At 44.3% G+C, this 72,089-nt stretch overlaps 3 protein-coding genes and 1 pseudogene across 5 annotated transcripts; all 4 read left to right on the top strand.

The window, feature by feature from the left end:
* Positions 1–28,502: 28,502 nt before the first annotated feature.
* On the top strand, positions 28,503–29,494 carry LOC136449438 (lachrymatory-factor synthase-like). Its single transcript, XM_066449461.1, has one exon. It carries the CDS (start codon positions 28,599–28,601, stop codon positions 29,250–29,252), a length of 654 nt encoding a protein of 217 aa, XP_066305558.1. The 5' UTR covers positions 28,503–28,598; the 3' UTR covers positions 29,253–29,494.
* Positions 29,495–29,628: 134 nt separating this feature from the next.
* Positions 29,629–35,699, top strand: LOC136449439 (uncharacterized). 3 transcript variants are annotated; one of them, XM_066449463.1, is made up of 9 exons: positions 29,629–31,280; positions 31,725–31,847; positions 32,074–32,200; positions 32,279–32,353; positions 32,476–32,535; positions 32,621–32,701; positions 32,794–32,919; positions 34,043–35,381; positions 35,485–35,699. In XM_066449463.1, exons 5-8 carry the CDS (start codon positions 32,509–32,511, stop codon positions 34,091–34,093), a joined length of 285 nt encoding a protein of 94 aa, XP_066305560.1. In that variant the 5' UTR covers positions 29,629–31,280; positions 31,725–31,847; positions 32,074–32,200; positions 32,279–32,353; positions 32,476–32,508; the 3' UTR covers positions 34,094–35,381; positions 35,485–35,699. The 3 variants fall into 3 exon arrangements, with proteins under 3 accessions (XP_066305560.1, XP_066305559.1, XP_066305561.1); XM_066449462.1 differs by having other exon boundaries at positions 33,028–35,381; XM_066449464.1 differs by having other exon boundaries at positions 31,713–31,847; positions 33,028–35,381.
* A 28,121-nt stretch (positions 35,700–63,820) lies between these two features.
* On the top strand, positions 63,821–64,536 carry LOC136454195 (E3 ubiquitin-protein ligase PUB23-like; annotated as a pseudogene).
* Positions 64,537–67,248: 2,712 nt separating this feature from the next.
* LOC136451429 (lecithin-cholesterol acyltransferase-like 1) lies at positions 67,249–68,880 on the top strand. Its single transcript, XM_066452134.1, has 2 exons — positions 67,249–67,751; positions 67,849–68,880. The coding sequence occupies exons 1-2, from the start codon at positions 67,345–67,347 to the stop codon at positions 68,696–68,698; spliced, it is 1,257 nt and encodes a 418-aa protein (XP_066308231.1). The 5' UTR covers positions 67,249–67,344; the 3' UTR covers positions 68,699–68,880.
* Positions 68,881–72,089: the final 3,209 nt, after the last annotated feature.

Raw genomic sequence — 72,089 nt, 5'->3', positions numbered from 1 at the left:
ATGACAGATGAGTGAGATACTCCCTCACTCCCAAAATATTTCTCGCTTTCGCTTCTCGAGAAATAACTTTAACTAAATATATATTAAAAATATTAATATTTATAATATATAATTGATATTGAAAGATCTTTAAATCAATTTTTTTTTAAAATTATTTAGAAATATAAATATTGTAAGTATTTTTTATAAATTGAGTTAAACTTACGAGAGTAGAATTTACAGGCACTGAGAGTCACGGAGGGAACAGTAGCAGCGCAGAGTTCCATAAGTTAATTGGGTATGAGTTCTTCAAGTGCGGTTTTACACCCGATAATGAAAACGTTTCAGATACAGGAGAACACAAGCAACACAAATATTAAAGCAAATCCAATGGTCCAAAATTCAACAGATTTCAAGAACAAAAATATGTTGACAGATAAATAGCAAAACTCTATGGTGCCGTTCGCTGGTCTGGTTCAGACCAGCCAGCCGGCTGCTTCCCTCTCAAGTTACTGTTCACCAAACCAGCCGAACAGTGTTTTTCTCTCATAACAAACCAGCCAAAACAGTGTTTTCAGCCAGGCGAACGGGACCTATATTTATTTGTTACATGCCACACGTAAAGCGTTAAAAGTGGCAGTGGATGGTTAATCATTAGTTTCACTACGCTGATGATCGATCGAGACCAGGTAGTGTGTGGTACGGCACGGGTATTAACAAGTGATTAAGGTCATGTTCGTTTCTCTTATAATCCGTACTTTTTAGCTTATTTTTTCAATCAAAATAATATTTTTGTCTTATAACAAATCAATTGGAATAGTATTTCGGCTTATTTTTTTTCCAGTGAAGCGAACGGGCCTGAGTCGCCTTCCAGGAAGCTTCCAAAGAAGACGGTAGGTATATACACTAGTATCGATGGTGCCTCATCGAGTGATCGAGCCTTTGCAAGTTGCAAGTTCGATCCATCCATCTTTTTTACAGGTAGGCAGTGACCACCTCCTCCATCCCTAAATGCTCAAGCAGGCAGCATATTCAATCAGAATATCTAGTCCCGGCCCTTGCTAGAATCATTCCTCTCTGGGAAAGATCGTTTAAGCACCGGCCTTCTGCTATAATATATGTATGACCTCCATTTCTTTTTATAAGGCGCAGTTCAAGATATCTCGGTTTTTCAAATTGTAATTCGACCATTTATTTATTTTTATTTTATATTGTTTTTATAAGAAATTTTATAATAGATGTTCATACTTATAAATTTAAGATAATCGATGGTAAATTGTAGCCAAATTATTAATAAAAATGAATTTTTTAAATTTAAATTTTGATATACGTTTGTGTCTTTTAAAAATGAACGGAGGTAGCCCCAAATGCATGCTAGATCATCGACGCCATTTTACAAAACAAATTGACAGGCATTATGTTACAGTTACATGTATTTAGTAATGAGCTAGTGTGTGTAGTAGAGATTAATGAATGAGAATCTGAGATCATTTTCCTTACATCACTTGACATACAGAGTTGTATGTTTATTTTCTCCCTATATATACGTGCGTCTGAGGATTCAAATAAGTACGTGTCTCAGTTTCAGAGTGTCATCAGGTACACACAGTGTGCTGAGTATATATCCCTACTGCGGATTTAACAAGGCAGTAGCAGTTTAGTGGATCACGTCACAGTGTGACACAATCATGCTGGATTATTAATGACAGTGCAATGCACGGCCAGTTGCATCCGGCGGCTGAAAATCAGTACTAACAAAGTCGTGCAAACTCACGATCAGGGCACTCAACAACACACACAGGTCAAATGCTGAAGGAAAGGAAGCAGCTGATCATCTGCTCTGGCCTCTGGGGAAAGAAAAAACTGGTGTCTGAAGATTGAAGAGGAAGAAAGGCTGCACTGTCTCCTATATAGTATTGAAGAGAAAAGAACTGAGGCCTTGTTTAGATGCAAAATTTTTTGCAAAATGGCTACGGTAGCGTTTTCATTGTTATTTGGCAAATAGTGTCCAATCATAGTCTAATTAGGCCTAAAAGATTCATCTCGTGGATTTCGTCTAAATTGTGTAATTAGTTTTATTTTTTATTTATATTTAATGCTTCATGCATGCGTCTAAAGATTCGATGTGACGGGAAATGTGAAAAATTTTGCAAAATTTTTTGCAAACTAAACTGGACCTGAACAATAATGGCGTCCCCGAGTGGTGATTGGTGAGTGAGTTAACTATGGTCGTCGAACTGGCATTACAAATTACGTAAAAGTTAACCTAGCGAGTAAAATAAAAGCGGCTGCTGGATGAATAAAACCTAAAAGCATAGCACGCACACACCAGCAGCTAGCGTGCATGCCCGCTTCGCCTGGCCAGCTCGAAACAGCACCAAGCAAAAAGCGTCTGCTTTAATTAGCTGCGAAATTACCACCGGGATACGGGCATCATCGATCATATATATACCACACATGGTATGCAATTACATATATAAAGTATAAACTATACTATATGCAAGGTGAAGAAAGGAAATCGTCTATCAGATCAGCGAATTCTATTAATTTGTTTTCCAAAGACATCGTCAGAGAAATACATTTTATATATAAAGAAGCAAAGCAAGTGCATGCATGTCCTGCTACGGATGCTGCGGCATGGACAAAAGTACCTGCAAACTGATTAACAATACTGTCGTATGTATGTACTTCGCTACTTTGGAGTAAACTAGTAGCATGTACAACTGTACAAGCCGATAAGACCAGGCTTTGTTCGGATCGTCGAAAAAGTCTGTCGTACGCACCTGCTATACGGAAGTTTCCATGCATGCATGTGTTCATATAACTTTTATTTTGTATTAGGAAATTCAGTAGGAAAGGAATTGTTGGGACGAGGAGGAAAAAAGAACATATATGTATGAGCAATGTACCTGCGGGCCTGTTCGGCTGGTCGTAAAATCGTTTGTGCTGATTTGTATAACTGCTTTTTTTGGAGAGAAAAATACTGTACCATGGCTTATAAGCTGGCTTTTACGACCAGCCAAACACTCCCAACAGAACAAAAGCTTTTTGGCTCAGGTTTCTGTGTGTGAGAAACAGAGATACCTCTTGCCATGCGCCCGTCCCTGTTTCCAGAACCCGGTTTCACGTTGCTTCCCTGCAACACCCGTGTAACCTTCGGTTTTCTGCATGCCTGCCTTGGAAAAATTTCAGAGAAGAACAATGCAAACACAACACAACATCATATCTCAAGCCTTTTTCGTTTCTCATTAATTTCATTTCCAGTCGAAAGAAGAAAAGTGATGGCCAGGCCCAGAAATGCCTTGGCATGCAAGTGAGGAATTCATTTGCTAACGTACTGTTCAGTGCTACTTCGTATTTTTTTTCTCTCCCTTTTTGCTTGTAATAGTTGCATACGGCTATGGACAACAATGGCTTTGGGTAAAGCAGCTGGCCTGGCACTCATGAGCATCGAGCTCGGAGCTCGAAGATACAAGAACAAGGGGACTAGTAGAAGTAGTACTGTGCTTCTTCTGTTGTTTCTTCCTTTCTTTCCCTAACCCCTGCTTTCGTGCTCGGGGTTTAGGGAATTCATCACCGCCCGACTTTTATGGCTGATTTAGGGCCGGAGCCCACTGTTTGGAGTGGATGCTAAGGAATGCATGCATGCCTCGTGAGTGCCCTTTTGGAGCCTACTCATCATATGGGTGAATTCATATGTCAGAGGTTTAATTAAATTTCAAACAAGCCTCTCTTATTACTAATTAGTACAGTAGTATACACCTGGTGCACCGAGCAAAAAATCATCTCCAGCTAGCTTAATCAAACTAGAGTTAGCTAACCAAAATCTACTGAAAAAAAGAAGCTAAACTCTACCATGAACCCAACTCAAATAAAGACACCATAAATTTATCTATTATAAGTTATAACACATTGAGTTTTGTCCATACAAGTGCCAATTTGGGTGTCAGGTACGCAGAAAGATTTGGAGGATATTAGTGATGAATCGAAATTAACTAGATGAGATGTGGGGCTAGCTATCTAGCAGGCCTGGGTGGGCAAGTGGGCTGGTGCTCCCCAACATGTGTCCCCTCGCAGCTCTCATAGTGCAAGTGTATACAGAGTGGAAAAAAGCAGTTCCATTCCATCCATCAAAGACAAACAAAAGCAACCCTAGTTTAGGAATTAGTAGGACTTTAGGGCACTTTGGGCCCTGATCTCGCCAAACCGCGCTCATTTGCTTTTCCTTGCTCGATGTGCTCTTTTAAATTCTTTTTTTATATCGATAATATAGCTACCTGCTGCCTGCTGGGTGTGTAGTGCTGCTTGCTGGTACACAATATATAGATTGCTACAAACAATGTATTATGTATACACCAACTTCTATTTTTTGAAAGACTGAAATAGTTAAAGCATTTGAATAAGCAGACCGGCCTGCTCCCGAAAATCTAGTCTAATGATTAACTGAAATTAGGGATAGGGAAAAAAGAGGACTAAAAGGAAAACATTATTAGTCAAACAAACAACGATGGTCATCCCCTGAACTGAACCCATATCAGGCAGACATCAGAGGGACAGCTAGCTAAGACTCGAGTTCTTCGGCAGTTCTTTTACAGGAGTAGGATAGCTCTTCAGACTTCAGCAGCTCAGATCTTTTTCCAACCCTTTTTTATGAGGCCTTATTTAGTTGGTGATTTTTTTTGGAAAATGGTACTGTAGCATTTTCGTTGTTATTTATCAATTAGTGTTCAATTATAGTCTAATTAGGCTTAAAAGATTCATCTTGTGAATTTCGTCTAAACTGTGTAATTAGTTTTATTTTTTATTTATATTTAATGCTTCATGCATGCGTCTAAAGATTCGATGTGACGAGGAATCTTGAAATTTTTTGTAAAATGGGGGGAACTAAACACTAGATCACACGTTTCAGAGTTTACCAGGTGGTTAGCCACGTTCACACATGATCTGCCTTGCATGGTAGTAGTAAGAAGAAGAAAACAGCGACGCCGGTGTACTAGCTAGGGCCGCAATTATTGAAAGCAATTATTGAAAGAGGCCTGAATTGTCAAACTGTAAGCCACTATCATCTGCGCCCGTCGGGCCCTTTCCAAAAGGCGCGCCCCTTCTCATGAAACAGCGCAAAGAGGAGATGAAGCCTCCGCCATTTTCCCTTGGACTGGCAGCCCTCCACGCTTGCTATTCCATGGAAAACTCCAAACAGCCAGCTCTCTATGATTTTGTCATCTTTTTCTCTGAGAAAGAGAGAGAGATAGAGAGAGAAGCATGCTGAAATAAACAGGTAGCTTCACTGCTAAGAATGCTCTGCTGGAGCATGCAGTGCAGCTGGTTAGGTGGATCAGCAACTGATCTCTGTTATTTCCACACGCGGAGGCATTGATCAACGAGCAGTTAGCTAGCTAGCAATTGCATGGACGATGGAGTAATCAATCAAACAATCAAAGTGATCGTCGTCGTCACTGCCTCTCAATCGGAATAAACTAAGTAGCAGATCAAGGTGACAGACAAAGGAGGGTGATACGCTAGCGTGGCTGTGCAATATAATCAGCCTATCCAATACACTTGCGAGCTTTATTTATATATGTATTTGTAACCAGCATGCTGGCTAGCCGTCTTTGCAAGCTAATTTGTTTTGTTGTATGTGCAAGTGTCAAGTGTGAATAATATATCCTAGTGCCTGCCGTCAGTGCATTGCATGCACTTTGGTCCCTGTCTCGCTTTCGAGAGAACCATTAATTTGCATGCATATGATGCAGGAAACCATCTCCATAGTCCTGACTCGTAAGTATTCTTTTTCGATTGATCTGTGTCACTTAGCTCAGATCACATTCCTGCGTTTCGTTTGGCTGGTAAAAAGAAAATGATTGGGAAATAGGGTTGGACACGAAATCGTTGATCTTGAGTCAAAAAAAAAACGTAGCATCATTAAGAAAGAGGGATGGTGAGAATACGGCGGGAGGCTGAACAAAGTACGGTTGGAGTTACGGAACAGAGCGTGGTGGTACGGTGGGTAGACCATGGCCGGCGACCGTAAGGCGGGCAGCCGGGAGGGAGCCCCACCGCCGTGGCGGCAGGCAACGTCACCCCCGCACCGAGCACATACGGAGGGGCCGGAGGGCCGGCCGGCGAGCCTGCAATGCAACGGCGCCACTCTGACTCTGTTGGCGCGCGCGCAGCTATAGAGAGAGGGAAAAAGGTCCCGGAGAAAGATGCGAAGGAAACGTGCGTGGCGTCCTGCAGCCGCAGCAAAATCTCGCCGAGTCAAATCAGCCGCCGGTGGTCCTCGCCGGGGACTGGAAAAGAGAGCAGGCTAGCTAGTCTAGGCGACGACGGCACACCACACCGCACCCCACCGAGAAGAGCTACTAGGCGGAAATAAAGCTACGGAGAGGGAGGGACGACGTGGACGTACAAAGCTCGCCATGCCATCGCCATGGCTGGAAAGCTCCCCTCTCACGGGCCGCGGCTACGTTGAATAATGGAGGGAGGTGGTTTCAGATCGATCTCGCGGACGTGGCTCCCCGGCCCGCCCGCAGGCTGTTCGTTTCGTTTCGGCTGAATTAACTTATAACTCATGGCTGAAAGTACTGCTCACTAGTTTGGTGTGAAAGAAAAATACTGTTTAAACCACGGATTATAAGCTAGATACCATCGAACAAGCCAAAATGAACACGGTGCCTCTCGATCGGTCCATCTTCACGTGGGTGTTTTCGAGTTGGAGCTCCGGATTCCGGAAAAGGGCAGGGCCAGGGCGGCGAAAAGCGGCGCGCCGTACGTGCACCACGCTGCACCCCTATCGCCGGATCCGGACACGAGGACCATCCATGGCTAGCGGCTCACACAAGTCACGTCGCATTGGCATAATTTTTTTTTCTTTCTTCAGCCGTTTTTTAGTCTATGTATGTGGCAGGTGACCGATGATTTTCTTAACCATCAGTTATGTTCTGGAATGTATTTTATAATGTTCACATAATATACATGTAATATTTACGTAATACATGATGTTTTATAATGTTGTGATATTCACATAGTATATATTTGATTTTCTATGATGTTTTTTTTGCTATGTTCAAATGATACACATGTGACGTTCTGTGATGTATTTTAATGTTATGTGATGTTCTCAGGCGGCTGCTAAAATACATGTGATGCTTTTTTGTGAAAATTGACTCACGAGAAAACAAAATGTCATGCAACTGTATTTGAGTAAATCTGCTTTTTTTTAAGCGAAAGGATGAGCATTTCTACTTTTTCTATAGAGTATACTAACATTTTGGCATATGGCAGGCTTCTGATACATGGGCCTGGGCCTGTTCCCTCCCAATTTTCATTCCGCACGAGGCTTGTTCATTCCGTGTCCAGCCAGGGCCTTGAGGAATGCTGTCATGGGCTGGGGAGCAGGCGTCGCTGGGCCGCCGACGGCCCCAGCAATTGCAAGCACTGCAGGCCCCGCCCCGTGAATCGTGACAGGACATTCTTGTGATCTTGTCGTCCCTGGAGCAAGGCAAAGCAGGCAGCAAGCACTTGAATCCAGCACAGTGCGTGCCTCCTCGGCCCCGGTCTGATCCGGATCCTATCTACAGTGTCCTCCACCACTCGGTTTCCGTGGCCAGTCTCAGCAGCAGTGCCTGCGTGAGTCACCCAACACTCGCACTGTGCCATCCATGATCCACCACTGTATGGTATATGGTGACTGCCAGGCAGGCACATACGGAGTACTACTGACATACAGAGATGAACAGAAAACACCGACAGCCGGATGTGTCTTCTTCCCAAGATCACCACGCCCTCGATCGCACTCGCACTCGCACTCGCAGGCAGAGGCAGACTCATCCTGTTCCTGTCCTCCACAAAAGCTATGGCCAGCAAGCAGCGCAGAGCAGCAGAAATGGACCCTTTGCTCAGGCGGACGGGACGGTGGAAGCGATGGCCCATTTATTGCGCGAAATCGGCAACTGCAGACAGCCAGTACCGGGGCCGCCCATCAAGGCTTCAATGCGCCACATCACGCACACCACTGACCACCACATCGACCGAAAACGAGAGGGAAATAGGAACGGCAAGCCGGCCGGCCCATGCGTTGACACTTGACAGACACGCACACGGCACACGCACGCAGCATGTCTTGCCGATCCACGACACGACAGGACGGGTCCAGAGAGCGGAGCGCGTCGCCGTCTCCTCGTCCTCCTCGACGCCATCCATTAGCATTGCGGCCATGCCCGAGCTTGTGCCCATGCATAGGCCGAGTATAGTGGTACGAGAGTTGCACGCATGTTATTCTCTTCCCGTAACTTGTTTGTAAGCCGGGGTTAAGCTACGTTTGAAAGTAGGGGATGCAAAAATACACACTCGCTAATGATCACGTCTAACTTTTACCATATATACATATTAACACTAGCATCCAAGACAAGACTACTCTTCTCTAATTTGCTTTAGCTTTGCCACTCGTTGCAAACCTGTGTCTGGAACCCATAGATTACCCGGAAACACATACGTGCAGAATTTGTTCTTTTGGCGTACCTCAAGATGGATCGAATAAGGTCGTATTTGGCGTCGTTCCAGTTCCGACTCCAACACTGCAGAAGCCGGAGCCGGAGCAGAAGCATCCAAATAAATTATGGATTTGCCTTCGTACGTCGTCGTACTGTCAAAACAGTCGTGACTCCTGTTCCACTATCCCTAGAAGCGCTCCTCCCGGGCTCCGGCTCTTCGCTGGTCCATTCGGTTGTCTGGTGCGGCTCCGGCTCTTCGCTGGTGCCAGAGTTGGAGCGGCACCAATCAAGAACTAACTCATTTTGATCTCCAGTGAAGACGGGTTCCTGGATAACTATAACACTCTCTTCGTTTTTATTTACATGTCGTACTTTTTTTTTTTAGATCAAAGGCAATGCCCGGCTTTATTGAAAGTGTATCAAGCCACAAATCCGTTGCTCGGAGCACCAGCTTACAATAGAGTTCAAGACACTACTTAGAGTGACTACCTAGAAAAAGTTTGATGAAGACCTCTACTTAAACTCGAAACTAACGTAAAACACAACGTGCCACAGATTGTTATGCGATAGGCGATTACAAACGACAACTTTACACAGTAGCAGCATTTGCCGACACCAACTGAATAATCTCTTCTACCAGCGGCTTCAGTTTTGGCTTCAATAATGAACTCCATGTCTTCACCAGCGTGATCATCCTATATATAAGTGCCACCAGCGAGGACAACGTTTTTTTATTAAACACCACATCATTACGAGCTTTCCATATGGTGCACAGAGCACGTGCACATATAAACAATGTTACCTCCTGCTTTTTTCCTCTACATCTCTATGCGGTCTCTGAAGGGCTTTCCACATATCGTATTAATTTTGTCCTAAGTTAAATATTTTTATCATCGATTATCAATATTAAAAAATATATATAAGTTTATGATGTAAGATTTATATTTATAGATTCATTATGAGAAAAACTTTAATAATCTAAGAAACTTTAAGGTTTTTTTTGGAATAGATGGTCAAAGCTAGTAACGTTTGACTTATGACAAAATGAAAGCATCTAGGCCCCTAATTGGATTTCGGTGATTAATGACGACACGAGATTACTATGACTAACGTGTGTTTTGCAGAGGTAATTTGAGTTAGGTCATGGTAATGACAATTGATTGGGCAATCATGGTTGTCATGCCTCTGTCGATGGAAATTGTTTCGGTTTTTAAAGGATGGACGACAAGGTTAAGGATGGACTAATTCTAAGTGTCGTTTGGTATTGAAGAGACACTTAGAGTAGTTTAGGACTATGTTTTTTCTTTGGCCGCACTATTAAGGGGGTATGGACTAGTAGCTTGACCTAGGTGAGTCTAGTGGGTTAGGTGTGATGCACACTTATCAAATCTAGCACTAGGTAGCTCGGGAGTAGCCCTAAGATCAATTGGAGTAAACTTCATTCACATAGGATTTCGAGTTGGAAGTGAATGGAGGGTAAGTCCGATCAGTTCATTTGATCAACTGAAGTCATTTGGTTGCGACCGGATGCTGACTGAAAAGTGACTGGACGCTGGGTGCCTGCGTCCGGTCAACTTCAGAGAGGTTCAAGAGAGGGAGTTTCCTGATCGGACGCATCCGGTCAGTGCTGATCGGACGCAGGTCAGAGTTCGATCAGAACTTAATGGCTCTTCCTGACACACTGGCAGGGATAAATGACTGGAGCGTCCGGTCACCCTGACCAGAGCGTATGGTCACCCCGCAGAGTGATGACTCAGTCTCCTAACGTTATGTTTTGAATGGGGGGATATAAATACTTAGTCCACTCGTCCAAGGGAGGCCTCTTGCCCATTTATTCAGCTAAGAAACACCCTTGAGAGTGTAAAGAAGAGCAAGAGCCTAGTGAGGTGATTGAGATTTAAGAATCCAAGATTAAGGCCTCATTAGTGCAAGGAGAATAGCAAGTGTGCATCCACCCTTTTTATTAGGCTTGTTGTGGTCAAGTGAGAGTTTGTGTTTGTTACTCTTGGTGATCGCCATCACCTAGACGACTCGGTGGTGATTGAGAGTTTGGTGATCATCCGGCGTTGCTTGTGGGTGACCCAACTCAAGTTGTGAGCGGTTGTGGACGATTCACCATGACAGAGTGTCAAAGAATCAGCCCGTAGAGAGCACTTGATTCTTACGCAGATCAAGAGGGACCTACACCCTTGTGTGGGTGCTCCAACGATGACTAGTAGGGAGTGGCGACTCTCCGATACCTCGGTAAAACATCGCCGTGTTCCTTTCCCTCTCTTTACTTTAAGCATTTACATCGAGCAATTCATTTCTTGTCTTTACATTTCTAGAATTGCCATGCTTGAGTAGAATTAGAATTTAGGGTGCTAAACTTTTGTGCGGTAGATCAATAGAATCACATTCGAGGCACAAGGGGTGAAGTGGGATAAATGTAGGACTTAATTATTGTAAAGAATTTAGAATTAACCCAAATCACCCTCCCTCTTGGACATCTTAATCCTTTCAATTGATATCAGAGCCTCATGCTCGTTAAATTAGGCTTAACCGCCTAGAGAAAGACGTCCTATGGAGATGGACATCCTCCTATCTTTGAGGGAGATGATTTTCCTTATTGAAAAATCCGCATGGAGGCTTATTTAGAAGCTTTAGATGTTGGAATTCTTAGAGCCGCCTCTCAAGGCTTCCCAAAACCTAAGGATCCCACACACCTTCAAGGTGATAAAGTTAATTATGAGAAATATAATGCAAATACTAGAAACACCATCTTTAGAGGCCTTTGCAAAGTTGTTTTTAACCGTGTCCAGAACCATAAGGATGCCCATGCACTATGGTTGGATATTTGTGCGCTCCATGAGGGAACAAAGAGTGAGCATAAGGAACGCTATCATCTTATTATGAAAAATCTTAATTCATCTGAGATGCTTCCTAAAGAAAGTGTTAATGAGATGTACTCACGCTTGAATGTTCTTGTAGAGAAAGTCAATGGGATAGGACTTACATAAATGCAACCCTCCGATGTTGTAAGAAAAATCTTTGAGTGTCCTTCCCATTATTAAATATGGGCATATTGTGACCGTGCTTCATCAAGGTGATCTTTCCATTGCTATACCAACTCAAATATTGGAAAAGATCAATGCACATGAGATGTATATGCACCATCACACCACAAGATGACTCTTCTTCTACCAAGAAGAAAGACTTGGCATTCAAGGCTAGCCAAGAGAAGAAGGGCAAAGCAAGAGTTGAACATGAGAGCTCAAGTAATGATAAAATTGATGATGCAAGTCTTGCTCTCATGGTGAGAAGAACCGCCAAGATGCTTAAGAAGCTCAACAAGAATGGTGTCAAGGTTGATGACAAGAAGAAGAAGTTCTTCACTAGCAATAGAAGGAAGCCAATCTCTGAGATGGATTGCTATAATTATGGAGAACTTAGTCATCTAGCTCATCAATGCTCCAAGCCCAAGAAAGACAAGTACAAGAAGAAGTATAAGGGCAAGAAAGATGACTCAAGTGATGAAGATGACGATAAAAAGAAGAAAAACAAGCCATATAGGAAGAAGGATGGCAAAAAGAAGGATTTCCATAAGAAGAAGAAAAATGGCAAGACATACATCGTTGGTGATTGGCTCACGGATATTGATTCATCAAGTTGCTCATCCAAAGATGAAAGTGAGAATGAGAAGGTGGTCGCTGTTGTAATTGACTCTTCACTATCTTCACTGACACCACCGTCGTCATCCTCTACACACCTATGCCTTATGACCAAGGGTGAACGAAAGGTACAAAATGATGATGATAGTAGTGGTGATGATCATGCTAGCAATGATGATAGTGACAATCATGATGAATTTGAATCACCTTCTTATGATGATCTTATCAAGTTGCTAAATCAATATACTAAAATCATTAGAAAGACAAGAGCTAAAAATGAAAAGCTAGAACTTGAGAATGACTCACTCTTAGCTAAATATGACATAGCGAAAAAAGCTAGTGTTGAGCTTAGAGAAGAAAATAAAACTATGTCATCCAAACTCAAGGAGCTCAAATCCTATAAAAAGGAGCTTAAAGAAAAACATGATAAACTTGAGGGGATACATAATGAGCTCACCATTAGCTACAATTTGCTAAAAAAAGAGTATACCAATCTCAAAGTTAATCATCATAATCTTGTTGTCTCTTATGAATTATTATCCAATGAGCCACATAATGCTACTAACCATGTTGTTAAGATTGATATAGCTACATCATATGATGATTTAATTATTGAGACCATTGAGCAAGGTTCTAGTAGCAAAGGTAAGCAAGTGGTTGAGTCCGACAACTATGATGAGTATATCAAGATCAAGAATAAAAATGAGAAGCTCAAGAAAGATTTTGAAAAACTATCAACCACCAATATAATTGTGATAGAGAACCTTGACCATGATTGTGATATAGCTCTTGAAAATAAGAAGCTCAAAGAAGAGAATAAGAGACTCAAGATGGAGAAAAATCATGATGAACTTAAAGAAGAGAACAAGAAGCTCAAGTTGGAGAAAGAACATCTCAAGACCGGCTTGAGCAAGTTCACAAGAGGTCAATATCTTCAAAGTGAGCTACTCATGAACACCGTCATGAAGATGGATAGAAGTGGTATTAGGTATTTGGCAAATCAAGAGAAGAAGGCTCAAGCTCAACATCAACAACAACACAAAGTCAAAGCCAAAGCCAAAGAGGTGTTTTGAGTATGGACAAGAAGATCACTTTGCCCATGAGTGTCAAACTCCACCACCACAACCCTTATCCAAGCATGCTAGACCCTTTGCTTTCAATGCTCATTATATGCTTAGAAAGGACTCTAGTGGAAAAATGAAAGTTATGTTCGTAGGACCTCCAAACAAGAATAGGCCTAAGAAAATTTGGATTGCAAAGTCACTTGTTGAGAAAGTCAAGGGCCCTCATCAAGTATAGGTCCCTAAACTAGCTTGATCTCTTGTGTGTAGGTGAACTATAAGACCGATGGAAGTCATTGGGTAATTGATAGTGGTTGCACTCAACATATGACCAGTGATCCTCGTATGTTCACCTCACTAGATGAAGAAGTCGATGGTCAAGAAAAGATAACATTTGGTGATAATTCAAAGAGCAAGGTTCATGGATTGGGCAAAGTGGCAATATCAAATGATCATTGAATATCAAATGTCCTATATGTTGCTTCCTTGAGCTTCAACTTGCTATTCGTTGGTCAATTATGTGATCTTGGTTTTCAATGCTTGTTTACCGAGAAGGAAGTAGTTGTATCTAAGAAATATGATGATCAAGTTATATTCAAGGGATTTAGAGACAACAATCTATATCTAGTGGATTCACCTCTGAAGATGCCAACTTGAAGACATGCCTATTCACCAAAATATCACTTGGTTGGCTATGGCATAGAAGACTTACTCATGTTGGGATGAGCTCACTCAAGAAGCTTATGAAGAATGAATTGGTGAGAGGGTTGAATGATGTTAAATTTGAGAAGGACAAACTTTGTAGTGCATATCAAGTCGGCAAGCAAGTTACAAACACTTATCCTACAAAAGCTTACATGTCAACAATAAGAGTGCTAGAGCTCCTTCACATAGACCTATTTGGACCAACAACTTACAAGAGTTTGGGAGAAAATCTCTATTGTCTTATGATTGTTGATGACTGCTCTAGATAGATATACTTGGGTGTTCTTCCTTCATGACAAGACTGAAGTTGCATCATATTTCAAGTAGTTTGCCAAGAGAGCACAAAATAAGTTTGAAGTGATGCTCAAGAAAATAAGAAGTGATAATGAAAAAGAGTTTGACAACACAAACATTGAAGCATATTGTGATGAAGTTAGAATCAAGCATGAGGTCTCCGCCACATACACTCCTTAATAAAATGGTGTAGTAGAGAGAAAGAACCAGACACATATCATACTTGCAAGAACAATGCTTGATGAGTACAATACAACCAAAGCTCTATGGACGGAAGCTATCAACACGGCATGTTATGCATCCAACCATCTATTCCTTCAAAAGTTTCTTGGTAAGACCTCTTATGAGTTGCTCAATGAGAAGAAGCCAGATGTATCATTCTTCCAGGTGTTTGGTTGCAAATGCTACATCTACAAGAAGCAGCAACACCTAGGGAAGTTTCAAAGACGTTGTGATATTGGCTTTTTTGTTGGTTACTCATCAAAGTCCAAAGCATATCGAGTATTTAATCATACCACCAGTTTGGTTGAAGAAACATATGATGTGGAATTTGATAAATCTAATGGCTCCCAAGGAGCACATGAGAATCTTGATGATGTAGGTGATGAACCATTGAGGGAGGCCATGAAGAATATTCCAGTTGGAGATATCAAGCTTAAAGATGATGAAGATGATGTACAAGTGATTAGTCCACCTTCTTCATCAAATATGCCACAAAATGGTGATAAAGATGGGAGAGTAGAAAATAAAGATACTCATGTCTCTCATGATCAAATGGTGGCACAAGCTCAAGATGTTGATGCTCCACAACCTCCCCCTCAAGTGGTTGATAGAAGAAATTCACCTCGACTATAAGCTTATCCACATGATCTCATCATAGGGAGTCCTTCAAAGGGTGTAAATGACTCTTTGGTCTCTTGTGTTGAACCTAAGAATGTAGAAGAAGCTCTTCAAGATTTGGATTGGATAAATGCCATGCATGAATTGTTGAACAACTTCACTTGCAATGAAATTTGGACTCTTGAAGAGGGACCACAAGGTGCAAGAGTCATTGGAACAAAGTGGGTGTTCCGCAACAAGCAAGATGATCAAGGCATTGTAGTGAGGAACAAGGCAAGATTAGTTACAAAGAGGTTCTCTCAAGTTGAAGGGTTGGATTTTGGAGAGACCTTTGCACCGGTTGCAAGACTTAAAGCCATTCGTATCCTCCTCGCATATGCATCACATTATGAAATGAAATTATATCAAATGAATGTTAAAAGTACATTTTCAAATGCCTTCATAAATGAACTAGTCTATGTTGATCAATCTCCTAGGTTTGAATATCCTAGATACCCTAATCATGTTTATAGGTTGTCCAAGACGCTATATGGGCTTAAGCAAGCTCCAAGAGTTTGGTATGAATGCCTTCCCAATTTCCTCATTGAGAAGGGCTTCACCATTGGGAAGGTCGACACCATACTATTCACCAAAAAGCTTGATGGAGAGATCTTCATTTGTCAAGTATATGTTGATGATATCATATTTGGCTCATCAAATGAAGATTATTGCAAAGAGTTTGGTGAATTGGTGTTGAAGGAGTTTGAGATGTCTATGATTGGAGAGCTTACATTCTTTCTTGGTTTTCAAGTCAAGCAATTGAGAGAAGGGATTTTCATCTCTCAAGAGAAGTATACCAAGGATCTTCTCAAGAGGTTCAATATGGATGAATGTAAGCCAATCAAGACACCAATGCCATCTAATGGACATCTCGACCTAGATGAGGGAGGTAAACGGTTGATCATACTCTCTACTGCTCTATGATTGGTAGCTTGTTATATTTGACTGCATCTAGGCCCGACATCATGTTTAGTGTGTGTATGTGCGCTAGATTTCAAGCTAATCCCAAGAAAACTCATTTGGTTCCCGTTAAAAGAATCCTTAGGTATCTTAAGCACACACCAAGCATTGGTCTTTGGTATCCCAAAGGAGCTAGATTCTAACTTGTTGGCTATTCCGATTCAAATTATGCCTGTTGTAAAATTGATACAAAAAAACACATCTGGAGGGTGGTATTTGCTTGGTAGATCACTAGTGTCTTGGTCCTTCAAGGAGCAAAATAGTGTGGCTTTGTCCATCGCCGAAGTGGAATACATTACCGCGGGTGCATGTTGTGCACAAATTCTTTATATGAAGCAAACTTTGCTAGACTAGGGTGTAGTTCTAGAAAAAGTACCTCTTTTGTGTGATAATGAGAGTGCGGTAAAGCTTGCTAATTATCCGATTCAACAATCTTGCACCAAGCACATAGATATCCGCCCTCACTTTCTTAGAGATCATGTTACTAAACATGATATATCACTAGAAGGTGTAAGGACCAAAGATCAATTGGTGGATATCTTCACTAAACCGCTAGATGAGGCTACATTTTGTCGGTTGAGGAATGAGCTCAATGTGCTTGATTTTAGTGACTTCACTAGAAAATGAGCTTGTGTTGTCTCTTGTGTTGCATTGTAATATACAACATATTTAATTTTTAGTAATGCACTTAGGGCTTGTCTAACATGGTTAAGATAACCGCCAAAAAGCAGGTGAAGAAGCTTAACCTTGGATCAAACTTGACAAGCAACTAGAATTACTTTCAAGTAATTGCATTGCATATGCATATGTGTTGCTTTGTTGTTTCCTTTCGATTACCCCTTTTATTGCCTATTTTCTTAAAAAGAATTATAGCCTAAGACAAAATATTTTTTAAAAAAATTGAGGGTTTGAGAGAGGTCACTCACATCAGTCCTAATTGGTGTTTATTTGGGTCTTATTAAAGTTGGGACTTGATTAGGAACAGGCAGCACGAAGGAACATTGAAGATTCGCTGAAAAAGGGTGACTAGACGCTGCACCGGACTCTGCTTCCAGCGTTCGGTCAGTTCATAGGAGGTGAATAAAAGCAGCACAGGAGTGACCGGACGCTGAAACAGTGCTCATCCTACGTTCGGTGTGAAGGTGTCCTTGCGTCCAATCAATTGAAGAAGACAAACTCAAGATCGACCAGACTCTGGCTGCATCCGGTCAGGGGTAATCGGACGCGTCTAGCCACGACTTGAGGGGTTTTGGACCTCTCTGTTGTTGATTGGACTACGGGTGGTAGTGTCCGGTCGTTGCCACCGGTGCGTTCGGTCAGTTGAAATCGTGTGGATCTCAAACTCTATTTTGTTTCCTTATCTAACATGGGGGCCACCATATTTATATCTAATCTCCGTATGTTGCGCTGCTAGTTGCCCTAATCCCACAGCCACTGCGCCCGCACCGTCACCTACTTCACACCACCGTATAGCCATGCCAGAGTCTGTGCCCTAGCTACGCCTCCACCGTCGCGCTCGCTCTACGCTCTCGTGCCCTAGCCATGCATCTACCACTGTGCCCGCTCCGCACTCCCATGCCTAATGCCCACACCGCCATGCTAAGCGCAACCAACCATGCCACCGCCGTGCTTCTCTACTCTGTCGTGCCCATGTACACCCACACCGCCGTTTGTTCAAGCTCGCGCCTACGCCACCATCCACTTCACCACGCGTCTCTTTGGCCACCGCTCCACTTTGCACCAAACCCTAACCCTAGGTGTTTCATTACCGACCAGGTGGTGCCCTGTGATCCTCTCCCTTGCTCATCTATCGCTAGTTCGTCAGGTAGCAAGCCATCGCTTTCAATTTCGTATCTATTGCTTTCTTCTTAGGGTTTCACATCTCTAGATGAATATTGTGATTATTTATATATCATATCTATTCTATCATGCAGCGAGTCGGTGCTCTTATGGTTGTCTTTGCAGTTGTCAGTGAACTCAGGGCCAAGCCCACGAGGACGGATCGAGGCTAAGCCTTGTGAGTGTTAGCTGGCAGGTGGTTCTTGTCTGTGGTAGTAATTCTCTTCAGCTACAGCAATGGCACTAGTCAAGAATGCCAGAGGTGGTCCAAGTGATGAGGATCCAAGGCCTCTACCTCACCTAACTACACAAGAAAAGGGAAAGGCGAAACAACCACAACAAAGAAGCGGAAGCTCGTTGATGTGGAGACTGAGAGAGCAGCATCAGTGCTAGTCACCGCTGAGCGAGCGGAGAGAGGTGGAGCTAGGAGTGGTGTCCATATTGCTAATCAGCTATCACTAGCTCAAAGGGCCACCATCGAGAGGGTTGAGAGTCGTCATGGTAGTCCAGCTAGGACTGTCATGCTTGGAGGATGGCGTGTCGCTTTAGAGGAGAGTCAGCCTTAGGGGGAGACATAGTAGTAGGCACAACTAGCGGAGCAGATAGAGGGTACTCAGCGGCCAGAGCAGACTGAGGAGATAGAGCAGGCAGCACAGCGACATCTTCGGTGCTCTAGTCATACATGCACTTAGGTGTCACCGAGGCTTGAGACATAGAGGAGGGCTCTCATCCGCCTCCTAGACCGCAGGGTTCGCCTCCGATGGTTCACCTTGACTTGAGGGCAGCCATAGCCAAATAGGTGTAGCAGCTCCGCTTCGTGTAGTTTGAGGACTAGTTTCCATGGAGGTGGGATGAGCGTGCTTCAGAGCAATTCTATATAGTACTGCAGGAGGATTTCTATAATGCTTATCTAAATAGTGGAGTTGCCTTCAGATCACAGAGAGTTTGCTCTATTGAGTCACTTGTTGCAGCTGTAGGCGAGCAGATCCGTCCTCACCTCTCATATCTATCAGGGCTGACAGATCTTCTTAGACGCACTAGCCGCTATGTTCCGTCATGGGTCTGTGAGTTTTGCTCTTCTCTTTGGATTGACTCAAGGCACAAGTTCATTCACTTTGCATTCAGTGGCCATGACTACAGGCTCCAAAGCTTGAGGGTCAAAGAGATTCTTAGGATTCTAGAGTCACCCATTCGCCTTCATGAGGTTTGCTATGGTCAGATAGAGCCTTTGATACGCCCTCATAGTGGTCTTATGCCTCCTACAGACCTTGTCAGAGTGTGCTTCATAGAGCCTTTTGGCGAGGGGTCGAGCAGGACACCGCGTGACCTTACTCTCATAGCTCTGATGCTATTATGAGGAGGACTATGCTCCCAAGGATGGGCTACCATGAGTGTCTAACTCGCATTCAGTTATGGCTAGTATATCACTTGGTTTCCCAGTTAGTGTTTGATATTTAGGATGTGATATTGTCAGAGATGGAGGATACACTTGCAGATGGCTTTAGAGGTCACTGTCAGCTACCATATGCTCATTGATCACCTTCTTGATTTGTAAGGTAGTTACACATAAGTCCCCAGAGACAATGGCAAAGTACACAAGTGCTACTATAGAGTTTCCTCAATATAACATGACTTAGATGCTATGTCATAGTAGTGCGAGGACACCTCGCTAACCAGGCCATTGCCTAGAGGTACCTAAGACAGTAGCCCAGTAGGATGAGATTATCAGGGGCATTGCTGTTATAGAGGAGGAGGAGCTTGATGCATAGCAGGCGGATGTGATTGAGAGTGACCCTAGTGATAGCTCTGATGATGACTACCAGCCTATTCCATAGATGGCTCCTCGACCACATGATAGAGAGGCCAGTGGCTCTAGCTCCAGCTCTGCTCCACCACAACCACCGTAGATAGATCCAGCACTTCTTGTAGTACTTGAGCGGATGAGACAAGACCAGGTATGCCAGGCATAGGAGACAACAGCTACACTTGCATAGGTTTAGGCTCGATAGGAAGGGTTCTAGAGGCAACAGCAGGCCATGTAGCAGCAGCAGCTCATGATCCAGCAGTAGTTACTTGGTTTCATGCAGCACGCATTCTCTGCTATCGGGAATGCTCCTCAGTAGTCTACACCTCAGATCAGCTAGCCTGCCACCACTTTAGTGACTCTAGCTGTATAGCCCAGTGGGCTTCAGAGTGAGGGACCACCAGCTACTTAGTTTGCTTCACCTACAGAGTAGGTGTCCTAGTGGTTTGCCTGACCAGTGACAGCTTAGTGTCCTCACTTCAGCCCCATTGTTACGGGCTTCACTCCACCTCAGAGTTCCTTAGTGCTAGTGACAGACACCCCAGTCTCTAGGAGTCTTGGTGCTACATTCAGTGAGCTTATATGGCAACCTACTCCTCTAGATCTATGAGTCCCTGTCCCTACTACAGTTGCTCCTATTATCGGGACTACTGAGACGATCCTATCGTCTGTTGCATCGTCCGAGCTAGTTACTTCAGTTGTTTTAGCGACAGTGATAGCGGCAGATGTGGCTCCACTTCCTACAGTGATCCTTCTAGAGTCATAGGCCATGCTAGTCACTAAGCAGACCTAGACCACTTTACCTTTACTTCCAGCGATAGAGGGTCAGACCGCTCAAAGCTCAGGGTCAGAGGATGATGCTGCTCAGTTCTAGATTTCTCACTGCACCTCAGCACTTGACTCGACTGCTCCTGTCTCGCCATTTGACCCTTAGGTTTTGGTGCTTGACGCCAAAGGGGGAGAGGAAGAGATTATGTGAGAACTAGGGGGAGCGTTACATCTAGGGGGAGCGTGTGATTCATTTCATTTGGTTTTCTATGTGTGATACTTTATGCATTCACGTTTATCTTCATGCATTGCACTACATACATGTGATTGTGATACTTATGTGACATGTGTGCTCTCTACATTGATATATATATATATATATATATATATATATATATATATATATATATAGAACTACTATCCTGTAGCTGGCTACAGAATAACTTATTCTGTAGCCACTTTGAGTTATGATAATTACTATGTTAATTTACGAGATTATAGTAACTCCTTACTAAGTGGTTTAATATAACGTTATGGTAAATATCCCCATATGTTATAGTAACCCAACTATCGTAAATATGTATTGACATTATGGTAAATTAGTATATAAAATTATAGTAAATGGAGGTGGCTACAGAATAACTTATTTTGTAGCCGGCTACTGAATAGTCTCTCCCTATATATATATATATATATATATATCATGTCACTTGGTTATGCTCATTTGCTTTGCTTTCACATTTTACTCCGATTCAAATGAGCTTTACTTCTTGTACTCATGCTTAATTCATATCTATTGAGTACACCATGTTGGCTTTGGTCATATAAGCATGTCTAACTCCTTTGCTCTTATTGTCAAAAGCTTATATGAACCACGCATGTTGAAAACCTCACTCATCTCTTTTACATACTCGAGGTTGTGTTGTCATCAATCACCAAAAAGAGGGAGATTGAAAACATCTAGGCCCCTAATTGGGTTTCGGTGATTAATGATGACACGAGATTACTATGACTAATGTGTCGAAGACAAGATTAAGGATGGACTAGTTCTAAGTGTCATTTGGTGTTGAAGAGACACTTAGAGTAGTTTAAGATTTTGTTTTTCCTTTGGCCATACTATTAAGGGGGGTATGGACTAGTAGCTTGACTTAGGTGAGTCTAGTGGGTTAGGTGTAGTGCACACTTGTGAAATCTAGAACTAGGTAGCTCAGAAGTAGCGCTAAGATCAATTGGAGTAAACTTCATTCACATAGAATTTCGAGTTGGAAGTGAATGGAGGTCAAATGACTGACCGGACGCTGGTCTGGTTATGACCAGACGCTGGAGGGTGAATTCGATCAGTTCATTTGATCCACTGAAGTCATCTAGTTGCGACCAGACGCTGAGTGAAAAGTGACCGAACGCTGGGTGCCTATGTGTGGTCAACTCCCGAGAGGTTTCAGTGCTGACCGGATGCTGGTTAGGAACCGGTAACTGATCGGACGCTGAATAACTAAGTGACTAGACTCTGGGTGCCAGCGTTCGGTCAACATCAGTAAGGTTCCAAAGAGCGTTTTTCTTGACCGGACGCATGTTAGAGTCTGGTCAGAACTTAACGACTCTTTCTGACACAGTGACGTGGATAGCTGACCGAAGAGTTCGGTCACCCCGCAGAGTGATGACTCAGCCTCCAAACATTATGTTTTGAATGAGGGGGTATAAATACTTACTCCACTCGTCTATGGGAGGCCCTTTGCCCATTTGTTCAGCTGAGAAACACCCTTGAGAGTGCAAAGGACAGCAAGAGCCTAGTGAGGTGATTGAGATTTGAGAATCCAAGATTAAAGCCTCATTAGTGCAAGAAGAGTAGCAAGTGTGCATCCACCCTTCTCATTATGCTTGTTGTGGTCAAGTGAGAGTTTGTGCTTGTTACTCTTGGTGATCGCCATCACCTAGATGGCTCGGTGATGATTGAGAGTTTGGTGATCATTCGACAGAGCTTGTGGATGACCCAACTTAAGTTATGAGAGGTTGCGGGTGATTCACCGTGATGGAGTGTTGAAGAATTAGCCCGTAGAGAGCACTTGATCCTTACGCGGATCAAGAGGGAGCTGCACCCTTACGTGGGTGATCCAATGAGGACTAGTGGAGAGTGGCGACTCTCCGATACCTCATCAAAATATCACCACATTCCTTTCCCTCTCTTTACTTTACGCATTTACATTCGAGCAATTCGTTTCTTGTCTTTACATTCCTAGAATTACCATGCTAGAGTAGGATTGAAATTTAGGGTGCTAAACTTTTATAGGGTAGATCAATAGAATCACATTCGAGGCACAAGTGGTAAAGTGGGATAAGTGTAGGACTTAATTATTGCAAAGAATTTAGAATTAGCCCAATTCACCCCCCTCTTGGTTATCTTGATCCTTTCAATTGGCATTAGAGCCTCGTGCTCGCTAAATTAGGCTTAACCGCCTAGAGAAAGATGTCCCATGAGGATGGACCTCCTTCTATCTTTGAGGGAGATGATTTTCCTTATTGAAAAATCCGCATGGAGGTTATTTAGAAGCTTTAGATGTTGGAATTCTGAGAGCTGCCTCTCAAGGCTTCCCAAAACCTAAGGATCCCACACACCTTCAAGGCGATGAAGTTAATTATAAGAAATGGAATGCAAATACTAGAAACACCATCATTAGAGGCCTTTGCAAAGTTGTTTTTAACCGTGTCTGGAATCATAAGGATGCCCATGCACTATGGTCGGACATTTGTGCGCTCCATGAGGGAACAAAGAGTGAGCGTAAGGAGCGCTATCATCTTATTATGAAAAAGCTTAATTCATTTGAGATGCTTCCTAAAGAAAGTGTTAATGAGATGTACTAGCGCTTGAATGTTCTTGTAGAGGAAGTCAATGGGATAGGACTTACACAAATGCAACCCTCCGATGTTGTAAGAAAAATCTTGAGTGTCCTCCCCATTGACAAATATGGGCATATTGTGACCGTGCTTCATCAAGGTGATCTTTCCACTGCTACACCAACTCAAATATTGGAAAACATCAATGCACATGAGATGTATATGCACACCACACCACAAGATGACTCTTCTGCCACCAAGAAGAAAGACTTGGCATTCAAGGCTAGCCAAGAGAAGAAGGGCAAAGCAAGAGTTGAACGTGAGAGCTCAAGTGATGATGAAATTGATGATGCAAGTCTTGCTCTTATGGTGAAAAGAACTGCCAAGATGCTTAAGAAGCTCAACAAGAATGGTGTCAAGTTTGATGGCAAGAAGAAGTTCTTCACTAGCAATAGAAGGAAGCCAATCTTTGGGATAGATTGCTATAATTGTGGAGAACTTAGTCATCTAGCTCATCAATGCCCCAAGCCCAAGAAAGACAAGTACAAGAAGTATAAGGGCAAGAAATATGACTCAAGTGATGAAGATGATGATGAAAAAAAGAAAAACAAGCCATACAAGAAGAAGAACAAGAAGAAGGATTTCCACAAGAAGAAGAAAAATGGCAAGGCATACATCGTTGGTGATTGGCTCACGGATATTGATTCATTAAGTTGCTCATCTGATGATGAAAGTGAGAATGAGAAGGTGGCCGCTGTTGTAATTGACTCTTCACTATCTTCACTGACACCACCGCTGTCATTCTCTACACACCTATGTCTTATGGCCAAGGGTGAACGAAATATACAAAATGATGATGATAGTAGTGGTGATGATCATGCTAGCAATGATGATAGTGATAGTCATGATGAATTTGAATCACCTTCTTATGATGATCTTGTCAAGTTGTTAAATCAATATACTAAAATCATTAGAAAGACAAGAGCTAAAAATGAAAAGCTAGAACTTGAGAATGACTCACTCTTAGCTAAATATGACATAGCGGAAAAAGCTAGTGTTGAGCTTAGAGAAGAAAATAAAACTATGTCATCCAAACTCAAGGAGCTCAAATCCTCTAAAAAGGAGCTTAAAGAAAAACATGATAAACTTGAGGGGATACATAATGAGCTCATCATTAGCTACAATTTGCTAAAAGAAGAGTATATCAATCTCAAAGTTAATCATGATAATCTTGTTATCTCTCATGAGTTATTATCCAATGAGGCACAGATGCTACTAACCATGTTGTTAAGATTGATATAGCTACATCATGTGATGATTTAGTTATTGAGAGCATTGAGCAAGGTTCTAGTAGCAAAGGCAAGCAAGTGGTTGAGTTCGATAACTATGATGAGTATGTCAAGATCAAGAATAAAAATGAGAAGCTCAAGAAAGATCTTAAAAAAACTATCAACCACCAACATAATTGTGATAGAGAACCTTGACCATGATTGTGATATAGCTCTTGAAAATGAGAAGCTCAAAGAAGAGAACAAGAGACTTAAGATGAAGAAAAATCATGATGAACTTAAAGAAAAGAACAAGAAGCTCAAGTTGGAGAAAGAACATCTCAAGACTGGCTTGAGCAAGTTCACAAGAGGCCAATATCTTCAAAGTGAGCTACTCATGAACACCGTCATGAAGATGGATAGAAGTGGTATTGTTTATTTGGCAAATCAAGAGAAGAAGGCTCAAGCTCAACATCAACAACAACACAAAGTCAAAGCCAAAGCCAAAGAGGTGTTTTGAGTGTGGACAAGAAGGTCACTTTGCCCATGAGTGTCAAACTCCACCATCACAACCCTTGCCCAAACATGCTAGACCCTTTGCTTTCAATGCTCATTACATGCTTAGAAATGACTCTAGTGGAAAAATAAAAGTCATGTCCTTAGGACCTCCAAACAAGAATAGGCCTAAAAAAATTTGGGTTGCAAAGTCACTTGTTGAGAAAGTAAAGGGCCCTCATCAAGTTTAGGTCCCTAAACAAGCTTGATCTCTTGTGTGTAGGTAAACTACAAGACCGGTGGAAGTCATTGGGTAATTGATAGTGGTTGCACTCAACATATAACCGGTGATCCTCGTATGTTCACCTCACTAGATGAAGAAGTAGATGGTCAAGTAAGGATAATATTTGGTGATATTTCAAAGGGCAAGGTTCAAGGATTGGGCAAAGTGGCAATATCAAATGATCATTCAATATCAAATGTCCTGTATGTTGCTTCATTGAGCTTCAACTTGCTATCCGTTGGTCAATTGTGTGATCTTGGCTTTCAATGCTTGTTTACCGAGAAGGAAGTAGTTGTATCTAAGAAAGATGATGATCAAGTTATATTCAAGGAATTTAGATACAACAACCTGTATCTAGTAGATTTTACCTTCAAAGATGTCAACTTGAAGACATGACTATTCACCAAAACATCACTTGGGTGGCTATGATATAGAAGACTTACTCATGTTGGGATGAGCTCACTCAAGAAGCTTATGAAGAATGAATTGGTGAGATGGTTGAATGATGTGAAATTTGAGAAGGACAAGCTTTGTAGTGCATGTCAATTCGGTAAGCAAGTTGTAAATACTTATCCTACAAAAGCTTACATGTCAACAACAAGAGTGCTAGAGCTCCTTCACATGGACCTATTTGGACCAACAACTTACAAGAGTTTGGGAGAAAATCTCTATTATCTTATGATTGTTGATGACTACTCTATATATACTTGGGTGTTCTTCCTTCATGACAAGACCAAAGTTGCATCATGTTTCAAAAAGTTTGCCAAGAGATCGCAAAATGAGTTTGAAGTGAAGCTCAAGAAGATAAGAAGTGATAATAGAAAAGAGTTTGACAACACAAACATTGAAGCATATTGTGATGAAGTTGGAATCAAACATAATGTCTCCGCCACATACACTCATCAATAAAATGGTGTAGTAGAGAGAAAAAAACGGACACTTATCATATTTACAAGAACAATACTTGATGAGTATAATACATCCGAAGCTTTATAGGCGGAAGCTATCAACACCGCATAGCGGCTGTTATTTTCAGCAGAGAGGGACGTTGCAACGAGAGGACTGTCCACTTGGCTGTCTTCTACACGGAACTTAAATACTACACTGAGAGTACGTCGGTGCACTGTCAGCAGGTTGAATGAACCAATTAGGCAAGGCAAACAAGTCTTCAGTTTCAATAAACCCGTGGCCGGGGGCCGTATGGGCGCGAGGCTGTGAGCGTTGTTGCCCGTCGTCTTCGTCTCATCCGTGCCGAAAGTGAAGCCCAACCCAACCGATGAGCGTCGCCACTGTCTGAAAACGCCGCCTGTAAGCGTCGCGGAATTGAAGGTTTTCAGTTGCGACGTTACCCCGTCTGAGAACGAAAGCTGCTTGGATCGGATCTCGCTGCAGCACGCCATCAAATTTCCTCTTTTTTTTTTTTGCTTGTAATTTTATTTAGAGGAAAACTATGTATATATGGAGCTCGAACCTCTTGGTAAAATTCATTTCCTGTAGATATTCCAGTGTTGGAAAATCCAAAAAGGGGGGCCGGCCGTCAGTAGTATGGCAAGTGGCTGCGCAGTGACTGCGACGCTGTTTTTACCTCCAGTGGGCAGTGGCACCAGGACTTGTGGGGTTGGTGTACGGCGCCGATGAGGTCATGCATGAGCACGCTGTGAGGATGTCAGCAACGGGCAGCGAGCAAGCAGGCAGCAGCGCGAGGGGGGCCGCCGGGCCGGGGCACGACACGCGTACCTGTGGCCGTAGCACTGGAACCGTTGAAGGCAGATCGATTCCTTCCCGGTATGTATGATGCACGGACGCCATTGCCAACAGCACGGAGTACGTACGTGGTGCACTTGACAACAGTAGCGCCGGCCGGTAGTAGTACTCCTAGTAGCTACCGAGGCGCCGTCCGGGCGCGACGCAGAACGGCAGAGCTAGAGTGGGCCACGGCCGGCCGCGTTCCCCCCGAACGGACCTGCACATGCCGGCCGGGCCACCAGCGCAGCGCAGCGGCGGCAGTCGGCACCGGCAGGCAACGACGAAAGCCCGGCCTGGACCAGCCAGCGCGCCGTCGCGAGATCCCGAGCGCGCGACCGCGAGCGAGAGAGGGGGGCCTCCTCCAAGGTGACGGATCGACCGACCGCGAGAGGTAGGCTTCCTGGACCATGCACCCATGGCGACGGGGCTGTCCCAGGCTCGCCGCATTATTATCGCAATGGCAGCAGCACGTCGTCGCTGCGGTTCAGGAGGTCCCCGCCGTTAATCATCCATCCATAGGCCTGCGCCTGCCCGTGCCCGTCGTGACTCATGCCCGCCCGGCCGGCTCCGCGACGTGCGGCGAGCCAGTGACAGAGACGCGTGGCCGGGCGCGCGCGGGCCGGGGGCCCCCCGAGCGAGTTTCTGCAGCGGCAGTGCGGCGCGGCGCGGCGCGAACGACGACGACAACCGGTGGACGGACGCGCTGCCGGCCGGCCGCCCTGGCCGCGCCTGCCCATCTTGCCCCGGAACCGGCCAAAAGCCAGGGGCCGCGTGTCGCGCGTCTCCACGCCGCCATGCCCGCCAAGCCCTGTCGCGCTGTGGGCTGGACGGCTGGTGCAGGCTCCCGCTCTGCTGGAACGCTGGCTGCTGGGCGACGCTAGCGCTCGCTGATCGATCGGATCCGACGCGCCCCACGCCGTGGTGCCGCCTACCGGCTACTGTGCCTGGCTCTGCTGCGCTGCGCCGATGAGCTCACCGCCCCGTGGGCTCGGTCGGCCGGTCGGCTAGCTGTGCTGCCCCGCCCGTCCTCCGGCCTCGCTTCATTCGCCAGTCCTGCTCTGCTGCTTCCTATACCCTCCCTGCTGCATCCATACCGTACGACCATACCATGGCGCCACACACGTACGACTGCAAATCGTAGTAGTACGTGCGCATGCACCGTACAACATCATCATCATCATATATTCGAATGTCACGACGCACGTACAAACTCGAGGATCGGGCCCATGCATCGTAGTATGCCACGTATCCAAATATAATGCTTATAATTATTATAATATTTTCTATGAACTTAACTAAATATAAGGGAATTTGATTTAATCCAAATCTAAATTTGCATTCTTTATGGTAGCTAATAGGACGAACTAACCCGTTAACGAACCCAACCACGGCCCCCGCGTCCGTCGGCTATATATTGCGTAGCCCCAACACCGGTTCCAGCGCGTACTCACCCACACCACACGGCCCGGCCGACACGTCCGTGCTGGCTCGTCGTACTTGCACGCCTCCCCGCTCACCACCCAGCCAGCCCCCATTCCCCCAAATGATGATGGCGGCACCCGAGCCCGCGGCCGTCGGCGGCGGAGTGGCACCGCCGGTCGCTAGTAGGGTGTGGGAGTGGGAGGGGAAGGTGGCGTCGGCGGTGGCCGAGGCGACGGCGGACGAGGCGTGGGCGCTGCTGTCGGACTTCCTGGCGTTCCACCGGTGGCACCCGCGTGTGGCTGCGTGCCGGCTGGCGTCCGGCACCCCGCGCGCGCCCGGCTGCGTCCGGTACTGCGAGGGCACCACCACCACCGGCGCCGGCGGCGGCGAACCGGCGGACTGGGCGCACGAGACGCTGCTGGAGCACGACGCGGAGCGCCGGTTCTTCCGGTACGAGATGAACGACAACAACATGGGCTTCGGCCTCTTCTTCGCCACGTTCCGCGTCGTCCCGGCCGCCGTCGGGTGCGAGCTGCGGTGGGAGTTCGAGTGCGAGCCCGTGCGCGGCACACCCAGGGACGCGCTCGTGGCGCGCCTGCAGGCCGGACTCGATGGCATGGCGGCGCGCGTGCGTGATCACGTCCTGGCCGCGCGCGCCGGTGCCGGCGCCGCTGGCAGCGACGACGCTGCCGCCCCTGCTGTGGTCGCCGCGGGGCTGGAGGCCGCCGGTGAGCTCGTCGTCGTCAAGCTCGACAGCTCCATCGCCGCCGTCTGAACTTCGATGATCCAACAGACGGCCGCTGGTGCTGTCTGCTCACGCTCACGCTGTCGTTGGTTCGTTGCCCATCGTGTTTCCTTTTCTATCCTCTCGTCGCCGTGGTTTTTAGCTGTTGTGTGTGTGCTGTCTTCGTAATCCTGCATAGATTATTGTATGCATGTAGTATAACCGCGTACGGCCGACTGCTACTGCTCTCTCCTCTGCCTTTATTAGCGTATATATACTCTCCTATATAAGGATGAAAACGTCGAAAAACTCCTCAACCGTTTTCTACTTTTACATTTGAAATATAAAAGTGAAAGCGAAAGCGGACAAGCCGGACACGAAAACGAACACGAACTTATGGAATATCTAGAATTTCGGAAACGAACCAATTCGAGCGGAATTATGTTGAACACGGTCGGTATGTGAAAATTCAATACGACCAGCAGCACTAAAAGCAGGAGAAAATTCCTTCAATGCTGGAGAAAATTCCTTCAATCTCTCTCTTTTTTCTTTTTTCTCTTCATTTTCCTTTTTCTTTTTCTTTCCTTTTTATTTCTCTTTCCTTCTCCCCTTCTTTCTTTTCCCCTCCTCTCTCCTTATCCGATCGGTCTCTCTTTCCTTCTCTCTCTCAGGCGGCGTCCAGGCCATCACCCGCGCCCCCACCTCCAGTCCTCTGCCCTCCACCTTCGGCCCCGCACCCCCACCTCCCGCCGGCGGACGCCGCCGATGCTGCGCCTCGCCCGCCGCCGTGGTCTCCACTGGCGCATCAGGCGCGTCTCGTCGCCGCCCGTGCTCCACCCGCCGTCGATCCGCCCCAAGCCCGTCGCCGTGGTCTCCGTCGGCGCATTAGGCGCGTCACGCCGCCGCCGGTGCTCCACCCGCCACCAGGTTAGCCCCGCACCTGTGGAAAGCATGGCAGGGCAGGGCAGCGGCAGCGCGTGGTGCAGGGGAAAGGGGAGCGGAGCAGAGGGGAGCGGGTGGCGGTGGCGCGGCGCTCCGGCAGCGAGCAGCGCGGCAACGGCGGGTGGAAGCAGAGGCAGGGGAAGAGGAAGGGCGAGCTCCCGGTGGTGCGCTGCGAGCGGCGGCAGTGGCGAGCTCCCGAGGGTGACCTTCGCTTGCTGGAATTCGGTTCGAACCAAATTTAGAATACGGAACACTCCGAATAAAATGTAGAAAAGTAGAAATCAGTCGAACAAAGCCTAAACCGAATTCGATCCAATTTCGAGTTTAGTATTCCGTATTTCGAATTCGAATTTAGTATTTCGTATTTTGTCCAAAAATACGAATTCGCTCGGGTCAAATGTAGAAAACGATGTGGTTCGGTTCGGGATATTTCCTTTCCGTTTTCATCCTTACTCCTATATATGCATGTATTAGGTAACTACGTGTGTTGTACTTGTAGAGTCTGTCTACTCTATAAATGTGTGTTTTAGCATAAGCCAACACATGGTTGTTGGCTACGTGTAAAACACACAGATTCCAACACAGGAAAAAATCATGTGTTTTTTTGAACTAGCTAGCACATGTTTGTTGAATGTCTAAGAAACACACGAATTGAAACACGGGAAAAAAAACATGTGTTTTAGGAGAATGTAACACACAAATTCCATCAGGCAAATAAGGCCCATGACTCTGTAGTTTTTATCTTTTGTTGTTGCCTTTTATCCAAGTTTTTGGTGGTTGTCTTCTGTCCAAGTAAAGAGTAAGTCAGCCTAGAGCCCAATAACTAAGAAGACAAAGAGGCCCACTAAAGATGTGCCAGCACATAAGCCCAAAAACAACAATCGATATACTTGGAAAACAAGCAGAGCAAACAGGGGAAAGCCTTTGTCCTATGTGGAGATCAGATCTCTGCATGGAGGCAAGCAGAGCACTGCTCTGCGAGCAGATCATATCAGATCCCCCACGCAGAGCAGGGGAAAGGAGAAAACAACCAGCAGATCAAAGATGAAGATCTTCTCTGCGTGGGGACAAGCATAGTAGAGGAAAGGGGCAAGCAACCAACAGATTGAAGGGGAACCACTAACCTCAACAACCAAGGTAAGCACACCGACTTCCTCACGATGATGTAATCCAAGCCTGCTAGTATTTGCTACAACCAAATTCAGGAATCAGAATTATAGATTCACAAATTAAGGAACTCAGGAAACAAAAATACAGAATACCAAAAAAACAAATTGCACATTTCAAATAGCACAACTGGTATTTGCTGCTAATGCAATTATACTGATTAAACAAGCATTTTTTGATGTTGCAACCAAAGGGGTGAAAATAGCCCAAACACACTACAATGAGCTGCAAGAAGCAGCTGTGAACTCTAAATGTGGCAAACTATGCTTTCTATTTATAGCTGTTTCTAACTACTTACAACAGCCCTAGTCGATATTTTAACAGCCCTAATTACAACAGCCCTGATTCTAACTATTTATAGGTGATTGTATGAGCAGCAGATTACATCTTACACAATTTTAGATGTTTTAACAGAACAAGAACAAAGGAAGAGGTACAAGACAGGAGCAAATGTCAGAGCCACAATATCAGATTCAGAATTCTAAGAAAGTGCAAGGATACAACAACAATGATGTCAATACCAAGGACATGTATGAGGTAAAATAACTCCTAATTTAAAATACAGTCATAAACAATGAAAATATGCCAACTACTGAATTCTACATTTTGCTGCAGCATTCATTTGATTCCCTAATGCATTTGATACAAGCACCAGTCCAGTTTGATGCAATGAAAAATTAAGAATATCTGATAAAAAGCAAAATAAGTACTCAGGTGCTCTTTTTTTTATGAATCAAAATAATATATATATGATAACAAGCAGAGTTGATGATTATCCAACATCAATGAACTTACATGGTATAGAAGCAATGAAGACTGTGCAGTCAGCTCTATATCAAGTATTTGGAGGCACAAATTGTTCCACTGACCGTTTCTACAGATACAAAAAGGTGAGCAAAATCATTGCTTACTCTTAGAAAAGCCAAGATAAAATGGTTGTTTTTGGACTAAAATATATTTCAATGCAGGGAGGCTACACTGAACTTATGCTGAAACAGATGATGAACTCTCAGGAGAATAATCAGACTGATAGGAATACGGAGGTAAAATTTATAAATACCAGTATACAAAAATTACAATTCAGATATATGCAAATAACATACATATGCAATGTAAATTCAGCATAACATGACTATAATTTAATGCTTCATTATAAACTGTGCAGCAACATGAAGAGATGTAAGGATCATTAACAAAGATGGTACTTAGAAATGACAGAAATGAGGTGAAACTATATTATATATACTTATCAAACTGGTTGTGTTATATTATAAATGGTAACCATTCTCATTATCAAACAAATAAAACAGAATATGAGCCTTGAAGATCTGGATGGAATCTTTGGACCACAAACTGACCGGTCAATATCAGAGTCAAGAATGTCATATGAGGTAGATACAAGTAGCTGAGCCAATTTGATTACATTTATAAGCAATACAAATATGTACTGGCATCAAAGTAAAACTTATCTTTGCAAAAACAGGATGGAGAAATGGCAATCGTCGCTGATGATGATGGAGCAACGACAAGCATAGCTAATGATGATAGATCTAAAATTCAACAATACCATTGGCAAACTGATGTATTCAATAACATGGATATTGATGAGGTACATAAAAAATGATCTCTTCAACTATTTCAATCCACACTGAAAAAAATTATTTGTATTATAAATGACATTACTCAGAAACTAAGACTGTTGCTAATATATTTATAGGTGCAGCATAAAAATCAAGATGATCAACCAACAATGGGAGAAAATGACTTAAGGATAATAGCAACAGAACCAACAAGTTTAGATATTACATCAACTATAACAGATGATAATGAGCAAGTAAATGGCAGTCAGGAACTGATGGAGGAAGAAATTGAATAATTCATAAAAAATGAGCAGGTTGCAGCATCTGAAGGCAACAATGCACCAATCAACAGAAAGTATACCCCATAGCTATCGATGGAATTTAAGACTAGGGATGATGCTCATCATTTCTTCAACTTCTATGCGTTCCTAGTTGGATTTCAAGTTGCCATAACACATATGACAAGAACTCAAAGTAAGAAGAGAAATAAAGTGTTAGTCAAAGTGACAATGAAATGCAATCGTCAAGGAAAAGAAAAGGAACCAAAGTCTTTAGAGCAAGAAGAAGCTAAAGTAGACAAGGATGTTGGAAAGAAATCGGTAAGGAGAAGAAAAACAAATGTTCAACAAAAGTTAGATTGTCCTTGTGTTATGATGGTGAAAGAAGGAGGTGTATGGAAGATTAAAACTCTTGATTTAGAGCATAATCATGAGCTATGCCCTAGAGATAGGGATCATCTATTTTCTGGTCGCAAGTATATGACAGAAATAGAAAAGGGACTTATCAAGACTCTGAATGATAACAATATCCTGACTAGAAAGATGGTTTCTATTCTATCGTATCTGAGAGGGGGGCTTACAGTTCTACTGATGAAAAAGAAAGATATCAGCAACTATAGGACAAAGCTAAATAGAGAAGTTAAAGGATCAGATATGACACAAGTACTGGATTATTTTAGAAAGAAACAAACTGAGGATCCATCTTTCTTTTACAAGTTTGATTTAGATGAGGACAAGAGAGTGAGAAACTTGTTCTAGACAGACTATTCTTCTATGAAATATTATGCAGATTATGGAGAATGTGTAAGTTTTGACATGACATATATGACCAACCGATACAACTTACCTTTTGCACCATTTGTTGGAATCACAGGACATGGGCAAAGTTGCCTTTTCAGATGTGCTTTCCTGCATGATGAGATAGTGGACACTTTTAAGTGGGTATTTCAAACTTTCCTTGAAGCAATGGAAGGAAAACACCCTCAAACGATCATCACAGACCAAGACATGGCGATGAAATCAACAATAGAGCAAGTATTCATAAACACAAAGCACAAAAATTGCTTGTTCCACATAAAGACCAAATGCTACAATAAGAATGTCAAGGTGTTTGCAGCAAACGAAGGACTATATGAAGACTTCGAAGATACAGTGAACAATAGTCTAATAGTGGAAGAATTTGAACGACTTTAGAAGAGAATGATTGAGGAAAGAAACCTTCAAGGGAATAACAACTTTTCCAAAATATGGGAAATGAGGAAAAAGTTCATCCCGTTCTACTACAAAAATGACTTCTTCCCTTTCATACAAACCACATCTAGGAGTGAGGCAATAAATGCTAGGTTCAAAGATAATGTAGGGCCAATCTATAGTATCATTAGCTTCCTGAAAAAGTATAATCGGATTGTTGATACCATAAATCGAGCAGAAAGGCTGGAGGACAGCTATAGCAAGCAGAAAAGGCTAAAGGAATTTATATTTGGCTACAGAATAGAGCAGCAGGCACAACAGCTATACAACAGAAACATATTAAAAAAGTTTTAGCTACAACTAAAGGTAATATCAAGGCTGAACTACAGGGAAACCGAAGATCGGAAAACATTTGAGGTGTGGCAAAAAGTAACCAGATTCAGGAGGTTCATAGGTTCAGGAGATATACAGTAAACACTGACCTAACAGAAGGCAAAGAAGAATTTACTTGCATATGTGCAAAATTCAGCAAAGATGGGATACTCTGCTCTCATATCCTAAAAATAGTCATTAAAAAGAAAATCAACACAATTCCAGTCAAATACTTCTTAGACAAGTGGAGAAAAAAGGATATGAAGAAGAAATAGTTGCAACAAGCTCATTATTGAGATTCAATATATTTTCTAGGAAGTCAACAATACTGAATTCAAAAGGATCAAAAAATGAGGAAGCCATGGAATACCTTATGGTAGAATTCAACAAGATGGAAATCAATTTAGATAGAATGTTATCTGCTCAGCAAACAGGTGAAGCACAAAATGACCAACGAGGAAATGAAGGAGAAACTATAGCAGCAGAAACTGGAGATCCACAGACTGAACTAGATGATCCAGAAAGAATTCAGAGAAAGGGAAGACCACCTAAATCTGTCAGAATGAAGACACATATAGAAGAAATAAAGAAGAAGATGGTGGAAGCAGAAAAAAAGAAAAAGAAGAAAACAAATGACACAAACAGTGCAGGTAAAAAATTTTAGAACATACAAATAGAATTTTAGTACATACAAATATAATTTGAATCCAAATGCAAAAATTCTTATTTATGTGAACTAATAATGTTTTGTAGGCTCCCCGGTGAAGCCAAAAAGAAAGAAAAGGACGAAAACATCAAATGGTAGCATTGATCACCAAGCAACAGAACACTAAGGACATGGTAATCAAAGATGATCAATAGATGGAAATCAAAATTTATCAATCAAAATTAGGGATGCAATCAAATTCAGTGGTCAATTAATTTATGTAATTTGTTTAATGAACATGATGTTACAATCTTAAATTAAATTATGCCTAGAACTACAATTGCATATGCTGAGAACTAAAATTACAGTGCCCAGTAGCTATAAATTATATTGTTGGTGATTGTAATTGTATAACCGAATGTTTTATTTGTCTAGTTTTGATCAACAACAGATTTTACTAAACCTACAGCTTACTAAATTACAGAAAAGCAGCAGAGACAACACATAAAACATATGTGTGTTCAAACAGTGTGCTAGCACAAATCACAAGTAAAAGGGGATGATACACATGTTGGTGACTATTATATAAAGTTAACCACGACCACTGGATGCATGAATGACTATTAACTCATACAAAAAACTTTTTCGTGTTTAGTGATATCAATTGCATTACTTCCTACTCTAGCCTTAGACATTTAACAGCGAAGAACAAAACTAGAGAGGTCATATTGTATTACTTCCTCACGTCATAAATTTGCTAATGAAGAAAGTAAGCAAGTCTGCAAAGCGGGATTAGAAGCTTGCCTTCTAGAAATGGACAACTTCAATTTAACATCAACCCAATTCACATAGAGAGGAGCAACTTCAATTTGCATTACCTGATCGATTTTCAGTGGATCCCCTTCAAAGCATACAAGCGTCAGCTAGAATGATATCCCCAAGCTTCACACTGATGATGTCACCTGGCACAAGGATAGTCGAATCCTCCTCGGTCCACCGACCATTTCCAGAAGGAATATCACAAGAGGCTAGATCAAATATGTGTTAACATAAATCAAGATAAACAATCTTTTTCTATGAAAGGACAAGGACAAATAAGAGGTGTGGGCATGCATTACATACCTCGCCATTACCCTTTTGGTTAATAGTCATACATACCTCGCCATTACCTTTGGGTTAATCTATAGGTGAATTGCACTTTGTGCCTCAAGACGATACCTCCACGTTTTGCATACAAGAAGAATATATAATTTAGAACAACAAAATTGTGATCAAAACAAAACCAAACAAACAAACACAAAGTTGTAGTTGTTTCTTACCTTCTTCTGGTCATAGAAGAACTGGTAAGTAGTCTTCAAGGGTCTGTAAAAAGATTGGCTGCACTAGAACCTACATAGACAGAACCACCAACTTACTATTACATCTTCAGTACCACCAACAATATATGCATGGCAGACAATTTGCATCACAGGCTTCCTAAACTCTAGAAAACAAAAAAATCGATTTCAAGTTAGCACTTACAGTACCCAAACATGTGTGTGCTAAAACAGAAGACAAAATACCTAGGTGTTGTTCTTAACACTCATCATTAGGACTGACATAGGGGCCATGCTAAATTCATGCTCTATCTTTCTAGGCTCATGTAAATATTTAGAAAAGATACAGTGTTAGGCATCTCTATGTATTGACAAGTTACAAATAAAACAGATACAATAAACAATTATTAGATTTCAATAAGTGTAAACATAAATCAAAAGACGGAGGTGCATAACACAACTAAGAAACAGATACAATGAAAGGACAAGGACAAAAAGGAGGTGTGTGTCGACAAAAATCACAAATCACAAAAAAAAAGTTAAAAAAGACACATTCCACTACTCAGGACACAAACATAAAAGCTACTCACTTACTCATGCAGATGGAACAGCTCATGAACAGTGACGCTGGCCACAAAAGTGTACCCGCCGTGGCTGGGGGATGTCTCCGACACATCATCAAAGTTTACAAACTGGCCAACCTCAACACCAGTGACATGTGCGTAGAAGATGCAAAACAAATGCAGGCATGCGAAATAAGGAAATTAGTTCAGAAGATCTTGTACAAATAAGCAAGTATAGGTCACATAGAAGAAAATAAGGTGCCCAGGTCAACTTACCAACTGATATGGTTCTTGTGCTCCTTTGGGAAACTGAAATTAAGTCCTATTTGAAATGAGAATCAGAAGCATGTGTCATTAGAACATAGAGGACATTCAGCAAAGTATACCATGTTCAAACTAATAAAAAGGGTAATGCACGTAAGATCACTCACCGGATCAGACCGTCCTCTTTAGAACAACAAGAAGGAGCTCAACAACCCTCATGCTTTGCCTTGTCTTCGCAAACAAAGGTTACAACACTGACACATATAGGGCAAAAAAAAGAAACTAAAAAGAGGAAGCAAAACTAGGATGCATGGAAACAACTATCTACTTTAAAACTAGCAAAACACAAAATCTTAGAATAATGGTAAACAAACAGTAAACAATCAAGCATGCAAACAAATCATGCATCTTGTTCCAGATGCAACTAGCACCAAATATTATCATCCACTGTAGTTTATCCTCTGGACTGTAGATTAATATTTACAACCACTTTAGCAACAACTATTCTTATCAACGTAGCTGCTTCTTTACAAAGTACGATGCACTTATAGCATTAAACGACACCCTATATGACAGCGACCTAAACACGACATCTAAAAACAACGCAACAACGCGCAAGTCATGTACTCTTGAAGTACTTCTCATAGACCTGAGGGGAAAAATTATCAATACAATACATGATGGAACAAATACAAAACGTGGCATTGGAACTAGTATTACATTAGCATCATATTCGTTGACTTTAGACAGACCATCATCTGAACTATTGAAATCATTGGATATCATCTCATTGATATAGTTGATACGAACGTGCGGAATATCAGCTTCACAATACTTCTCCATCATAGACACACTCGGGTCCTAGAGCTCAAGATTCTTCATCGCGAAGATACCACTATCATTGCTAAAGTTGAAACAAGATATGAGAAAGACAAGACATAATACTATAAGGACCACAAAAAACAACTTCATCTATAAAAATAAAAAAGACTGCATTTAACCTACTCCTCGGACTCCTGAGGTACATCTGTAAAGACAACGTCATATCTATGGAAACCAATGTTAATATGGACAACTTTTGCCCACAGCGTCGAAAAGTTTGATACCTAAAAAATAAGGTAGAGAAAATAAATTAGAATACAAATACATACATTTTCTTATTCGAACAAAAATGTACATTGCATTCAAACAAAAATAATGTGAGTCCATGTGCTGCTGCTACTTACAAATTCATCATAGAAAGCTTTATGGAAATCTGGGTCTGCTCTAAAACGCAGTGTGCAAGAATCCATGATTAAGAACTTTCTTCGATTAAAATACACAACAACCACATATCAGCGGTCATGGAAAAGAATTGGAAAATAAAGCTGACAAAATAACACACAATGAAAAAGAGGAGATTATTAGTACAAGTGCAGTGCAAACAACATATATGCTAAAACTTAAAAATAATAATAAAAACATGGGTTACTCACATATTGGTTGTTTGCTAATGGCCTTGCACGAGCAGCACCCCTAAAGCATTTCAAAGCATTATCATATAGCTCCTGCTCCTTGCTATCATTAGGACCATGATTTCCAATAAAATAGTCCTACACAAATAGATTGGTCAATAATATTTCATATAGTTACTACATATAATTGAAAGAAAAAGAAATAAATCATACTTACTCCAACTTTAGAGAAGAAAAAAATGTTTGTATGAATTATTGGGGTGTTTCATATGGAATAACAATCTGCATAAAGCATTCACTACAAAGTAATGAACCTTTCCATTAGGTTTAAGAGAACTTGTAAGTGCACTTATTTTCACAATCACATTCTCATAATTGATTACTGAGACACTGAAACAAAAAGAAAAAAAGAATCATAAAGATCAAAACAACATGAATACCAAATTTAGATATACTTGATTAAAGTGGAGTCACAAGTGGTGAAAAAGCTAAATGAGGTTATAAAGATTCAAAGACTTACTCTGAATGTTCGCTATCAGCCATCCTCAGAACAACATCATACACGTCAGCCTCCTTTCTCGACACTTGTATCTTCGAATGAGGAACCATATAAGGACTCAACTTGTACTTGCTTGGCAACACAAACCTCCTTGGACGATGCACAACTAACTTCGAACAAGAAGAAAACCATTTATCTTCATTTGACAAAGACTCAGAGCTTCTTGATATACCATAGGTTCCATTACTTTTAAGATACAAATAACTCCCACCAATCGCTAGAACATTTGGCTGCAATGGAAGAGGTGTTGCAATAGGTTCCTGCAAAAAAGTAGGACAAAAAGACACATAAAATTGTTCAAAATCTAAAAAAATAACAAGGCTCATAATATTTCATCGTATTCTGCAACTACCTCACCAGCAATCACATGAAAAACAATCAAATAGAGATAGAAAGAAGGGGCAGAACAAAATGCTTCAATTGCCTTTGTTCTGAATATATACAACGCAAGACAAATAGTTCAAAAATGATAAGATTATGAGGTCCAAGTTACAATATCAAGTTTTTCTCTAGGAGTGATTATAGCTAGAGGAACAGCAACAGTTGAAACTTCAGCAACAGCTGGAGCTTGAGCAGCAGTTGAAGCTTCGGCCTTGTTAGAATATTCAGTAAAAGGTAAAGACACCATATGGAGAATGTTCTAATCATAAAAAAATACCATGTTAGTGACAGAAAAAGAGATCACAAGATATTGAACAAAACAAAAATTAACGTAATATAATAAAGAAGTTTACAGTTTCAACATTGTCTTATCTTTCTCCCTCTCTAGTTTTTTTCAGACTCATCAGTTTCTTGATTCCTGACATTACTACCTCCACATGATGGATCAGACCTCACTAGGTTAACAAAGACCTAGCCATCTCCATTTGATCCTTCTCAGAATGTGTGCTTAATGCTGGTTCTAGATTGAACCTATGAAAAATGCAAGTGAATCAGGTTATAATAGAAAGAACAAGGCAAAGACAACAATAAGTAAGGGCAAAACATGCATTTATAGGGACACCTCCATCGCATATATTAGCATCATGATTCTGATCTGAAGTAGAAGTTGTGTTCACCTACAACAACAACAAAATGTATATGCATATAATACGATGATTTGCCATGGAAAGAAGATACAATGGGGAAAACATGTGCCATAGGATTAGCTTCTTGATGCATATCAGTGGATACAACAAGTGGAATCACATAATTTAATCTCTCATCAGGACAAGTTGTACTCGATACTGTACCAACAGGACGCCTCAGTTTAGGATCTTCAACATAATTACCTAAATCATCCTCATCATCTAACAATCTAAAAGAAGGTACACTAGGACTATTGAAGTAGGGAGTCTTTTTAGTACAAGGTTTCTCAATAGGTGCTTTGCCTGCTTAATCAAACAACAAAAATAGTAAAGAAGATTTAAGCTTATAGGTGACAAGAATGGATATTACACATATCAAATACCAAAATTGCATTATCTCAAACGTGCAATTCACTGCTAACAAATATGCAATCTAGAAACAGATACTAACCGGTACGATCCAAAGCAGGAGGTGCATTTTCAGCCAATTGATTCTCTTTGGAATGGCAGGGATTATCTTTCGACTCTAAGACTTGCAAATCACGACAAGAAGAAGTTTCAACATTCTTCAATGCATCTGATTTCGCATTGTCTATGGACTAAAAACAAAAAAAGAAAAATGGTTAACAAATAACACTGAAAAAGGCTGCCAGATCCAAATGCAAACACTGGTGCCCAATAACCAAGGGAAAAAGCCAAGATATACATCCACCATAGGTACGCTAACAGAGAAAGGAAGTGTTATAGATCAAAAAGGGGAAACAACGAAGAGATGTATAACTTATAATTCCCTTTAATGATGTAGATACGGTCTAATGTGCTTGTTCTCCATAATTCTCACTCTGATTAGCAGAACCACTAGGATTTATTCTGATGGGCTCTTCTCCTGCACAAAAATCATGCTGAAACATATGTTTCGTTTGTATCAAAGATTTTGTACACACATTTTTAAAGAGCAGGACAAACCTGGGATGTTATCAATCTTATCCATTGAGGGTCCAACAACTGCACTAGTTGTTTCCCCTGCCTAAAAAATGACATACAGACGCAATAAGTCCAGCAACTCCACGAGTTATTTCAATAGCAGGAAAAAAGCACTTTAGCTCAAATAAAAACAGTCATCAAACAAGTTAAGCATTACAAAAAATAGAGGCATATCATACCATTGGTGGAGCAGAGGCAGTAACAGGTGGCTAATACTCTGGAGGATGTGCAATGATGACAAAAACATCAAGTATTTTGACACCCTATGACAGTAATATAAAATTGGATTCATGTCAAACACAACACAAATGTTGCAAGGACAACAAGATTCCTAGCAATTTGGAAATTCTACTACAGAGATCCACAAAATTTTCATTTTAATGAAAAATCAATTATAGCAGTACCACTATGGTGAACAATTATAGCACAGTGGTGAAAAAAATTCAAGAGTGAAGTATACTAAGAACTACACTGAATCATACCAACATACCACCAGTTGTCTAAATTTCACAAAATACATTATTCAGGGAAATCAATTACAACAGTAATCAATATTAAATACAAAGAAACAAAATCATCATAACAAAAATTTGAATACACAAGGAAAAATCAGAGGAGTGTATTAGCGCAAAAAACATGTAAAAAGGTTCAAGATTTATTAGCACAAATCACAAGAGACAATTCTTTTCTATGGAAGGACAAGGACAAATAAGATATGTGTGATGGCACAAATAACAATCATGTAACCCAACACCCAATACAAAAAGAATCAGCAACTAGACATAGATTCAGTAAGAAAAAAGCAAGTTAGGGAATGATCATCAACATACTGAACAAGGCACCTACTTGTGGAGAAAAAAATAGCAATCGGTATCTAGAGACTTCCTAAAAGAAGCACAAGCATCATCCGATAACAATGATTCAGCATAACATGTTTCTTCAATAGATTTCACCTACAAAAAGCTATATATTACAATCAGTGAGGGACTTAGTAAGCTGAAGATGACCAAAAACAACAAAAAACACTCATAAGACCTGAAACACTTACCGGACGCTTTCGATACTTATCACCAGAAACACAATCATATGAAGAGTAATCTTTGATCATCAAACCTTTCCAACAAAGAATTCTTGGCAAATTTTGGGGGACAGGCTTACGAGATCTAAAGTTAACAAAATCTAGATAATAAGCCTACAAACAAGTTACAAATACATCAGTAAATAAAATACATGTACATGACAAAGGAATGAGTAGGGAAGAAAAGAGGAATGTGACAAGACTTACTGCAAAGAAGTATCGGCAACCACCGATTGCTTGTCTTTTCTTTTTCCTATAGGTCGAAATTGATGACCACAACCATTCAAAAATAAACTTTGACCTGTCCCAATCTTTCACACTTTTCACATCAATAAAAGCTCCTAAGTACTTGGGGCTAGGAAGAGTACTTGAATTTGGAAAGAGAAAACTAGACAAAGCAACAACCATGAAGTACCGAAAGACGTCATCATCGGATAAATTCCCATGTAACAACTTATCACCAAAGGTCTTCATGACAGGAAAAGAAGTCTCTTTGATTTCTTTAAGGAATCTAGACTTTGCAGAATCATCATAATGCTGGTTGATGCCTTCACCACCAATCGGGATTCCTAAGAACAGGTGGATTGACTGTGCAGAAAAAGGGATGATTTTTCCTCCAATAACTATATCACCACAGTTTAAATCAACTTGATTGGCGAGCCATTGCGCAAATGCTTTAGGTGCATAGCAACCATCATATTCAAGCAAGATCCCAAACCCATGATCTCTGATAATCTTCTTTTTAAACTCATCCAACTCTCTTACTATGTCTCTGAAATACTTGCTATTACACCTACTGTTTGTTGAAGTTGATGGACTATCACCTACAGTTTCTTTTCCTTTGGCACTGGCTTTATCATTTCTAATATTCTGAAAATCGATGGAAAAAAAGTTTCTAGTTACAAAAAAATTAATTCATTAAACATGGTGTCAAAAAAGGCACTTGCTACTAAATTTAACTTTCTAGTATGCCTCTGATCTCTAGAGTGTTCTGACTTCTTTTTCTTCTTAAGATACTGAGCAAACTAAAAATAGCAATATACAAAAAGATTTAAAAATTCAATACAAACAGCTATGCACAAGTAAACAGATAATAGTCCATGCATCTTACTACTGCTGCTGTTGATGTTGATTAGTTAGTTTGTTCATAAAAAAGTGCCATGGACTGATTGGAGTAAATTAACAACTAGATAAATGATACGTTAAGCAGATGCACAAGGCACAGAAAGTAACAGAGTAGCATAGGACTAGCATTAATTCTTCAAAAATCATTATATATTAATTGACTCAGGAAGGTTTGTATATTTTGACAAAGATGAAGGCGTCACTCATTAAATACTAGTAGTAGCCTCAAAAAACTAGTGGTAAGTCATGACTGAACCAGCTGATACATGACCTACTTCCATCTCTTAAATTATTTTAATAAACAATAATTGACATCGATCAAAAGTAAAAACTCCTACACAAGAATAAGAACACATACACTTGATATGCACACAAGAATAAGAATAGATACAGTTGGTATGCACAAAAAAGCTTTAGAACATACTCCTTTTATTTACTCGAAAGCAATCATAAGATCAACATGATCAACATTATCCTCTGACAAATTTAGGATCCTGAAAAGGAAACAAGATATATCATTTTATAATACACAACTACAAAAACAACAAAAAATCAATAAAACTTATTACCTTGCCCATATCAAGAGAAGCAGAGTTGTTATCTTCGTCAGAGTTGATATCATACTCTTCTTCACTTTGACCATTTATAGATTCATCATCAGAAGGCAACTCGACATCATACATTGCTATAAAACAAAAAATAATAAAGGTCAATCATATAGTGTTTGAAAAAAAAAGATTCAAGCTCATTGGATGACTCCACTCCAACCTCACTATAATAATGAGATGCAGGTGAAGAAAATTGTGCAGCTCAAAAAAAATTATGAAGGACTGCTGAAGCAACAACATATTCACAATTAAATTCATACCAGTTCACATATTACTAAACACAAAAAGACAAACTCAGACCAACTGGAACATAGAAATGAATGGTCAGTGAAGAACACTACTGCTAGGAGATCAGAGAGAACAAGTAGATGCCATGTCCTCATATTCACAATTTTAGTTTCTGAATAATGTTTCAAGCATTTCAGAGCAGTACAAAAAAACTAAATAGCCCAAATACAGATAAAAAAGGGATCAAGTACACACCATCAACAGCGCACGATGGGGCAGCGTGAGTTTTCCGGACCAATCGAGGCATCGCTAATGAAATCGCCTTGGGCAGGACAGGAGCAAACAAGCACTTAACCAGGTTAGAGGGAAATATATATATATATATATATATATATATATATATATATATATATATATATATATATATAAGTACCAGATATTGCACATGTTAAACAACAAAATTGCAGAAATCAAACTGTGCAATTTACTACTAGTAAATGTGCAATGAAGAGATGATACTAAACATAGCTTTATTGTATAGTATATGCAACACACAGTTCAAAGATATGAGCTCCTACTATCCAAATAGCAATGAAACTATCAATCAGAAGGATAAAACTAGTCCAACCAAACTGTAGATTGAAAAAAAGATATTGCACAAAGACACAAAAACCAAAACCACTCCAATCTATAGTACTTCTAAAGCAACACATAAAATGCAGATAGTGTTCACACTGCACTTAACCTACTCCATCACTCTAATCTCCACTCTAATCAATTAGGAGTGGCTTGACCAATCCTAATTCCATTTTGACCAAATAGCCTGCTGCCCTGCCTCCACCTTCAGAGCAATGAATCAAATAATGACAACTGTCTTTTGAATCATCTCAAAAAGTGAAGCTTTGCAAACAACTGCTTTGAACTAGATTACTAAAACATACATGGAGCAGCAATGTTATAGTTTCTGAAGAATTTTTTAGACATTTCAGAGCAACACAGAAAGACAAAACGTGGTAACACGGACATCAAATGTGGTCCTCAATAAACGATACCTACGAACAACCAAAACAAGATCTAGCAGAAGAACAAGCAATGCATCAAACTGAGATACAGACACAAGCATCTGACCAACATGAAAAGGAGGACAACCTCACCCACAGCTCACCGGAATGCAGGCCGAAAGAAGCTTTGCCCCACCCACCACCTGCAAGTGGTGCCACAGCACAATGGGAAGCAAAGCACAAGGAAAGTGCCCCCACCCACAACTCTGCCCCACCCGTTGCCTGCCGCGAACAACATTGGCCGCACTCGCTGCATGCCCGACAACCTCTGCCCCACAAACCGCCTACGCGCGGTGCAAAAGCAAAGAAGCGGCGAGGAAACTGCCAGCGCCACCATGCGATATGAAGAGGATTGGGCTACAACCTAATCCTCAGCCACATCCACTGTCGCAACCAAATTGACATCCACAACCCAAAAAAAACCCAAATCCAAACAAAATCAGAACGAAATCAGTGAGAGGGAGGCGGCGCATAGAAACGGCGAGGGGCGAAGCACAAAGGTCGCCTCTCAAATCACCCCAATGGTGAGACAATCGACATGGAAGAACACCTCCCCCCTTCCCTCAACACAACACACAACAATGAAATCTACACCACCACCACGAAACGGAATCAAATATGCACCTTTGGTAGGAGTCTGCGACGGAGAAGAACGAGTTCACCGGAGCACAACCTCTGGATCCAAAATTGCCTCTCAGATCACCTTGGGAGCGCCTAGGGAAGACTAAGCGAACTGGCGAAGAAGACTGAGCAGTGGGCAGTGAGGAAATGAACGGGCATGATTCCCAATTCAAAACAGTGAAGGCACTACACCACAGTGGGTGGTGCTGACAAGATGACCCCACAAGGCAGAGACACACAAAAATTTGTGTGCGAGGAGGAGGAGAAACACATGTGTGCTCTGTAGCAATCTCATACTTGTATTGTTGTACCTTAGCTTGCTTGGAATAAATTTATAGAAATGCTATATCACATCTATGTATTTTGTGGTTTATTGGCACCCAAATTTTCTATCCACTAGATGATGAATTGATGTCCGATTTGGTGCCGGTTGGTTTGTGACGCTAATTTGCAGAGCCCACTGTAGACATTACTTACTGTTTCAAATTGGGAGCCACGCCTGTCCGTTTCTAGCTACCTCATTTTCCCATCTTCTTCTTCTTGCGACGCTCTCCTTGGTCAGAGAGGCGATTCCATCAGTTTCTAGGTTCGTTGCTTTTGCTTTTTCTTCCTTTGATTCCATGAATTCATCGTTGTTTGGGTATGCTGGATCCGCATTACGCTAGGCCACCGTCAATTCCGGTGCTGCCAAACCCTCCCGTGTCTGTTGCATCACCAGAAACGACAACCACCACAGCGAGGTGCTGCAGCTGGCTCACTGTTCAAGTCCACGTGGCTCACCTCCGCCTCCCCTCCCATGTTACGCCACGCCCGCCCCCACTGTTTCCTCTACCCTCGCCCTGCGCTCGGCTTCATGCTGCTTCATATGCTATGCCCGATGTTGCGGCGGCCAGGAATGCCTCAGTATCCTAAACGCCGGTGGCCACCGCGATTGTGGTTGCTGTCTTTGGAGCAGCTAGGTTTAACTAATTTGAGGTTCGTTCTAGTGGAGTGGAATGCCGCTGATTTGAGCTACTTAGGGTTGGGGATGGGGTTGGGGAATTTTAGTATCAATTTTGGTCCCCTGATTTTGATTTCCATCTGTTGTGTTGGCTTATGTTCCCCTCAGTTTATTTGATCTAATAGGTTGCTTGTGGTTGCTTCACTAGTTCACTACAGCCAGTTTACAATCTCTATTCATGCTCTGTTTTTTCTTTTCATTTCATCAGATCTGGTTTTCTTAATTGAATGCATAGCAAATAATGGTTGTTGTTTTATGGCACCTTAGTATGAATGGTGTGATAACAGACTAGCATGGATATATAGGTCACTTTGTAAGTTGATTTTTTAGGACATGTGAACATTTTAGTGATACATGGTGTAGCGAACGGAAATGTAGTTTAGGAGTGCATCTTATCCACATGCTAAAATTTTCCCTTATAAATTTCTCAACTGGTTCAAATCAATATAGGTTCAAAGTTGGTGTCTTGTGGGGTCTTCACATGCATTACCATATACTTATCTTTGGTTGTTGCTAAATTGAGTTTGAACATGTGTCTTGTAGTGCTCTGGTTTTTCCTTATCTTAGTATCACATAGCATTGAATTGGAAGTGCAAGAGATCTGAACTAGTGTATTTATGTATCCTAGTTTATCTATGGTGTATTTCAGACTCTTGCCTTGCTGCTAAGGTCAGTGATGTTCTAATGGCATGAACATAGTAGAGGGCATGTTTGCATATGCCTATGTGTTTGTTACTGTATACCAAATCTACTCCTCCATACTGGTTTGTTGTATTTGTTCAATTCATCAAGTGTCAGGAAATCTCATTCTTGATTTAGTGCACAATATAATAATAAATCAGAGTTGAGTGTCCATGACTGCATTATAGGTTTCTCACCGGCCCCGTTCCTGTGATTTGTGAGTACATTGATAGCAGTAGTCGTAGGATTGTATACTTATCCGTGATGTCTGAAACAACGACACTGGTTAACATGGAATAGGGACCTGCTACTTGTTAGCTGCATCCACCAATTAATGATTGGTTTGAACTCTTCTCCTCTTCTGCAACTCCAACCCAATGAGATGCAGCAGTAGCAGACTGCTTCTTTTTGGGCAACTAGTTGAACCCAGGAACGGGCATCCTTGTTGGTATCTCTAAAATTGGATTCTCTATCTTAACTGGCTGACAGGGTTCATTGTGCAGACCTATATGGTCGAGATAGTTAGATTTGTTTAGTTTTGGTCTGTGGCCTCATCTGTGCAAGTGTTGAGGTGGAATGGTGGAATGAGAAAATTATTGAGCAATTTATATACTCTAGGTCCTTGGCGTTCGATTCAACAAGATCCCGTTTGTGCTGGGCCCTCTAGACGTTCTTCTCTATCAGCTTCACTGCCTCCTTCAGCTTTGCATTCTCCTCGGCGAGGGGCTCTATCCTCTTGATCAGCTGCTATCGGTGTGCGACAGTTCGCGCTATGCCCTCCAAAAACACCAAGATTATAAATGGCCTTATTCTCCAACGCCAAAGACGGACATTGCCGATGCAATACTAACCTCAAATTGCTTCATGGTTGTGGAAAGGTTGGACCGCAGCCTCTTCGCCTCCCTAGAGGTGTCCTCCTCCTCCATGACCACAACTTTGTCCCCCCACTTGCGAAGGATGCAGACGGCCTGAGGTCGTGATTCTTCATGCTCAATCTACTCGACCTCGTCCTCTTCCTCCACAACTAGTGGTGCTCCCTAGATGCTCGGTGGCGCTCCCTAGGGGCTCGGTGGCCGCATGAAGTGACCGACCACACCCTGTGGCATCTCTGGGCATGCCGCTTGCTCCTCCGACCCTACCAGCCTCTGCGCTCTAGACTCCAACACGACGTCGGCAGCTCCTGCCTCTGCCTCTGAAGACTCAGTGGCTCTCGTCGTTGCTCCTAGTGTCTCCATTGCATTGGCCGCCGTCGTCACCAACCACTCTCCACCACAACCTCCATCGGTAGCGGTGGCTGACTCCTCCGCAGACCGATGTGTGCTCGAGGACTCTAGGATGGAGTCCGTCCACAATGTCTCTGCGCCGAGAATAGCCCCCGGCTGCTCGCTAGTCTGGCCCAAAGGATTCAAGTCCTCCGCATGCCCCATCCTGCATCAGTTTAGCTCATCGGTTACCGCAACTATCAAAATCAGAAAGCTACTAATCCCAAGGCAAAGATACTTACACATCAGCTTCCCGGTACACTGTTCTAAACCAGTGTTGCCTCCCCGAGCACCCAGGCACTGCCCTAGAGTCAACCCACGTAGCTCCCCTCCAGCGGTGCCTCCTCTGCCTGCTGCTCAGGGACTCCTTCCCCTCCCCCCGATTGCACCTCCATGCGTGTGTTATGTGATGGCGCCTTAGTGCTTGGAGGGGGAGCTACTGGAGCCTTGTCGTTGTCCAACCACTCGGATATCGCCGCACTTTGTGTCTGAGCGGTCTGATCGCCACTAAGCGAGATGCCGCCCAGCTTGAGGGGAGCTGCATCCACTATTCTCCTCTTCTTTTGGGATGGCTCATCTTGCGCCACCCATTTCCCTTGGACCTTCTCCGACATCGGGGGGACTCTCTGTTCGACCAGCACTTGTGCCTCCAAATTCAAATGAGGTGCTGACGGCACCTTCCTATGCTTAGTGGTTGGCCTAGCGTCTATTGCCTTTGGCCAATCACTCCTCGGCACGCCCGAGAAGTATGTTGCCCGTTCCTGCAAATGGATCTTTCCACAAGCGAATCAGTTCACTACTTGGCACCGGCACGAGATTAAATCACCAGGAACAACAGTCGAGATTTTTACCTGAGAAGGTGGGTTCGTGTAGTTGAAGGCTCTTGGCTGCCCTGGCACGTTGAACGGTGCGTTTGGAGCAAATAGCTCTATGGCCTGGTGTAGCATAGCCTCCTTCATTAGTCTCTCTGACCTCTCCCGTGTGCCATCAGTGTCTCCCTTGAAGTCAAAGCCCGGATGTCCCCTCTCCTTACAGGGTTGGATGCAGCGCACTATGAAGCTCACCATCACAACCACTCCGTTCATCTTCATGCCCTTTATCAGCCTAAGGAGCTCCTTCACCTGATCTATATCAGCACTGGTCAGCTTCTCTGACCAACTCCAAGGGTTCTCTAGGATTTGGTCAATGTCGCATCGGATGGTAGAATGGCTCTGCTTCATGTAAAACTACCTAGCATTCCACCCCTTCAGCGAGGTATTCAGCGGCACCATAATGTACTCGCCCGCCATCCCACTACGGAGCTACAGATACACACCGCCGACCACCTTGGAACCACTCCCACCCTTCTTCTTCAGCCAGAACAGGTGTCGAAAAAAATTGAAGTGGGGAAAAATGCCAAGATACGCCTCACAGAAATGGATAAACACATCAATGTGCAAGATCATATTCAGATGCAGATTGCACAAACTCACTCCCTAGAACTCCAACAGATCTCGCAAGAATGGATGTGTGGCATCGGATAGGGCTCACCATCGGCTGGACGCCATCTGGCGGTGACTCGGTCAGGAAGAGCGTCTGCATCCACCATCTCGTTGAGCTCCGTCTCCCCCATGAGTGACGGCACCCATTCCTTGTCATGGCTTGCTCTGGCGGCCGTCTTCTTTGGGTTACCACCTCCCCTCTTCGGCACTATTTCTCAGATTTGAATTGGGACTGGCGGCGGAAGCCCGTGTGAATGCGAATGGGGGTGCGTGAGGGCAAGGAGGAAGACAAAGTGGTGGAGTGGCAAAGGTGGGAGCGCGAAGTGCGGTGACGCAGTCATAAAGGCAACCTCTCCACTTTTTGCATTCAAGGGTTTTTGGGAAACCGCACCATGACTTGAGCCCTTCCGAATTCCCTGAAGCAGTGTGTTGGGCCGTTATCTGGGCTTCCGCGCAATTGCAGCCCATACCGCCTATTCTCCGATGCAACTTGGAACTGCACACTGAATATTCACTGACTTCTCCACAATACCATCAAGGCTCAGTAATTTCTACTGTACAGCCATTACTTTGATTTTTTTCTCCATGATTTGATTTCTTCGAGATTTCCACTTATGGCTCAGGGACTACATCATCATTATGACTTGGTTTCTCACCATATTGGGGACTTTCTTCTGGTTGCTATTGTTTCTGACCCTGGCACCACGTGACTACGTCACCTACTGTCAGGCTCGGGGACTAAGTGGGCACACTTTACCTTGCGGTGAATGTGCGCTTTTCATTTCAGGACTCCGCCCGTGGACTGGTTGCCTGCTCGGATGGTCTTCAGCTTTTCTTCTATTTTCTGGACCTTGGCACCACGTGACCACGTCACCTACTGTCATGCTCGGAGACTAAGTGGGCACACTTCACCTTGCGGTGAGTGTGTTTTCTCTAATCTAGATGACTCCGTGCCTCCTGAAGTTGAAGACGATTACCTCCCTTTCTCATGGTCGGACTCTAAGTGGGCACACTTGGTTCACAGCGGGAAAATTTTCGATTTTGAACTTGAGCTTCTTACATCCTTATGGCAAGCCTTACTTGGGATACACTGCTTGGTGATGGTTCACCACTGCTCGGTGACTCATTGTGGTGGTTGGACTATGAGTCTGACTGCTCGGCTTTGTTCACACCTACTCGAACAAGCTCAAGACGGTGTTGTACAGCGGATACAAGGCACTCGGGGACTAGCTATGAGGGATACGACCCTGCATACCCATGGTAGACTATATGGGTTGCGCCCCTAGGGGTGGTCTAGCCCACAAGACGAAGCCTTGCAGAGCACGGCGCTGCTCGGCGCGCCCCGCAAGACACCAGGAAGATATCCTGAAGATACTACGAGATCTGTTAGGATACGTTCGATCCCATGATTCGTGTAATTTGTTATTACTTTCTGGTTATCTCCTAGATCTAACCGACTTGTAACCCTGCCCACCAGACTATATAAGGTGGGCAGGGACCCCTCAAGACACACGTAATATCATACGATCACCAATACAAACCAACAGACCACAGGAGTAGGGTATTACGTCGTGCTGACTGCCCGAACCTGTCTAACTCTTGTGTCTCTGTTGCCTTCTTGTTCTTGATTACGCGCACCTCTGCCGATCAATCTACCTTCGTGGGATACCCCGGGGGACTGCCGAGCATCTTTTATCGACACCGACACTTAGATCCTGTTTTGAATCCATCATCTAAAGTCTAGACGGTTAAAGTTAAGAGCTAAACATTTTCGTTTACTCGTGTGGTCTAATGAACTAGTAGTTTTTTATAAGATTAGCTAAACATTAGACAATATTTTAGACTATTTATTGCACATCTCATATTCTACATACGCCTGAATTGATTTCAGGAGTCGTTCTCCTTGCCGATGAGTTTTAGGGTTGCTCTCCCCTACAGGCGCGGAGAAGCTGTCAGGCCGGCCAGGCGGAGGAGGTGGACGCGGGCGGAGCGGTGAGGCGGCAGGAGGAGGAAGATGGTGTTTTGGCCAGGGAAGGGTGGGGAGGTACAAGGATCCCTTCTCTTCTCTTCCTCTCCCTCTCTTCTTCTCCAACATCGGCGTGCTTAGAAGGGGCTCGGGGGAGGCAAGCCGGCTAGACCTGGGGACGGCGGGAGGGTGGTGGTTATAGTTTTGACGTCGTAGGAGGCGGTCGGGTCAGGGCGGGGCGGGGCGCCCGTGGCCACGGCGACGGCGAGAGGGGGGAGGGGAAGAAGGAAGTCGTCGTGGCATGGTGGGTGGTGTACAGGTGGGGGCGACGGCACCGCGCGAAGCCTGTTTAGTGCGGCGGGGGTGGCAGTGGCGAGCTCGATCGGTGGCGGGGACTCCGCTGGGGTGGCTGAGGGGGGGGGGGGAGGCGGGGGAGTGGGAGTGGGGTAAGTTTTTGCTCATTGATCTGTTGTTTTAGAAAAAAGAACAGTGACTGGCCTGAGGCAGAAGACAACACTGTGACCATCGGATGTTCAGCCTACCATGGGAATCCATCGTCTTGAGATGAAGCATGTTTTCACGCGAGTGATGTGTAACACATCCCGTTTATTCGGAGCTTTAAGAATTAAAGTAGTATAAACTTTAGTGGCTATGAGATCTAAATATGCTCCGATGAGAATCAGGAAGGACTCGTCTTTTTTTTTAAGCTGGCAACCCAGCGATCGTTTTGGCGTGTGTTTCATTCTTGCTGTTACTGTTATGTTTTCGATAAAAGCAGGTTTTTCCTTGTAAAAAAACATGCTCTTAACGGGGGAAAATGACTGCTAGTACCTCTCGTATTCGGATACCAGACATGGAACTGGGATGCATGGCCTTTTTTTTTCACCGTTCATTCACCAGAGCTAGCAAGTAGGAGTACTAGCAAGCAAGACGTGGAAAGGAAACAAAAAAGAAGTGTAGTACGGAGTAGTACGTAATAGTTGGATGCATGTCATGTGCGAGGCATGTGGTGTGCTGACTGTTGCCGGCGTTGCATGCTCTGTCCTGTGTCTGAGTGAGTGACTAGATCCATCCGCAGGCTGGGGATCTTCCGGTCGATTCTTTCTTCAGAATCGATCATGCAACTTGGTACTCTACTGATCTACCTATCATGTGCTCGATCTGTCGATCATGTGATGATAATAGATCCATCCAGTCAACTGGGGAGAGATCCTCTGTAATAACCATAGAAAAATGACGGTCAACTAGAGAGAGATGGCGCTTCGTTCACGCATGCAGTTGACAGTTCCATCGTCTCCTTGTCACCTTGCGTGTTTCTTATTCTCGAGGCATGGCACAGTTCAGTTGTGTCTAGACTGTTTTGACGACGGCGTAGGTTGCATTGCTTGCATCTTCCGATGGATGAGTTCGAGCCGCTTTCGTCTAAATAAGTAACGCGGGTTAGTCATTTTGGTCCAGTAATTATTGCCCCTAAATTTTCAAAACCACTGTAAAGTTCTGTTTTTGGAGCTGTCTAGTTCATTCTAGCACTGTTAAGGTGACAATTTTAATCCTCAAACTTTGTATTTTGGGCCTAGTTTCATCTAAAACTATCAAAGTACATTTCTTTTTTGTTGCTAAAAACTTTTTTTTAGCTAAACTTTATCCGTCGTCGTCATATGCGGAACGTTGCAAATGTCGCATCTATTAGCTCCAGAACCACTTAGAAATTTGAGATGGACGGTCGTTGTTAGGTACCAATGTCCCTAACATCGTCTCCGGCTGATGAATCTAATAGCGTACTTTAATTCTAACATTTATGTTCATATTTTAAATGAATATCTAGATAACCTCGAATATAAATAATCGTATCGGTCGGATCTGATAGAATACTATTTAATTATATTTTTCTCATTTCAATAACTAAATAGTTCATATGAACAAAACATACTATTTAAAATTATAATCAGTCATTAGTTGAACCTGGCGTTAGAAATAGCTAGGGAAATTTTTTTGTAGATCTACTGTTGTTCCGATTAAACATCATTTGTAGTAGCCTTAATTATTACTCCTACAAAAACAACGATATATATAAACACAGTACCAATATAAGGCAATACATAAAATAATGTATTAGAATTAATAATTGCCGTTAAAGAGTTTTTAGATTGTCCACTAATGATATTTTATCTAAATATTGTTTTTAAGAACTTATCTCAAAAATCGAAGTGTGAGAACTAAAATGATCACTTTGATATTACTGGCATGAGGACTAAGGTTCTGTTTGGAATCTATAATATAAAGTTTAGGTATTAGACTTTAGATCACTTTAGCTTTTAAGGCTCTAATTAAATGGTTCAAAGTATGGTCTCAAGTTTAGTCAACCCTACAAAAACTTTGGACTACATTACGTAAGCTAAAATGGTCTAAAATTTTAGTCCTTAACTTCAAATAACCAAAGTTTAGACCGTATAATCCAAATAGGCCTAAAACGATCGTTTTGAGAGTTTAGAAATGAAATTAAGACTTAGATGACAAATAATTGAGGTACTAAAACAACTATTCCATGAATAGGTAACATTTAACCACTGCAATGATCCTAGCTTAGATTAGCAGGCGCAGACGTCCCGTGATCCCGTCCGCCTGTCTGATTGAGATCAAAACCCCAACACGAATATAGCGACGAAAAACACCTGTCTCTCTCGGAACACCGTGAATCTGGGTCAGTTTGCTGCCCGGCCCTCGTTCTTGCATCGTGTCGCCACTGGCGGGTCCGGCCAGCCAGATCAACCGACGCGACGGCAACAGCAAGTGAGTGTCCCCGTCGCCGTCGGCCCCGTGCCCCGTCCCGTCCTGCAAAAAACCACATGCGCGCGTGCTGCCCTGCAGTAGCAGTACACATGATCCCAGCCATTCAGTCGATCCAGTCCAGCTTTGCCATGTCGTGCAGTGTCATGCCCAGCCCACCGCCGGCAGTTGGCGCCGGCGCCTCCAGCTTTGTTCCATGGTGCGCGCTGCGGCTACCGCACCGGCGCCGCACGCACGTCTCAGTCGGTCTCGTCATGTTGCGGGTATGACGCTGATGCCGGCCACCACCGATCCACGAGCAGCTTCCCGTCGTCGGCTTGGCGCCTTGGCCTGGCCACCATCACCGTACCATGGGCAGCTGCAGTTTTTTTTTTTAAGTTAAATGCATCGGATGGCCATTAACTTATGAGGAGATTTCAGTTGGATCTATCAACTTAAAATGGTTTTTTGGATCGTAAACTTTGTATAACATATCACTTAGGTCCATACCTCTTCACGTTAGCTTCTCGTGCTGGCGTGGCATGATGACTAGGCTGAAAACAGGCCAGCCGCAGCCCCGTGGGCGCGTGAGCAGAAGCCGACGGGCGCCGGGCGAGGCTAGCGCGGCGGCGCGCTCGGGACCCACACCGCTGGTCTGCTGCGCGGTCCCCTGCCCCGGCAGTCGCGGTCCCCTGCCTCGACAAACCCAGGCCGCCGGCGCCCTAGGCCTCTGCTCTATCTCCAGTGGCCCCGCAAGTACCCCAGGCTGCAGGTCGCGGCGGCGCATCTCCAGGCGGCTGCGCTCTCTAGGCGGCTTCCTCCGACGAGAGCTCAAGGTGCCGCCGCCATTCACCCTCTCCGGCTCCCCCGCGGCGAGGCTTCCCTTGCCTCGGCGGCGAGCATGGCCAAGGCGAGCCCCACTGCCCCTCCCTCTCTGGTGAACTCCGCAGCCCCGCCCTCCTTCTCCTCCTCAGATCCGGCCAGCGAGCTCCAGAACGACTCCGCCAGGTTGCCGAGCTCCGCGGGAACGCCGCCGTCATAGGCATTGTATCCGATCTCCAGCTGCTCCAGCGACGCGAGGGCGTCGAGCTCCGAAGGGAGCTGCCTGGTCAGCGCGTTCCCGGCGAGGTGCAGGAACCGCAGCGAGCGGAGCTGGCCGATCTCGGCCGGGACGTTGCCGTTGAAGAAGCTGCCGCCGACGTTGAGCCGCTGGAGCCGACGCAGCTCGCCGAGGCCGCGCGACAGCGGGCCGACGAAGCAGTTGTTGTAGGCATCAAGCAGCGGCGAGCGCACCGCCGAGCGCCACGACATTCGTCGGGGAACGTGCCGTTGAAAAAGTTACCCGCGCCCACAGCGGGAGGCCATCTCCAGGCCGCTACGAGTCCGCCGGCCGCGGCTCAGGGCCACACCATTGTAGCCAGCTTCGGTCTGCCTACTCTACTCTCCAGCACCACAGCTAGCTCTGCTCTGTCTGTTAAATTTCATAGGACTCAATCGAGTCAAAATCCCAGTAATCAAAGATCCTAATACACGATCTATAGAGAGGCAGGGAGAAGGGGAGTGAGAGGTTACAGACCATCGAAGGCCATAGTGGTCGAAGTAGTCGGAGTGGTGGAAGCGCCAGTCGGGATCTCGTTCACTGATGCCATCTACACGCCGGCAGCGACGTTTGGTGGAGAGAGAAGTCGGTGCAGTGACGTCCTTGGCGGCGGCGTATGCGTCGGGGTGGCGTTGCCGGTGTCGGTGGTGCTTCCCGTCGCTGGCAGCGCCCCTTCTCAAGATCGGGTTAGGGTTAGGATGTCGGTGGGGTGTCTGGCGGCGCGGTGAACCTCGTATTACGAGCCCCGGCCCCCACCTTTCCTTTATAGCGCAGTGCGACGGGGGCCCACCAACCATGTAGGGTTGGGCGCCCCCGATCAGGGCGCGAGAACAAGGCCCAAAGGCCGTTGGGCCTAATGGCGTGGGAGATCAATGCCAACATTCCCCCCTTGATCTCTCATCACTTTCTTCATTCTTTAATTCTTACTCAAAACTTTCGATTCATATTTTTTCTTGCTTCCATCCTATTTCATCACAGATTAGTGCATAGAACTGTCCCATCGTCACAGCAATTAGTGCCGTTAGACTAACAGCCACAATACACTTCTCTGTTTTGAAATGTAAACTTTCTTTGGGCCCTTCGTATGTTCGGGAATCATAGACTTTTCCTTAAACCCATGCCGGCTACGTGTTCTCTGAACACGTTGGGTGGTAAGCCCTTTGTGAGCGAATCCGCGAGCATTTTCTCTGTACTTATATGCTCAAGATTTATTATATAATCCCGAACTTTATCTTTCACAACATAGTACTTTATGTCAATGTGTTTGGCAGCACCACTTGACCAATTGTTGTGAGCATACTGTACCGTTGGATTGTTATCACAATACAATCTCAGTGGTTCATTTATATTATCAATCACTTTTAATCCGGGTATGAATTTCTTCAGCCAATTCACCTGCCCCGTTGCCTCATAGCATGCTACAAACTCGGCATACATTGTCGAGGATGCAGTTACGGTTTGTTTGGAGCTTTTTCACGATATAGCCCCTCCTGCGAGAGTAAATATATATCATGACGTGGATTTTCTTTCTTCTCTCACATAATCAGAATCTGAATACCCCTCTATCTGCAGGGAATCAGATCTTCTATACGTAAGCATGAGGCCTTTCGTACCCTGCAAATAACGCAGGACTTTCTTCACTAAATTCTAATGTTCAATTCCTGGATTCTTTTGATATCTGTCAAGTAACTCGGTAACAAAAGCTAGGTCAGGGTGTGTACACACTTGAGCATATTGTAAACTTCCAACAGCTGAAGCATATGGTACCGCTTTCATTCGGTTAATTTCATATTGTTTCTTGGGACACTGATGTTCTCCAAATCTATCGCCCTTGACTATAGGAGCAGGTGAAGGACTACACGCATGCATACTAAATTTCTTCAGGACCTTTTCTATTTATGCCTTTTGCGATAATCCTAGAATCCCCTTTCTCCTGTCTCGGTGAATCTCTACTCCCAAAACGAATGAGGCCTCACCAAGATCTTTTATATCAAAGTTTGAGGACAAGAATTTATTCGTTTCTATTAGTAGATTGATATCACTACTAGCAAGTAAGATATCATCCACATGCAAAATTAGGAATATATACTTTCCATTCTTGAACTTTGCATAAACGCAATTTTCCTCAACATTTTCTTTAAACCCAAAACCTTTTATCGTTCTATCAAACTTCAAATACCACTGTCTTGAAGCTTGCTTCAATCCGTAGATTGATTTCTTCAGGCGGCATCCCATATTTTCCTTTCCTTTTACGACAAAACCTTTCGGTTGTGCCATATAAATATTTTCTTCTAAATCCCCGTTTAGAAAAGCCATCTTTACATCCATTTGATGTAACTCCAAATCATAGTGGGCTACAAGTGCCATTATAATTCTGAAGGAATCTTTACATGAGACTGGAGAAAATGTCTCATTGTAATCAATCCCTTCTCTTTACGTGAAGCCTTTCGCTACAAGTCACGCTTTAAATCTTTCTATATTCCCTTTGGAGTCATATTTCATTTTGTAGACCCATTTACAGCCTACTGTTTTGGCTCCTTTAGGAATATTTTCTAAGTCCCAAACTTTATTGGTACTCATTGATTTCAATTCATCTTCCATGGTCTTATGCCACTTTGATGAGTGATCGCTTCTCATGGCTTCTTCAAATGAGGTGGGATCATCCCCCATTTGACATTTTTCTGTTTCACAAACTTCATAGTCATCAGTAATAACTGATCTTCTTATTCTTTGAGACCTTCTAGGTGCCTCCAGCACTTGTTCCACATTTGGCTGTTGTTGTTCTTCCTCATGTGCAACATTTGGTTCTATAGGTTCCTCAAGGACAGGTTCCTCATGTTCATTCATTGTCGCCATGGGAGAACTTGCAACAGGTGTTGGCACTACAGTGTCCTGCACTGTTGGTGCAACAACAGCAGGTAGCGTGAAGAATGGTTCTTCAACCATTAGAGTGGGTACATGTACCCACTTTTCCTGTAGGCTTATTTCTCGTGCTACCATACTCCCCCTGATCATGTTATACTCCAAGAACACAGCATGTCTTGTTTCTACAATCTTCGTATGTCTGTTAGGACAATAGAAGCGATATCCTTTCGATCTTTCTGGATAGCCAATAAAATGACAGTTGACTGTCTTGGAGTCTAACTTTCCTATGTTCGGGTTGAAAACTTTTGCCTCGGCTGGACAGCCCCACACACGCAAATGGTTGAGTGAGGGTTCCCTTCCTGTCCATAATTCATATGGTGTTTTAGGCATCGACTTGCTTGGTACACGATTAAGTATGTGAATGGCGGTTTTCAGCGCCTCCATCCATAAACTAATCGGTAATGTGGAGTAACTTATCATGCTTCTTACCGTATCCATTAAGGTACGGTTACGTCTTTCAGCCACTCCATTCTGCTGAGGCTCCCCCGGTGTGGAGTACTAAGCAACTATGCCATTTTTCTGTAGGAACTTTGCAAACGGTCCAGGAATTTGGCCATATGGGGTATGTCGCCCATAGTACTCTCCACCTCGGTCTAATCGTACTATCTTGATTTTCTTATTGTGCTGATTTTCAACCTCAGCTTTAAATATCTTGAATTTATCCAACGCTTCTGATCTTTCTTTAATTGGATAAATATTGCCATAACGAGAGTAGTTGTCTGTGAATGTTATAAACGAATCATAACCATCCACACTGTTCACAGGAAAAGGACCACATATGTCTATGTGGATTATTTCTAAAATTCTTATGCTTCGTTTAGCATCTTTCTTAATTTTCTTGACATACTTTCCTTTGATGCAATCAATACATTGTTCTAAATCTGAAAATTCTAAGTGTGGGAGAATTGATTCCTTAACCAATCGTTCTATTCTCCCCCTCAAAATATGGCCCAAGCGACAATGCCATAATTTTGAAGAGACATTATCAATTCTCTTTCGCTTCTTAGTTATATTCGCAGATGGGGAATCATTCACATTCTCATCGCATACATTGTTCGCATTCTCAGCAAGAGATAATAAATAAAGCTTGTCATGTCGAAAGGCAAGACCAACACATTTATTATCAACCAGTATCTTACACTTGCCATCACCAAAGTGGCAATCAATTCCATCATCATCAAGTTTCGAAACGCTTATCAAATTTCTACGCAAAGAGGGAACATAAAGTACTTCTTTAAGTCTAAATACAAAACCATTATTCAATTCTAAAGAAAAAACTCCAATGGCTTTAACATTGGCTTGCACTCCATTTGCAACTTTAATCGTTCTTTCTCCTCTTTGCAAGGTTCTCGTCCCACTTAACCCCTGTAAGGAATTTGCAACATGAGTAGTTGCACCTGAATCAACCCACCAAGTGAATTTATCATAACATAAATATAGGGATTCATCTACAAATGTAATAAATTCATCACCTTTCTTTAGCAGAGATTTCAGGAAGTCTGGACAATCCCTCTTGTAGTGTCCCTTCTTGAAGCAGTGCTTGCACTGATCTTTTTTAGCTCCACCATACTACTGATTCTCAGAATCCTAGGGTTTCTTTCCCTGTGAATTGAAGGAAGAGGCCTTATCCCACTTAGGTTTCCCTTGTAGTTTAGAATTCTTGCCATTAAAGTTCTTTCTTTTGTTATCCTTCACAAAATGAGCGGATTCACCCTGTGAGGACTTTATCCTCTCCTCTTCTTGAGCACACATTGAGATGAGTCTTTCTATGCCCCATCTTTCAGGCTGCATATTGTAATTCACAATGAAGGTGTCATATTCTTTTGGCAAAGAAGCAAAAATCAAATGAATCAGGAAATCCTCCTCCTTCAAATTCATTTCCTTTAGCTTAGATGTCGTAGTGTTCATCTTTAAAATGTGCTCTCTTATGCTACCACCAGTGAATTTCTCATTCACAAGCTTCTTAATCAGTGAACTTGCTATGGCCTTGGTAGACCCAGTAAACTGACTCTTGATTTTCTTAAGATATTCTGTGGCAGTAGCATATTCAGGGATTGAGCCCCTTATCTGTTCTTCTATGGTGGCCTTGGCCACCAACAGGCACTTACGATTGGAGAGAGTCCATTACCTATGTTCAAGGTCATATTTCATTCTTATTTCAGCATGATCACGCTTTCGAGCAGCGAAATCAGCGTCAGATTCATTTTCACCTCTCACTGGGTCCTCTGGCTCAGTAGGACACGGTGAGGTGATGGCAAAATCGACCTCTCCCAACGCAAGTTCCAATTCATACTTCTCCCGCCACACACAGTGATTGGTCCCATTGAGTGTCGGGATGTTGGCAATGTTCACAATGCATTTGCCTCCTAAAACCACACCAGAGTAAGTAAAAAACATTTATATATAAAATTTCATGCTTTAACTCAACGTTGGTCAAATTAAAACTTATAATTCATCCATGCAAACATTTTACATCACCATTGGGCAGAAGTAAAATTGATGCATAATTTCTCATGGATCAAAATTATAATATTGTTATTAACAACGTTGGTCAGAAAATAACAACATCATAATCTCATCAAAATTATCATAAATTCATCACTTCTCTTAAAATTAAATTATCCCGTTGGTTCAAATTTAATCAAAGAGAACAATAATTATCATGCACAGTGGAAACATTAATAATCTTTTCATATTATTATTTTTCCAGAAGCACTAAGTACTTTACTGTTTTCTGGCAAAATATCGTTGGATAAAATTTGCACAGAAAAATTGTATCAAAATCATTCAAATTCATCAAAAAATATGCATTAAAATTGCTCCTGGAAAATAATAACAAAATTTTTTTCTTTTCACTTCAGCCCAGCGCGGCCCAGCTCACCCATGCGCGTGGCCCGGCTAGCAGCACGCTCTGCAGCAGCCCAAGACGGCAAAAGCCGGCTCGGCCCAGCTCTCCACGCGCGCGCAGGCCGCACATAGGCCGCAACCTGGGCCTGGGCCAGCAAAGTCGCGCTGCCGCGCGCGCCCGCGTGGGCTGCGAGTCGGCCCATGCATCTGGTGTCGTTGGATCTGATCGGACGGCCGAGCATTCGTTTCGGGTGAATAAAAAACCCGCCGACGGTCGCGTCCTCCTGAACCCTAGTTTCATTTGTTCCTTTGCTCTCTCTCTCTCTCTCTTCGCTCTCTCTCTCTCTCTCTCTCTGCCGTTCTTTCTTCCTCAGCGAATCCAGCAGCGACCAAGAGTGACAGCGAGCGAGCGAAGCGAGAGCGACGACGGTGGAGCGGCCATGGCACCGTCGCTGCCCCCCTCGCCGACGCACGTGCTCCCCAACGGGTGAGCACGCCATCGTCGAGCGGCCCGGCTGCGGCGCTTCCTTGGCCGAGCCCGACGAGCCAGCTCCCCCGACTCGGCTTCTTCTCCCGCGCCGGCGAAGGGACATCCCGACGCACGGCGAGGTAGATCCACCCCTTCCCCTTTGGCTTTGTATTGTTCTTCTCCCTTTTCTTTTCGAGTTCATCCGAATAGGAAACTAGGGTTAGGGTTAGGTTCCGACCATTCTTTTTCTTTCTTCTTCCCCTTCTTTCCCCTTTCCCCTTCTTCTTTTGGGATTAACCCGATTTGGGATGGGGTTACAAATTAGGGTTAGGGTTTCGGTTGAACCTTTTCTTTCCAAATCTTAAATTGGTTTAATCGTTCGATCTTTCTTTCAATAGACCTGGCTCTGATGCCATTGTTAAATTTCGTAGGACTCAATCGAGTCAGAATCCCAGTAATCAAAGATCCTAATACACGATCTACAGAGAGGCAGAGAGAAGGGGAGTAAGAGGTTGCAGACCATCGAAGGCCGTAGTGGTCGAAGCAGTTGAAGTGGTGGAAGCGTCGGTCGGGATCTCGTTCGCTGATGCCATCTGCATGCCGGCTACGACGTTCGGTGGAGAGAGAAGTCGGTGCAGTGACGTCCTTGGCGGCGGCGTATGCGTCGGGGTGGCGTTGTCGGGTGTCAGTGGTGCTTCCCATCGCTGGCAGCACCCCTTCTCAAGATCGGGTTAGGGTTAGAATGTCGGTGGGGTGTCTGGCGGCGCGGTGAACCTCGTACTACGAGCCTCGGTCCCCACCTTTCCTTTATAGCGCTGTGCGACGGGGGTCCACCAACCATGTAGGGTTGGGCGCCCCCGATCAGGACGCGAGAACAAGGCCCAAAGGTCGTTGGGCCTAATGGCGTGGGAGATCAATCCAACACTGTCGTCACCAGCAAGAAGAAGAAGAAGAAGAAGAAGACAGCGAACGCCATTGCTTGTAGCTCGATCGCGTCGTCACTATTGTTAGCAATAGCAATGGAGGAGGAGCCGCAGCCACAGGTGGAGGTGGAGGTGCCCTGCTACTTCCTGTGCCCCATCTCGCTGTCCATCATGCGGGACCCTGTGACGCTCCCCACCGGCATCACCTACGACCGCGACGGCATCGAGCGCTGGCTCCTCACCGCCGCCACCTGCCCGCTCACCAAGCAGCCCGTGCTGGCGGACTGCGACCCCACGCCCAACCACACGCTGCGCCACCTCATCCAGTCCTGGTGCGCGCTCCACGCCGCCGACGGCGTCCACAAGCCCCGCGCTGATCGCGTCGCCGTCGCCGCGAGGGTCCATGCCGTCGCCACTGCTGCCGCCGGGTCATCGACGCAGCACCAGTAGCTCCTCGCCGCGCTGCGCGAGCTCAGGGACGTGGCGGCTGAGAGCGACTGCAACCGGAAGCTCGTCGCCGCCGTGCCCGGTGCGGTGGACGTCCTGGCCGCGGTGTTCACGGTGTCCACCAACGCCAAGTCATCAGAAGGAACAACCTCCGCCGTCCGCGACGAGGCGCTCGAGGTCATCTCGTCGCTGCAGGTCCCGGAGCAGTGCCTGCGCCGCGTTGCCGGGACGAATGAGGCGCTGGTGTCCGCGCTGCAGCGGACCAGCTCCGCGTCCTAGAGCGCGTCACGACCGCCATGCCGCCCAGCAGGCTGGTGTCCCTCGCGGAGCAGGTGTTCAGGGAGGCCGTGGAGCTACGAAGATGAGCGTGCTCTGGCATCGGGGGGACCAGTCAGCGAGCATGTCAAGTGATACAACATACAAAGTTTATGGCCCAAAAAACCACTTTAAAAGTTGATGGACCTAACTGAAACATCGTCACAAGTTAATGGATCTCTAGTGCATTTAACTCTTTTTTTTTTTGCAAAAAAAAATGGGCACCCCACATGCCACAGGTGGTCGGTCACTCATCTCGGCTCTCAATCGCTTCATCTGGCTCTGGCCCATGTGGTCGTTCTTTCTCGGGCCTGAATTTTCTGTGGGTCGGGACTGGCGGATCTTCCACGGACCGGACAGGCACATTGGCCCATGCTGGATGAGCGGACCTGTTATTGGGCTGCCTGCTTCTAGTGCTTTCGGCCTTTTGGGGGAGGAATAGGAAGGGCCGGTCTGCTCCCGCTGGGCAAAAGACGAGTGCAGAAAGTCAAAAACAAACGAGTGAAGAGATTTTCAGTCTCTAATCTATAAATTTAACCTTCTTTAACTTTTGAAAACCGTTCACTCTTACACCTATGCGGTTTCGCTGATGTGGCACCGCATTAGAAGAGGTAAATCGAACTAAGTTGAAGTTGGGGTAAATCAGACTAGAAATATTTTTTATAAGAAATATCTAAAAACTAATAAAACATAAAAATATTTAAATAATATACTTTTACATGAAAATAATTCAATTACAAATCCTAAATCTAGTTTGATCTTCAAAATTCATAGAGAGTTTATTTTAGCTCAAAAAATTATGAATTTATGGTTTTTCGCTAGCGAAGCATCTTTAGGACCATAGTGGGCACTATATTGATCATATCTAAAACTAGTTTCATAATTTTCCTAGCTATTTCAAATTTTTATAAATTTTATAAGATTAAACAAGGTTTTAGGATTTAAATTGTACTATTTTTTCATGTAAAAATATATTTGGATATTTTTTTGAATTTATATGAGTTTTAGATATTTTTCTAAAAAATATTTGTAGTCCAATTATCTCCTTGAATTTTCAACTAAGTTCGATTAAGTCATCTGACGTGGCGCCACATGAGCAAAATCACCATCAAAACTGCTAAGAATGTAAAAGTAAATGGTTTTAAAAAACGGAGGAGGTTAAAAACTGGTTTTGTATATCAGATTGAAAAATCGGACAACCATAATAATTGAGGGAGGTTAATAAAGTGGTTTTCCCAAAGAGGAGCTGCAGGCTCGCAGAAGGCAGCGACATGCTCGGTGTTACAGGCCGTGGCAAGTGATAATGGTGGCAACGAATATCGGGAACGAAATCCTCTGCAGTCGCTCCCACCGACGGCGCTACGCAGTCAAGCAGATCCCAGCCGCTAGTTGCGGATCAACGGCAGCCTCACCAAAGTCGCGTAGCAGGCAGCGGCCCATTTCAGCCCACAGCGCCCATAGACAGCAACGACCGTCTCTTTTTCCTTGTGCCGCCGTCGTCGCAGATGCGCTCCGCCTCCGTCCTCGCCGCCACGATGGTCCGACCTGCACCATCCGCCTCCCCCCTCGTCGCGGCACAGAGGCGTGGCCCTCCCGGTGGCTACAGCTCGTAGCCGGCACATCAGGTGCGCTGCCGTCTAGGCCGTCACACGCGCGGCTGCTGCTCGCCGTCTGCCGCAAGCGTGCTCAGGCCGTGCTCGCTGGTGAGATGTCGACGCTCCCCTCCATCGCAGACATGGTGGAGCCCCTTTGGCGCACGAGCTCCGGCCAGGGAGATCGACTTGAGAGGCACGGCCACCTCTAGCTGGTTGTTTAACGGCACCATCTTAGAGTATTAGCACTTTGTGTTTGTAATCCTCAAATGTGTGAGCATCGTGTTCTGTATTGGAAGCATACAGAGAAAAAATAGCAATTTTGTGCAGAAAATTTGTGCAGGAACTAATAATTTTGTGCAAATATATTGTGTATAGAAACCAGGAAAAATAAGCAAGCTGTATAGACTGCAATTGTAGAATAAATTGTGCTCCTTTTTGCAAGTTCAAAGACATGTTCAGAAGTAAGAATGTATTACTGATTTTTGCAAGTTCAGAGGCTTGAGAAAATATAGTACTGTTTTCTGGCATCTGTTATAATTAAACAGACTGAACTTTACACTTCAAGCAAAATACCAAAAGCTATTTCAGAACTAGCTCTGTTACTAGAATTCAACATTAAGATCATCGGTTATTGCAATCTGGGTATGATTGGTGAAAAGAGAAAAGAGCAGTGCACTTTGCAATTTGAGCACACATGAACAAATTAGAATGAAGAGCGACACACCTGCCCTCGAAGGCGACCTAGCTTCAGCTCCAGATGATCGCCCTTAGGCTTTTCCTCGCGCCAAAATACGGAGAGAGCGCCTACTGCCGCAGCCTCGCGCCAAAATATGGAGAGCGCGTCTACTGCCTGCAGCCTCGCGCAAAAAACGCCCGCTATAGTGCCAAAACCCGAGCAGCGTGATGCTGTTGTTGGGCCGAGGCCCAGCGCAGCTGACAAAGCGTGCCATGGAAGCTTGGTTGGAGCCCGTAGCTGTTGGATCCACAATGAGCGGCTGAGATTTGGTGACTACATGGCGCCGTCCGTGGGAGCGACTGCAGAGGATTTCGTTCCGAATATCGTTGGACTCTGAATCCGACAAATGACAAGGTTGCCGAATGTACTCCTGTCCACTCAAACGCTACCGATGCACAAGACTCGTCTCTTTCATGTCGCGGTAAGCCGGCACTCCGATTTTCCACGAACCCAACCCGCATCGTGTCAGTACGCCCAACCACTCATAGCTACTACCCCACAGCATCTGTGGCGTTCGTTCGCCTGCCATGGCCACACACCTCCACCGGCTGCTGCTGCTCTTCCTCCCTTCGCTCCTCCTCTTCCGCCGCGGCACGCCGCCGCCGCCGCCTCTCAGTCCCAGGGCCGTGTACCCTGTCGTGCTGCTGCCGGGGGCCACCTGCAGCCAGCTCGAGGCGCGCCTCACGGACGCGTACGAGCCGCCGCCGGAGTCGCCGCAATGCGGCGCGGGCACAAACGAGCGCGGCCGGTGGTTCCGGCTGTGGAGGAACGCCACGGCCATGGACGACCCCGCCGTCGCGCCGTGCCTCTCAGACCAGCTCCGCGTCGTCTACGACCCCGCCGCCCGCGACTTCCGAAACGTGCCGGGCGTGGAGACCCGCGTCCTCGGCTTCGGCTCCACCACCGGATTCCTCGCCGACACTGAAGCCAACAAGTAAGTAGTAAGCATTAAGCCCGGCCACCGTCGTCGATCTCCTCAGACGTACCCCCCCTCCCTACAGTCATGAACGTGTATGTTGATGGCTATACAGAGACCTCTGCATGGGGAGGCTCGTCGAGGCGTTGCAGCAGGTGGGGTACCGCGACGGCGAGACGCTGTTCGGCGCGCCGTACGACTTCCGGCAAGCACCCGCCGCGGAGGGGCAGCCGTGCCGCGCCTTCGCGCGGTTCACCCGGCGGCTGAGGGCGCTCGTGGAGCGCGCGAGCAGGGAGAACGGGGGCAGGCCCGCCGTCCTCGTGTCGCACAGCCAGGGCGGCTACTTCGCGCTGGAGTTCCTGAACCGGAGCCCGCTGTCGTGGCGCCGCAAGTACGTCAAGCACTACGTCATGGCGTCCACGGGCCCCGGCGGGCTCCTGCTCGGCATGCGGAACCTCGTGTCCGCGCCCGACGAAGCAGTGGAAGCCCCCGATGCGCTCGTGACGCTGCCGTCGCCGACGGTGTTCGGGCCCGGCACGCCGCCGCTGGTCGTCACGCAGGACAGGAACTACACGGCGAGCGACATGTCGGAGTTTTTGACGGCGATCGGCGTGCCCCCGCTCGGGGTGACGCTGTACGAGACGCGGGCGCTCCCGGTGCAGCTCGGCTTCCGGGCGCCGGTGGTGCCGACGACCTGCATCAACGGCGTCGGCGTGTCCACGATGAAGCAGTTGGTGTACTGGGACGGCAACTTCAGCGAGACGCCGCAGGTGGTGTACGGCGACGGCGACGGCTTGTTACCCGCGGCGAGTATAATGGCCCTCGACACGGTGATCGGCGGTGACCCGAGGCAGGAGTACTACAAGTCTATCAAGCTTGCCGACACGTCTCACGCCGGCGTTGTCTCAGATGCTGCGGCCTTGAAGCGTGTCATCGATGAGATTCTTTGGAGCAATCCGATGTGAGGAAGTGTATCAGAGATCAACTCTGTCACTCGTTTGACAGTCAATTGACTAAATCAAACCTCCACCCTGTGTTTTTATATATTGGATTGGATGAAACTTGAGATTTGTATTGACTAAAAAGGGAAACCAAACGTGACCATAATCATGCGTTGCAATAAAACATATAGCTTGTTGCACGGTTACTACAGTTTAGAGTTTTTATACAACCATCGTCATATGTTAACTAGCAAGGTGACATGCACCAATAGCATGGGTAACTAGCAAGGTGACCCGTGCAAATAGCACAGGTAGCTAGTTATTTTCAGTGTAGCTATTTGGCTTATTACATGTTTTTTTTTTAAAAAAAAGTTTGTTTGTTTATTTGACTGTAGTTGTTCTTCCTAGATGCTCTCCAAATACATCTATATTCATAAACTCCATACATCATCAACCAAATCCTTGGTTTAAATATCCTTCTTTTTTATTCCACTCATTTTCCTGTGGCTAGACCGCAAATTAGGCCCGGCCCGAGCCTGCTAAGTTTTGGCCTGCCCACGGACCTCAGTGGATAGGGTCTAGGCACAGATTTCGCTGCCCGGAAAAAATTTTCTCGGCCCAAGCTAGGGCCGAAATATTTATTTTAGTTGTTATACACTATAAACTCAGCAAGCGGCTCGCCCAGGCCCAGGTCCAACCTGACTCGCCTAGTGGGACAGTCATGGGTGGGACTATTTTGGCCCAAAATAACCAGACATTTTGTTAGCCCCTCTCGCAAAATGCTCGGGTCTACGAGTGGCCGGGCAATTTTAGTTGAGGCGAGATGCAAGTATCCTTTGGTTCTTTGGTGAGTTTAATAAAATCATTGCCTAAGCCTTTTTAAATTTAAATTTTGAATAGTCACATGCTACCTTATTCAAAATCTACATTTGTCTTTTTTCTCTAAAATAATTTTAGATTCATCGTGATACTGCTAAGGTCTACTTGAGCTTGGCTCAATCAGTCATTAGTCGGCTCGTCATCTTACCAACATGTAACACCCTCGGTGTTACACGGAAAATCATTTAGTAAAACACTACATGAGCATTATGGTTATGTGTTAATGTATGTAATATAGTGTGTAGATCAATTTCTGTAACTTAAAACGCCCAACGGAAATGCATAACGAAAGGTTGTTCGTGACTTATGAAATTATCAGGTAAGGATGTTCGCGATTTTTTATTGAACGAAAACACTATAGAACGTTTATACGGAACTTTAATAAAGTTAGAAGTACAAACTTCGTAGATAACGATGAAATACCTGCGGTCGAAAAATGAATTCACTAGCTAACATACCTAATAGCTTGGAAATCGAATTTGACGCGAATCCGATCAAGACATGGTCGATTTCGTAAGTCTAAAAAAAATGGTTTGACCTAGCTATGTTTGGCAATTTTTGTAGAGTAATTGGTTTAAGGAGTGGTGTGATTTTAGTTTTTTGTTGTAGTAGCCTAATATGCCCTCTTCAGAATTACATAGGTGGTTTGGCAATTAGATCAACGTGTTCGATTTTTTGAACGCTTTAAAAATCGTGCGCAGCATGATCTCGGCAGGCTTCATCGCGTGGGCACAGTCACCGTGCCTCGGGCACTCAGCGTCGCGGCGTTGGCCGTCCACACACACGCACGCACGCACGTACACACACGCACACCTCGCGCGGTGGGCCTGATGCCCTGGCCGGTACGCTGCCGCCTTGCCGCCTACCTCGCCGTGTCACTGCCGCTGCCTTGCGTTGCGTCGTGTTCGCCTGTGTCGCTTTGCCACCACCGTCCCATCACCGCGTTGCACACCGACTCGCTGCACTGCACTGTCACTGCCATGCCACATCACGCTGCCATCGCGTCCGCTTGTGCCTCTGCGTCGTTGCCCGTCCTGACTTTGCGCACGTGGGCTTGCCGAGTCCACTCGCGTGTTGTTCAACATTGATGGCGCCACGGCCGCACTATCGTGCTGTCTCCGCCTGTAAGCGTGCACACTCCTCTTCTGGCTACGGTGGCTCGCAGTGATTGCACGTGTGCGGTCACCGCGTCCCACCAAAACTCGAGCAAGCAGCCGGACATATCCCCTTTTTTCCCTCCCTCCTCTGTTGCCCATGCTAGTGAAAGGTCCTAATGGTTAGAGGGGGGTGAATAGCCTATTCAAAATTTCTACAACAACACTTAACAAATCGGTTAGACAATTATGAGGCGAATCAAGTGTTGTGCTAGCATACTAAAAAGCAAGCCACCTACCATAATTCTAGTTTATATAGTTTCTATCTACACAATAACTATGACACTACACTAAGTTAGTGTGCTCTCAAAAGCTAACTAAAGAGCCACACTAACTAAACTAACAAGCTCTCACAACTAGCTACACTAAAGAGCTTGGTAACTAGTTTACGGTAAAGTAATGAGAGTGAGCAATTTGTTTATACCTCCGTGTCGAGGAAAGAGTCAATCAATCACAAGAATGAATACCAATAAAGACCAATCACCTCGAAATCAAATGATGAACACAATGATTTTTACCGAGGTTCACTTGCTTGCTGGCAAGCTACTCCTCGTTGTGGCGATTCACTCACTTGAAGGTTCACGAGCTAATTGGCATCACACGCCAAACCCTCAATAGGGTGCCACACAACCAACACAAGATGAGGATCACACAAGCCACGAGCAATTCACTAGAGTACCTTTTGGCTCTCCGCTAGGAAAAGGTCAAGAACCCCTCACAATCACCACGATCGGAGCCGGAGACAATCACCACCCTCCGCTCGATGATCCTCGCTGCTCCAAGCCATCTAGGTGGTGGCAACCACCAAGAGTAACAAGCGAATCCCACAGCAAAACACGAACACCAAGTGCCTCTAGATGCAAACACTCAAGCAATGCACTTGGATTCTCTCCCAATCTCACAAAGATGATGAATTAATAATGGAGATGAGTGTGAGGGCTTTGGCTAAGCTCACAAGGTTGCTATATCAATGTAAAATGGCCAAGAAGAGTGGGCTTGAGCTGGCCATAGGGCTTAAATAGAAGCCCCCACAAAATAGAGCCGTTGTACCCCTTCACTGGGCACAACACGGGGTAACCGGACGCTCCAGTCATATCGATCGGACGCTGGACCTCAGCGTCTGGTCACGCGATACGTGCCACGTGTCCCTTCTCTTCAAATACTGAGTGCTCGATCTCAATGGTCATGTGATGACCGGACACAACAACTCAAAGTGACCGGACGCTAAACCCCAGCGTCCGATCATCTCCAGTAAGCATCCAGAGACAACTTTTCATGACCGGACACGTCCGGTCATGTCCGGTCATGCTTGACCGGACATAAGCAACGTTCGGTCAGTCACCCTCAACACTGTGTGTTGCCACATCAGCAGGACCAGATGT

This window comes from Miscanthus floridulus, chromosome 5, assembly GCF_019320115.1.
Source record: "Miscanthus floridulus cultivar M001 chromosome 5, ASM1932011v1, whole genome shotgun sequence".
Taxonomy (NCBI): Eukaryota; Viridiplantae; Streptophyta; class Magnoliopsida; order Poales; family Poaceae; genus Miscanthus; species Miscanthus floridulus.
Note: the sequence above shows the minus strand (reverse complement) of the source record. Positions and strands in the feature narration are given on the sequence as shown.

Bases quoted from the DNA above. Each gene is read 5' to 3' on its own strand.
- LOC136449439 (XM_066449462.1), top strand. From the start codon at position 32,509: ATGGTACTTAGAAATGACAGAAATGAG. The intron at 32,536-32,620 runs GTGAAACTATAT...CAAATAAAACAG, and splicing joins TTAGAAATGACAGAAATGAG to AATATGAGCCTTGAAGATCT. The intron at 32,920-33,027 runs GTACATAAAAAA...ATATATTTATAG, and splicing joins ATAACATGGATATTGATGAG to GTGCAGCATAAAAATCAAGA.
- LOC136449438 (XM_066449461.1), top strand. From the start codon at position 28,599: ATGATGATGGCGGCACCCGAGCCCGCGGCCGTCGGCGGCGGAGTGGCA.
- LOC136451429 (XM_066452134.1), top strand. From the start codon at position 67,345: ATGGCCACACACCTCCACCGGCTGCTGCTGCTCTTCCTCCCTTCGCTC. The intron at 67,752-67,848 runs GTAAGTAGTAAG...ATGGCTATACAG, and splicing joins GCCGACACTGAAGCCAACAA to AGACCTCTGCATGGGGAGGC.